This window comes from Apodemus sylvaticus, chromosome 4 (genome assembly GCF_947179515.1).
Source record: "Apodemus sylvaticus chromosome 4, mApoSyl1.1, whole genome shotgun sequence".
Taxonomy (NCBI): domain Eukaryota; kingdom Metazoa; phylum Chordata; class Mammalia; order Rodentia; family Muridae; genus Apodemus; species Apodemus sylvaticus.
The window spans coordinates 22,076,417-22,148,505 of record NC_067475.1 but is presented as its reverse complement, the minus strand read 5'-3'; positions in this window follow the sequence as shown (position 1 = coordinate 22,148,505).

Below are 72,089 nucleotides of genomic sequence, written 5' to 3'. Positions count from 1 at the left end.
TTGTGATTACTCAAAATATGAAATGACTACAATTGCCTAGAATGTCTCAACACTTGCAAAATTTCAAAAAATCATTAATTCATTTTAATTTTATTTTATAAAATGATAATGATTTAAATTCTAAGAGTATGTTTGTTATAAATAGCCTAAGATAATTATGTACTTCTGTAGTAATTAAATTTATTACTATAATCATTTATATACTTTTTATTTTAAGATTGTGGTTTCTTAGTCAAACTGTACTTTCCACACTAGACTAGATATTGTGTATCCCATTAGTTCTCTGCCACAAATTTTTGAAAGAATTTTAAAAACAAATTGAAATTGTTCTTTTTGTCATACAAGTTCTGAAGTCTGTTGCGCTACATAAATTTTACTGAATTTTTGTATTTTGGTTTATGAGATTTTTTCTATGTATTACATAATAAGTGATATAATATTTTGATTAATTGTTAGTTATGTAGATATGTATGTTTTCTAATATATTATATTAGACATAGAAAACACAAGAGGAATTAATTTTAATTTTTTTTTGAGACAGTGTCTTACTCTGCCACTTAAGCTAGCCTGATCACTAGATAGTCAAGTACTAGAATTACAGGCCTGAATTATCATTCGTAGACAGATATTTACATCTGTCATCTTTTATTTTTTCTAAATATTACTTTGAGGTAATGGTGCAGATGACAAATAAGTAAAAAATCCATTATTTTCTTCAAATTTTAATAATTCTTTAATTAATATTGAAAGAAGCTTTTTGACATAAATGCTAAACATGATATCAAACCTGTCTATAAACAGCCAGAAGGTCTCAGTCATTTAAAGCAGATCACTGCTTTGTCTGTCATTAGGTACCCATGAATTTGCATGCGTGCACACACATACACCACACACAAACACACACACGCACACCCATGCATGCACATACACATCTGCAAACAAAAACAAAAAAACTAATACTCTATTAAAGGACAAAAGGAAACTAAAACTTTTTCTATTCTTATTATCCAGTAGATTTAAAAAAAGTATATTAGCATTTCTAGGTACAATTTATAAATAAATTGTGGTAGTGGTTGCAAGCACACTCATTGTGATCTTCTTGACAGGATTTCAGTGTGTCCAGCAGGGCAAATATATACATACATACATACATACATACATACATACATACATACATAATACATACATACATACATACATACATACATACATACATAAGGAAAAGGACAGAATACTGCGCCAAACATACAACAAAAGAATGTAAGAGCTATGGGGTATGGAGAATACCAAGGAATCAAGCCTTCTAGATACAACATGGTCCTCATATGAACTCATAGAAACTGAGTCAGCATGGACAGGGCTTTCACAGAACTGAAAGGAGAAATGATACACAGCCCCATCTCTAATCCAATTATCTACAATTGATAATCACTTGCAAACAAAAAATTGGTTATTTCCAGTCAATGTCACATTGAGAAACAAACTAATTTTCAGGGTAGACTTCATATCAGGCAGTAGATGGCCAACATAAAGCAGACTCAACCTCATCTTGGGAAGATCTTTGTCTCATAATGTCAAGTCATAACATATTTCTTTTTTTTCTTTTCTTTTTTTTCTTATCTTTTCTTTCTTCTTTTCTTTCCTTTTCTTTTTTCTTTTCTTTCCTTTCCTTTTCTGTTTTTCTTTCCTTTCATTTCTTTTTTCTTAACACATCAGGTCTTTTTGTATATGTTATGGATTTCAGTTATGGGTTTGAGGAGAGACACCTGTGTGGCCCAAAGCTTGATTCTCTGTTTGTTTCTTGTGCTTTTCCTTTGGCTCTTTTTGCTCAGTTGCTTTGCCCTTTTCAGTTTTGTTTTCCTTTTGTTCACCTTAATGTATTTTATTATTGTTTCTTAGATGCCTACATGATTATGATATGTTAAATAGAAAATCAATTTTCAATAAAAAGACAAGAAATGAGATAAATACATTATAGTGGAAGTTTGGTTGACAATAATATGTTTGATTATATTCAAACATATAATCCTATTCTGAGTCAGTGGAATAATTTAGGAATGATTAAGAGCTGTGGCATTTTTATTGCTTGGGGCAGGTTTTGGGGTTTCAAAGTCCATTCCATTTCCAATTATTTGATATGTTCACTTTATCTGTAGCTAAGAATCCAGAAAAGACTTTCATAGAATAAAGGTGCCCCTCAGTAAAGCCTGACTTTATCAAGTATCTTTTTGGCTGTAGAAGCAAACACAAATGTACTTGTTAATTTAAACTCTAGAATATTTGTAGGCAGTGACAGTGAAATCATGACTTCTTATTCATATAGTTTAAAATACAATAACTATAAAATATTTACCTAAGTTTTGATATAAACTATTAAGAATATTTATAATTAAGATAAACTGTAAAGAATATATCCTGGAAAATGGGTAAATGTGTGCTATATGATCCTGTTTTTGAAGCTTCTGTTTATAGGTGATTTGAGTGAAACATTTAGGTATTATTCTTTGGTATAGCTAATCAAATCCTAAGATACACTACATTGAGCACTCTCAAAAAGTGTCAAAGCAGGATCTCAAATGTACTCTAGAGATTTGATAAAAAGTTTTAAATTCACTTTGTATAGCGTTTTAAAAATAACAAATCTCCAGCCACAGTAGCTCTCATCCTCATTTCTCACTTTTTTTTTTTTTACCACAAATGATATACACATGCTCTTTAGTGCCTGTGATACAAAACTATATCCTAACCATCAAGTAACACATTTTGTTGAAACATTAAATCTCAACACTATAAAATGTTTTAGGGTTGTCTATGGAATTTAAAGCTCCAATTCACCATTAACATTTTCTCAGAGCAAGAAAGATACAAAGGGGGGCTAAATAGTTCAATAGATATTTGTATTTCTATTTATAACTTCTAAATGTGCCAGCCAGTGCTGACAAAATGTGCAGGAAAAACAACAAACGTGTTTATCATCAGCCGAAACCCCAATCTGAAGCAGGTGTTGGGTCTCCATATCTCATTAGTTCATTTTCTCAGATTCCTTTTGAGGATCCATCACAGAATCCTAAGTGTTGTGTCCACTGGGATTCACACCACTTGTTCAATCTATTTATACCAAGTTAATTAAGTGATAATCCCAAAGTATCAGAGGACATATGAAGTAATAAATGCCTGCTTCATTCTCAGACATACTGAGACCACATGGTGAGGAGTCACAGACGGGAAGACTGTTTTATTACCTAATGCCATATTCTTCTGCATAGGGAATATTGCTATTAAACAATCTGTTCCCATATTTTCAGAAGCATTATAGCTTCCATCTGATAAATATTTTTTGACAGCTGATGTGATTTTTCTGAAGAAATTTCAAGCCAAATGTATACAGACATAAAATCTAAAATTTAACTAAGGGATTGGGACCTGTTTAGTAACCTTAGTCAAATCCATTGTCAAAATAGAAAAAATACAGCCTCTCTTCCCAGATAATTCCAGGAGTGAATAAAGACCTTCATAATGAACAGATACATTTTGGCCAATGTATACACAGATAAACACAAATTATCCAGTGACCAGTTCAGTGCTCAGCGCATAAATATTTATTAAATTTGACTTCATTGTTGAGTATAAAGAAGGAAGCAAAATCCAAGGGTATTTTACTAAGACTATTGAGAATTTTAAAAATAGGTACATAAAAGCCTTTATCTCTTGTTTTAAGAATATTATGCACAATTTTATTTATATACTAGATGGCAAATCTGCAGCTTATTTTAATAATTTAAAATGATTTAAATATAAAAGATTCCTCAACCTAGAATATTCATTGCTAAATGTTCTCTTCTTTCTTGATAAACAATGAACTGTGATGAACACCACTTAAAGATAGCAACGTAGCAATCCTCCTCAGAGATCAAGGTCCTCATTTGTACCAATTTAAACATTTGGAAATACTTATCTACTTTTAAAATTTGTATGTGCATTTTTGCCTGTGTGTATGTTTCCATATCATGTGTGATTTTGGGGCTCATAGAGGCCAGAAAAGAGCATCAGATCTCCTGTAACAATATTTACAAAAGGATTAGAGTCCCTAGGTGAGTGCTGTGATTGTTTAGTTATAATCAAAACAAAAATCTAAATTGGTATGTACAGTTTTCTAATTTTCCTAGTTCTAGATTTAGTAATTGTTCAAAATATTTTATGTGTATTACACTATGTTTATTGAAATTATTTTAGAGACAATATAATTATATTGCTTTACCACTTCCTGTCCTTCCTCCAACCCTTCCTGTGTACCCTTCCTTCCCTAAATCACCATCACATCCTCAGTATTCCATTAAATGGATGGATTTCTTTTTATTACTATTTTTTTCAACTAAAACTTATAGAACATCTTGAAAGAAGTATGGAAACACTAAAAGAGCCAGAGGACCAATAGTTTGCTGCAAGACTACATATCCTGAAAATGACAGAATAACAATACCCAAGAAACTTCAACAATATGGCTGCCTAAACAAGACCTGAACAATGAAACTAATAAATACATTAGCTAGCATGGATGGAGGAAATCTCATGATGTCTCATCTCTAGACAAAGCTAGCACAAGAACTATAGGTAACTATTATGCACTTTGTGTATGTGAGAGACAGACAGACAGAGAGAGAGAGAGAGAGAGAGAGAGAGAGAGAAACAGAGAGAGAGAGACAGAGATGAGAGAGAGAGAGAAAGAGAGACAGAGAATTAATTTCTTCCATGAATGAGCTTCAAAACTGGTTTCATAAAGTATAATGGTGAAATATTTTAGTTATTTGATGCATAATTCTAAAAAATTCAAAAAATGATTATAATAAAGCAAAAATTTAGATTTTGAAAACTTTTGTTTAAAGAAGTAATCATTCCTTTGAAAGGAGAACTAGATATCAAAATGAATTCCTCTACCTGTGTGTTGCAAGAAATATTAAAAGAGGAGAGGACTTGCAAACTCTCTGTGGGTTCAGAAGACGCTCCTGTGATCTTGCCAACCTGCCAACTGCACCTCCATCCACAGAGCTCATGCTGGGCCTCAGGGTTCCTGTCTGGTACAGTTTCCATTGGCGGCTCCTCTATTCACCATCTCTCTGTCGGGAGACCCTGAGTTCCTCTCACTCTAGCTCATCGCTCAGGAACCCACAATCTGCCACCTCACCACCCAATTTCCAGGTAGAAGCATGACTCTTAAAGCTTAATAATTAGCCAGTTAGATTTATGTATAAATAATATTACAATTTACAAAATGTTCATAAAATAATTTTAGAGTCAATTGATAATGATAAAGCTTTAACCCAATTATTCTAACCTTTTGATAACACCACACCAGACTCCATTCTCCTTCCCTCTCCTCCTAAAAACTCTCTTGCTTCCTCACCCCTAGCTTTGCCTCCCCTCTCATGTCTAATCACAGTTCCTCCCCCCACTGTCCCAATGAGATTGGACAGGGAAATCCTGCAGCACCTGTGTAATAATAATAATAATAATAATAACAATAGCAATCATTATTATTCATGATATGTTCCCTTTTCAACTATGTGAATTTTGATTCATAGAAAATGGAAAGAAGCCTGAGTACATTTCAGAAGCATTTTAATGTTATTTTTCCAGTCAAGAGGAAATTGTCTTTCCTTCTCTTATGTGTCTTTGAAAGGAGCTGTCAAAGAAAATTAATATAGAAGTAGAGACATAAAAATGTGTTAAATTTTAAACGTTAGTGATTCAGTATCACTATTTATAAGCCCAATTTGGTTTAGTAACAGTCTCCTTTCCTATAGTAAAAGTAAAAAAAGAAGACATTGACCAAATAACAAGATTATGATTGTGTTATATGATTTCAGTGAGATTGGAGAGCATGACTTGGTACAAAATATGTTTGGCCAAATGTTTCTACCTGCATGAAATTGGGATTGATCTGAGTGGCAATGGGGTAATGAAAACAGACAGACATGGTTCCAGTAATGCTAGTGTTGGGTGTTTCATATGTGCTGAAAGAGACATAATAGCTTTTCTCAGAAACTTGGTGAGTTTACCACATAGAGCATGCATGAGAATGAGAACTGGCTAATGTCAAAGATGTTATGTGTAGGAGAAAAGTAAATTCCGTTGCTGACAGAGGAAGTTGTCTTGATTGTTTCTGTATTCACTGATTTTAAATAAAATTCCTCCTTTGCAAACATCTGTTCTCAGAGTATGAAAAGTCTTTGCTTTCTCATTGGTCAGAGGCATTGGCATCCTTGTCTTGACCATACTCATATCAATAATATATATTTACTTCAGATGTATCTACTCCTCACCATGAAAGGCACAAACAGTGACATGGAAACAATTCTCTTTTTAACACTAAGTTGGGCCAACATGGGAGACACTGATGAGTGACAGAATTGTTTTTGATGTGTTGATAGTGACTAATGTTTCTCCTTGAGAGGTGGGCCTTATTCACTCACCTCCATTCCCTCCCTTCCCTCCATTTCTCTTTCTTTTCTCAATGAAGTTTCAGTAAAGAGACTGATGGCAGTTGGGTTTCTTCTTCGGCAGATCCTCTGAGGTAGACTATGGGATTCTACATATGACTTTATCTTGTGATGGGAAGAAGATGGTGGCGACCTCAGGGACCTTGAACCTGAGGTAGGCCCTAAGTTTTTTGGCATGCCAAAGTACTGGGCTTTAGGGATGGTTTCCTAAATTCAAACAGTAAGTGTCATGTGTTAATGTAGTCATGACATTGTTGAGAAGCAAATGTTGTCTATTATAAACATAATACTGATGCCAAATATCACAAAACAAGAACCTGTGTTGTTCGAAAATAAAAGCTCAAGATAGTTTCTTGCCTTAGTCACTACTGCGGACATCTCTTCATTATAGAGTCACAATTACTTCATCAAACATTCTCTATTTCTTACATGATAAAGAAAATCTGAGGCAAAAAGTCGAATTTACAAAGTGAATAATTTCTATACATACCACTGCTTATAGAAGCATTGTAGCTTTAGCTAATATGACTTTGGGCCACTCTTCATTAGAATGCAAACTCAGTTTAAACTCAATTTTGATTTTTTCTTTTCAGCTTTGGATGTTTCCTGAATATTTAAAAGATCTCATAATGTTTGCTACATAGTAGAGAGTGAACTAATATTTAATGAATAAATTAATCCCCCTAAAGCTATAGGTTGTGGTTTTTTCATGCTTTCACATTATAGGTAATATGGTAGAGGAAGTAAAATGTTTGAAAGAAATTTTCTAAGAAAAAATACTATAAATTGACTCAGACTATTTCAGAAACTATCCAAGAGCAGCTTTTGATAGTGTAAAAAAATGCATGGATTCATAAATGGTGAAAACAATCCTTTTGCTACTTTAATATAAAAGTATAGCTTAATAGATGCGTGATTTATAAGAAGAGACAAGAAAATATATTATTTTAGTATTCTTTTGTGTATCATGATAAATTATTTTGATCTTTACCATGTCTCTATGAATAAAGCTGAAAGAACAACACTGCTTCAGTGAAAGCAAAGAGCATACTCAAGACTAAATGTTGCATCAATTTTGCTCAACACCTAGGAGGATCTGAGTCACCTGAATTATATCTTAGCATAATTTCAGTATTAAAGAAACAGCATACCTTTGAAAATTGTCATTCAAAAGTCAAACACTCAGGGGTCAACAGTCCTTTCTTTATCTTGAGTATAGGTGTGAGGATGCTCTTGTGCCCCAGTATACATGTAAAGGACGGAGGAAAATGAGTGAGTTCTGTCACAATCTAAATGTCAGAAATTGAAGCTGGGTTATAAATTTTGGCAGTAGGTACCTTTATCTACTGAACCATCTCATTGACTGGTGAACTATCAGTATGATTTGTTTTTGACATACATGCCTTCTATCACAAACTTAAACTAGTAGCTACAGTGTTAGGGATTTTGAGATTTCCTGAGTGGTGACAAAATAGAAGTATTGAAGAAAAAAGTCTGATTTTTATTACTGAGTATCAAAATTCTAAAATTAGAGTCAAAATTCTACCATGAGAAGAAATGGTTTGTGTTCCAAGAACTCTATCCAAAATGATTAAGTGACCTAGAAAAAAAGGAGGTCAGAAAAACAAGATGATCGGGAGCCCATGTCTAAATTTAGTGATGTCACATGTAATTATAAAGTCTTCCTGTGTAAATAAAAATAGCAGATTGGAACTTTTCAGAGTATTCTTGTACCTGTATTTTGAAAAATATGTATCAGGCCCTACCCTGTGGAGTGGTAGAGATAGCTCATCTTGCACTCTAGAGAGGAAAGAGCTTCCTGTACAAGCTGGAAATATTACTGTTAGCTTACAGGTAATGAAACTAAAGAGCAGAACATTCCAAATACTCAACAAATGAATAAAAATTATTTAAAAGATCATTTCTCTTAAGTTCAACATGTTTTGAATTTTTTAAAGATATTTTCTTTATTTACATTTCAAATGTTATTCTCTTTCCTAGTTTACCCTCCCCAAACGACCTACCATATCCTCCCTCCCCTTCCTTCTACAAGAGTGTTTTCCCACTCTCCCACCCACCCACTCTGGTTTTCACATCCTGACATTCACCAACACTGGGGAATTGAGCCTTCACAGGACCAAGAGCCTCTCCTTCCATTGATACCCATCAAGGCCATCCTCTGCTACAGATGCAGCTGAAGCCATGGTTCCCTCCATGTGTACTCTTTGGTTGGTGGTTTAGTCCCTTGGAGCTCTAGTAGCTCTGGGTCTTTGATACTGTTGTTGTTCCAATGAGTTTTCAAGCTCCTTCAGCTTCTTTAGTCTGTTCTTTAACTCCTCCTTTGGGGACACTATGCTCAGTCCAATGGTTGTCTGTGAGCATCCATCTCTGTATTTGTCAGACTCTGGCAGAGCATCTTAAAAGATAGCTATATCAGGCTCCTGTTAGCACTTCTTGGCATCCACAATAGTGTCTGGATTTGGTAACTGTATATGGGATGAACAGTAAATGTGGTACACTTACACAATGGAGTACTCAGCTATTAAAAACAATGACATCATGAAATTCTTAGGCAAATGGTTGGAACTAGAAAATATCATCCCGAGTGAGATAACCCAATCACAAAAAACACAGATGGTGTGCATTCGTTGATAAATGGATATTAGCCAAAAAAACTTGCAATACCCAAGATACAATTAATAGACCACATGAAGCTCAAGAAGAAGGAAGACCAAAGTGTGGATGCTTCAGTCCTTCTTAAAAGGGTAAACAAATTTCCCATGGGAGGAGATATAGAGACAAAGTGTGGAGCAGAGACTAAAGGATAAGCTCTACTTTTTGATTCAAATGAGAGTAATGAACCCACAAGGGCTAATTATTCCCTTCCTACTTCCTATTCTGCTAAAAGTAAAGAATGTCACTCAAAATTTACTTTGTAACCAATAAATTAAAAAACATCCTTTCAGTTAATTCATATTAAATATCAATAAAATTTATTATGGTGAAACTATAACCAGGAATCATTACTTCCAAACAAAATAAAAAAATTCAGTGATTTAAATTTATACCCACAAAATATTTGTGTGTGTGTGCGTGTGTTTGTGTGTGTGTGTGCATTCACTAACCTAAATTATGTCTGTCCATGAGCACATCTTTCCTTGACAAACATAAAATTCCATGTGTGCATCAAAAAAAAGAAACTATGCTTATGTGTGTCTATCCATTTGACAAACTGATCAGTTAAAGTGACATCTGTTTTGCTATTCTTCCATTTTATCATTTGAAATTTCTGGCTTGTGGAAGAACTTCTATTTAACATTCTATTTTCTCAACTTTATTTGTGACAGTGACCAATATTGTGGAGTAATCAGATTATCTTTTATGTTTTTATATTAAAATTTTTATGGTTTGCATTTCAATTCCTTGTTTATTCTTTGTTCCTTTAGGGTTTAATTTTATCTGCGTTAACATGATTCCACTTGGATTTACACTTAGCATTTAGAACATGATACCAATAGTGATGCTTCTTACCCATTCGCTGTGGAAATTTCTAGAATTTTACTCAAATGCTCAGTGTGTTCAGAGATCTCTGTCTAGCAAGACTGTTCCCCAGTCTTTCCTATGTGATTCATAGCAGTGATTTTCAGCGCCATTTTCATCCAGGTGTTTCTCTTGGATTTGCAGAACTGTACATTCCCACTCTGCCACATGTCCAGACTCTAGTGTTTTCCTTCTCTGCTCAACATCATCATGACCATTTGCCTAGGTACAGCACACACACACACACACACACACACACACACACACACACTCACACACATATACACACATACACACACATATACACACATACATACACATGCGCACACCCTCAGATAGACCTCCTGTCTGAGAGTTGGAACCAATCATAAGATAGTCACCTAGCTCATTTAGTAAATATCCTTTTTACCAAAGGATGATGGATCAAGGTGAGTTTTGTTTTCTCATTATGTGTCTAGTTGGATAACACTCCTTATGAAAAAGCTCAATCTAGTGCAACTCATTATGAAGAATGAGATAGGACAAAGTTGTATTTGCTACCTTTTTCAGGGTAGAGATCTGTAACTTTAATTTTTACAAATTCTACTTTTCATAATCGCTCTTAAATGCTTTAACCTCCCTATTGGACCACTGCTCACCAGAGGTAGTGGAAAAGAAAGGATATGGGGGAAGTGGAGCTATTTAGAAATGGATGTTTGAAGCAAATCCCATCAGCGTTGTCAGGAAATCAGCTGTTTAGAGTTGTGGATTTGGTCTAATGCCACTTATATTATGTTAATCTGGTCCCCCAAATTGCATGAGACTTTACACATCCACATGTAAGTAAATGAGGGAACCCAGTCCCTGGTTTGTTTTGAGTAGTAAATAATGTTGCTGGCAGCTAATGGCTGGGCAGGGAGAAAAGGTAGGGCTTTTAGGATTTGTGGGCATTGGACCAACAAAAAGCAAGAATACATCCACCATGCTAGGGAAGGAAAAGAGACACCAGGCTTGAGAGGTGCAGAAAATAGAGATAGTCATCATGAAGGGTGCAAGGAATGCAGCTGGGGGTGAGGTCTGGATCTGGGGCAGCAAAGATGGGATATAGATTTTACTAAGTAATAACTTGGAAATACCAGAGGAGTATCCTTTACCTATGTGGAGGTTAGGAAGTGGCCCAGTCATTGAGCTGATTAGGGCATATTAAAATAGGAAGGCTGCATGTTCAGTTCACAGGTCAGCAGCAGCAGCTTGATCCTCTAGCAAGCCCTTTATGGATATACCAACAGTCCTGTTCAGTTGAATCAGGATAGCAAACACAGATCTGCAGCAGTGGCACTAATTAGCAGAGACATCTAGGTCTCAGCCTTGGCATGAGTCAGCAGTTGGGACCAGGGCCAACAGGAATGCCAGGAAAACTCGGCTGTTCCTCTCTCAGGGAAGCGAACAGTGAAGTAAACATCAACAAGCCTTGCAGCTAGCTCTACCAGGAAGCCCAAGTTCAAGCCTCTGTCACTGTCCTCTGAGTTCTGATTATCCTCCCTGTAAACAGCATGTTTCCTTCACTGGGCTTGCATCACCACATGTCTTGTCTCAACACTGTGTCTTGCCTCAGCTGACATCACTCTGCCAATCAATCTGAGTTTGGGGAAGCAGCAAGAAACTGTTGCACACCACCAGAAGTTTTGTGGAGCATTTGTCTCTATGGAGTCACAACAAATGGAGCTCAATTTCACAATGTAAGGCAGACCAATACATGTGTGTTATTAATGAAGAACCCTTCATCGCATGTCCTTTTACACGCTTGCTTTAGCAGAACATCCTTTCACCTGTGTCTGATTCAGCAAAACATTCTTCCTGTCTTTGCTTCAGCAAACCACCATCCAACACAACTGACTTTCCAAAGAGCTCTTAACTTTCCACTTCAGCGATCTGTTTCAATATGGTTCAGTATGATGAAAAAGTTTTTGAAGCTGATTAATAGATGTTGCAATTTAAGGGATGTACGCGTAGATAGATGGCTTAGCTAGCTACTCTAGGAATTTGCTTCCTAGTGGCCACAGACAAGCTTCGCTGTTCCTTCCTAACATCACAAATCTCCCAGCTATTCCAGAACATCACGCTTGACTTGTGCTCTGTGGGGCCCACTTCTATAGCACTCCATACCAGGTCCACAGAGGAAAGAATTCACAACAGTGTTTTAACTTAGGCCTCTCTTAACCTTTGAACATGCTACCACTGATAAAAGTAATGTGATTTGAACAAAAGGAAACAAGCAAGACTTAACTACCAGTTTAGAATGTTCAAGGCCCAGTGCAGAAACAAAGGTAATTCAGGAAACCTTGACAATATATTCTTCCCTCAAAATGACCAATTCCATAGTAATGAATGAACCACAAGGAGCACGCTCTGAAAACATCCAGACAAACATTTCAAATGGATGACTATAAAATGTAAGAAGAGAACAGGATAGAAGCTTTTGAATAAATACTAAATAAGTAAAAAACATATATGTAAAAGGATGGTAACTAGAATAATAATAAGGAAATGAAAGAGATAAGGTGCCTGGAGATGAGCCAGTGAAATGGAAAGTACAAACTGATGAATTCTGAGAGATGGCTTAGTAGCTGAGATATGTAGAGATTTGGAGATATTTTTATTTCTAAGTGTAGTACTCAATCTATGAATAATGTTACCTCTTCATTAAAATCTGAAGCTTCAATACTTACCTGAAACAAATTTAATAAAAGTCTATAATTTAATAAGTTCCCAGTATGAGACACATTTCAGTTACAAGACTTTGGTCAGCCATAGAAAGAACATACCAGTGGTGATAAATCAAGGTTAATTTCAAAATTATGTGCCTTGCCAATAAATGAGACATTTATTCACCCAGATAATACTATAGGAAAAGCATGCTTCACAGAGGGTATTTGTGAGAATGTATGCATATAAGGTGTGTGTGTGTGTGTGTGTGTGTGTGTGTGTGTTTCATGTGCTTTCTACTTGATAGAACAGTGGAGATTTTTGTACATGTACTATGTGCCTGAATTACAAATACTATGGTTTAGAAATCTCACAGAGGTGATTTGAAAATCTAGAACTCTAGAAAGTAGGTCACTGAAATAATGGAGAAGGAAAATTATAGTAAATTAGAAAAATATTATGTTAAAACTACAAGAAAAGGATATCAGAATCCATAATATTGTTATGTGTATGAATTTGAAAACTCAAGAATTAAGGGTTTGAAAAAGTGATCAGAAATTCTTTTAAAATTTTTACTTTGTGTGTTACAATCCACTCAGTAATACATAGAGAAAATTTCAAACTGAATGCCCATGAGAAAAAGTAACAGTGTACATGCTAGGTGCCCATTGTGTTGTTTATAAGTACATTTTACTGTGTTGTTGGAAATAAAGGGTCCTGTGTGTGGAGAAACTAGTTGAGTCGTGAATATCCAGCTCCAGTTTTCACGTGCTCTGTTTAGTTCTACTTCTAATAAATGCAAAGTGTTTATTTAAGTCAATATGTTACCTCACAGCGCTGACTAAACATTGCTTTACTGGCATCAGGCCCGGGAATATATTCTTAGAAAACAAACAAAAAGCGGAGAAAAGAGTGAGATGATAATTTAAATGGTCAGAAATTTTCTTTATCGTCGCTAAAAAAAATGTAGCTTCTGTTTTGATGATGAAACGAGTGATATGATACAATGGGGTATAGTCAAAATATATGGAAAAGAATAATAAGCATTAATATGGCATGACCACAATTCTATACAAAGATTGCCTGGATTATGGCCATGTGATTATAACACTTAGAAAAATAAGGTCAGTTTTCATAAGGAAACCTGGAGTATAACCAATTAATATGTTAAAATTTATTTATATTCTGGCCATTCGTTCTTCTCTGAGCCCTCACAGCTACTTTCACACTACACAGATTCTTGCCCTAGATAACTCTAATCATCTTCTAGCTGCCCAGAATAGAGCAGCTAACAATTTAGCAGAATCAGTAATAGATAATCTGTATTCTGACTCTCAGTTACCATACCTGTCCTTATTAACAGATGCTCATGGAAAATAAAATGTCAGACCCCCCCCTTTTTTCTATTCTGCACCTCACAGAAGGAAACAGCAGATCTAGTAGGAATGAGACAACAGTTGCAACAGAAAAGTACTAAATTAAACGACCTCCTATGGACCATCCAACATTTAAGGCGATAAAACATTAAATGCATGAGTAAAATGAGATTCAATCAACATTAGAGCATGCCTTAAACACATATTAGTGCATATGGGTATTATAAGTATACAGCTATATTGAGGATTGTGATTTTACAAATTAGAAACTAATGCACATGGATGCAAATGAGGTCTATTTAATTTAAAAATTCATTTAATTTAAAAATTAAATGCAGCTTCCATTTTAACCTTGCAACTAGAAACAAACCTACCTATAAGTATATTTTCTTAAGTGTTTATGTGTTACTTATAAGTATAAACATTAAATACAGCTTCAGTTTGAACCTTGCAACTAGAAACATCCCTACTTATATTTTTCTTATATTTTACTTATAAGTATATATAATTATCATTTTTATTAATAACATCTCTAAGAAAAGTTTGAACTCTTTTATCAATGCTTTCCAATGCATGAGTTTCATGCATTCTCAGTAGTAGAAAGGATAAATATTTTTTAATTATTTGACAGAATGTCTTAAATGTATACACTATTTAACCCATTCTACCCCTCCCACTTCCATTTTAGTACCTCATGTGTGTCTCACCCCTAGTGTACTGTCTATATCTATGAAAACATATAGATCTTTTGTTAATTTAGTGTTACTCTTATGTTTTTGTATTTAGGTCTGGCCTTTTGGGGCAGGATAATTTTTTAAGGTGAAGCTAATCTCTGAAGACTGAATATCTTTTCCTCATCAGGCTTTGTCTGTAATTCTTTTTTGAAATAATATTTGTGTTGATTCTTTGGAAATTTCACATCATGCTTCCTGGTGTCATTTCCCAGTCCTTCCAAGACCCCTGTGACCTCCTCTCCTGAAAGAAAATGATTTTTAAAAAGTCTGATTTGTGTTATCTATGTAGTCACTATTGCATAGTCAATGTCTCAATGGCCTTCCTTTTAAATAGAACTGAGTTTTTTCCCTCTCTCATCTTCACTAGAAGGCATTAACAATGGAGAGGTAACTGTAGAATATTTTTCACATTTTTAAAGATTTCTCTTCCATGGCTTCCTCTTTAGGCTGCTACAATTTTTGAGGGGATGTGAGATGGGATGAGGGTAGGAATTGTTACAGATTCCTTCTATGTCCCTGTTTCTTAACCTTGTGTTTGTAATCATCAATATTCAGTGTGAAAATGGCTTCCTTGCTCTATAGAGTCAGCAGGAGCACCAATCATGGACTTAAACATGGTTTCTTGCAACTGCACACACCATAAACATAGCTACCTGCTGTAGAGCCGGGCAAGACCCTCAGGGGCAGCATCAACTCTGGATATAACCACAGACTCAGGTGATTGCCCATAGAAGTAACAAAACCCATGATCTGCTTGGTAGACCTTGGACATATGCATGGATTTTTGTGGTAATATCGGCCAGAAATATAAACACAGAGCCTGGCTGCAGCTGTATCCAGACATTACCCTCAGTGTCAGAAAGGATCTAAACACCCCTGTGTCAGGGTAGGTCACTCACATCAGCTCTTTTCCAGTTCAGCTTCTCACCACAATGTGTATGTACTGTCTTTTTATATTTTCCATTTCTCCATCACAGATTTGTGCTTTGTACTGGCTTCGGCTGCTGATGTTGCAAAGGCAGGGTAGCCTGGTGCCCTGTAACATGGTGTCTGGCAACTGCACACACAATGAACATAGCTACCTCCTGTAGAGCTGGACAAGGCCCTCAGCCTCTGCCTGTAATTCATTATCCACAACCTATAAGATATTATATCCATGCGGTCTTATAAGATTCTTCTATCCATGTTGTCATGTCAGTTGATATAATTTTGCTGGTCTTCATTAGGAAAGCATATTATTAAATGTTAATGGGAATGGTCTCTCTCTGCCATGCCTAAGAAAAGCTATCTTCCAGAGAATTTCCAGGGTCTCTAGAACAAACAATCTTCTCTTTCTTTCAGATGTTCTCTAAGTTTTGGTTGTATTGGAGATGTAATATTTGAAGTTATGCATCTCACAGTAAGCTGTATGACCACTTAAGGATGTCTTTGAACTCAGACTGTCACTCAAATAATCTTTTATGAGGGGTAAAAGTTATATCTATCTGTGCATATAAGGATAAATATTTATAATGCAATTGAAATTTTATTGGTTTGGGATGGTGGCAGTTTTAGACATCTTTCACTAAGCATAAAACACAATTCTAAAGAGTGAATGTGCCTGGAAGACCTACATGTAAAATGTAAAATATTGAAGTGATTCAAAAATATATAAACAGTACACTACAAGTACACTACTATAGGTATAGGATATAATGCTCTATCTAGTATTCCAGTTCCTCTAGAATTCCAGAAATTAACAAGTGACATTAAAAAATTTAAAAAAATGTATAATAAAAGAAGCAATCAAGTAAGTGTCAAGGAGTTCAGAGAATGTGAGAAATCTTGCCATGTTTTTCCTCATCTTACAAATATTTTGCCATATCTTATAAAGAATTATTATATAGAATGCTAAAGAACTGAAAAAAAAAAGTAAACGGGTGACCAAATTTCACAAATAGGCTTTAGATCCAAACAGAAAATTCTTTTTAAAAATTCTTTTTTCTTTCTTTCTTTGTTTCTTTATGTTTCTTTCTTTCTTTTTTTCTTTCTTGCCTTATGTTTCTCTTTCTTTCTTTCTTTCTTTCTTTCTACTTTCTTTTTTCTTTCTTTCTTTCTTTTACACTCCAGATTTTATTTCCCTCCCCATCCAGCCTCCAACTGTTTCACATCCCATACCTCCTCCCCACCCCTGTCTCCAGGAGGATGTCCCTAACCCCCCATCCCTTCCCCACTTAAACTCCCTGGGGCTTCCAGTCTCTTGAAGGTTAGATGCATCTTCTCTGCTTGAACCCAGAGCCAGCAGTCCTCTACTGTATATGTGTTCAGGGCCCATATCAGCTAGTGTATGCTGGTTGGTGGTCGAGTGTATGAGAGATCTTGGGGTTCCAGGCTAATTGAGGCTGCTGGTTCTCCTATAGGGTCTCCCTCCTCCTCAGCTTCTTCCAGTTTTCCCCTCATTCAAGCACAGGGGTCAGCAGCTTCTGTCCATTGATTGGGCACCAACCAATGAACAGAGAATTCTTAAAAGAAGAAACAAAAATGGTTAAGGAATACATTTAAAAGCATTTGATATCTGTAACAATCAGAGAAATGCAAATTAAAATGCTTTTAACATTTTATCTCACCCTAGTCAGAATGTAATATTTGAAGCTATGCACCTTCAAAATTCAAGAAACAAATCACAAAAAATTACTGGTGAGGATGTAGAGCAAGGAAAACCATTATTTTTGAAATTTCAAACCAATAAACCACTGAAGACCAGTGGAGACTTCTTTAAAAGCTAAGCATAGATCTTCTGTATGATCCAGATAAATTACTCCTTATCATTTTCCCCAAGGATTCAACATCCTGATCCACAGATACTTGTTTATGTTCAATGCCTTTTTAGTAGCTGTAGCTAGAAAATAGATACAACCTAAACATCCTCCAGCTGGTGAATGGATGGTACATGTATACTATGGAATTGTGGCTTGCATATACTAATGGATACTCTTCAGCTGGAAAGAATAATAATATGAAATTCATAAGTAATTTATGGAAATAAAAAAAACTTTGTAGTTAGTGAAGTACTATTTTTAAGTATATTACCAATACAAACGATGGACCTAAGTGTAAGTAATGTATGAATCATTGAAAGGTTTATAAACTGATCAAACTGAGGCATAGTTCAGTACCATAAAATAGTGATGATTAGCATAAAGGTTTGGCAAAGTTGTAGTCAGTTTGTAACACCTGAAGAAGAAGCAGTGATGCTATCTTAAGTCATCTAAAGGTATGCATTTGTCTCAGTAGAGTAGTAAGGACATTAATCCATTGAGACAGATGAAAACAGTACTAAAATAAATGGTGGGTGAATACAACAATTCTATCTTTCTGTCCCAGCCATTTTCAATTAAAATGGAATTCTAATGAAGAAAACAGTGTATTGTCTTCACTCACACCTTAAATAGGTAAATTCTTTTAGGAGCAATGCATGCACATTTTTTAGTTTAGGAAATCCTTTTCTGTAGGCTGAGACAAAACTTATAAATAAACCATAATGTCATATTTTCCTCTACAAGAGCCTTGCTAAATGCCTACATAGCTAACATTGTTTATGACCTTTATACTCCCATAGCAAACAAGCCTCTCTCTCTCTCTTTTTTAAACCAGTGGCACCATATACATTTAACCACATATCCATTTCACAGGTAAAAAGCACCTCTAAAATTACATCATAAGATTTCATGTGTTCATTTAAAGAAAGAAAACGTTGTAGGCTAGATTAAGTAGGATATGAATGAGCAAGCAGAATAAACCAGTAAAATTTAATTAAGCAATTTAATACCCCGTAAAGGCAAGAACACATAAAATTGAGATGTAAGCGATAGGGGGGATGCATGCTACAATTCCAGTCTTTTAGGGACTCAGAAAGGGCATCGAGTATAATAAACAGACATGCTTTTTCTACACTTACTGATTTAAGCACTAGTCATGGGAGCAGCCCTTACACAAGGAAAGGCTCACCCCTCTTTTTTACTTTTGCCTGGACCTGATGAGGAGATTAGAAGATGCAGAAAAATAACTTCACAGGAGCAAAGAAATGGCTATAAGATTGATCCCACCTACACTGATGCAATAAGACATGAAATCTGAGGAAAATACCTTTGCTAATAAAAGCGGTTCTAAAACTGTATGCATACGACATATTCTCATTAACTCTTTTCAGTGAGATATGGGAGGGAAAACTATCCAAACATTATCTGAGATCAAAGATTGTTCTAAAAGGACCCAAAGCATAGAGTGCAGGATCCTTGCTTCCATGGTAACCATTTTAGGACTCTAACTTGTGCTTGTGTATTTCCAAGCTATTGTGACATGTATTTCTTTTATTTCAAATCTCATTATTGGCATGGCTGAGGCCTGGACATTTCTAATATATTTCCTTTAAAATTTTTTCCGATAATTTACTTTACTTGGAACTAATTTAAATACTAGGAAAAATAAAATTTTAGTCCATTTATTCTTAACTAATAACATTGTACCACAGGCTTGTCTTAAGTTACATAGTTATATAACCATAGGTTGATCAAAACCATCATTTGTATGAACGTTACTTAGTTTTTATTCAGAATCATATTTAAACTTCCAATTAATGTAGTAATATAATTATGCAGATGTCTTGCTGTTCAATATTTTTCTCATAATTTATTATATTATTCTAATCACACAGAATTGTTACAAATTTTCTTATCCATTTCCAAGATGAAGAGACAGGACAAAAATCAGTTCAGTATTCATAATCTATCAATTCAGATCAAAACTGTTTCCATACGGTTGATGGTATTGTGTGAGTGGTAAATGTCTTCTATTTGTTTATGTGTTTGGTCATGAGGTCCCCAGCTGATGGATGGCATTGCTTTATAAATTTATGAAACCTTTGGAAGCTTGAGTAGTCTGACTGGAAGACAGCCTTACGTTTACGACTAGCTGTTACTTGCTATCCATGCTCTGGTTCCTGGCTGCAGGTCCAGTGTGACATTAAACTCTATAATTTTATGCACTTATTTAATAATTAGAGTTAGTTTTTTACTACTCACCCTTTTTTCCAGTTTAAGCTTTCTTTACTTTAAAATTTTTATATCTTTTATTTATTTATTTATTTATTTACTTACTTACTTACTTACTTACTTACTTACTTACTTACAGATTTTATTCCCCTCCTGGTATGCCCTCCTGACTGTTCTGAATCCCATACCTTCCTCCACACTCCCATCTCCATGAAGATCCCTAATCCCTAACCCCAACCCCACCAGACCTCTAAACTCTCTGGGGCCTCCAGTCTTTGAGGGTTAGGTACACCTTCTCTGACTAAACTCAGATGCAGCAGTTCTCTGCTGCATATGTGTTAGGGACATCATATCAGCTGGTAAATGCTGCCTGGTTGGTGGTCCAGTGTTTGAGAGATTTAGGAGGTTCAGATTAATTGATACTGCCCGTTCCCTTCTCCTCAGGTTTTTCCAGCTTTACTATATTTCAAACAAGGGGGTCAACAGCTTCTGTCTATAGATTGCATGCAAATAACTGCACCTGACTCAGCTGCTTGTTGGTCTTTCAGGGACAGTCATGTTAGGTCCCTTTTTGTGAGCACTCCATAGTCTCAGTGATAGTGTCAGGCCTTGGGACCTCCCCTTGAGCTGGATTCCACTTTGGGCCAGTTGTTGGACCTTCTTTTCCTCAGACCCCTCTTCATTTCCAGCCCTGCTGTTCTTTCAGACAGGAACAATTATCGGTCAGAGTTTTGATTGTGGGATGGCAAACCCCTCCCTCACTTGATGCCCTGTCTTCCTGCTGGAGGTGGGCTCTATAAGTTCCTTCTCCCTCCTGTCAATCATTTCATCTAATGTCCCTCCTTTTAAGTCCTTGGAGTCTCTTAACTCCAAGCCTCTGCTACATTCTGGAGGGTCCCCCAGCCTCCTACCTCTTGAGGTTGCCTGTTTACATTCTTTCTGCTGATCCTCTGGGCTTCTGTCCTTTTCTCTCATCCAATACCAGGTCAGGTGCCCCTTTCCCCAACATCTGCTTTTTCTCCCACCTAAGTGGGACTGAGGCTTCCCCACCTAGGCCCTTCATCTTGTTGACCTTTTAGAGTACCATGGACTGTTTCTTGGGTATTCTGTACTTTTTTCTTTTTAGCCAATGTCCACTTACTACTGAGTACATACCATTCATCTTATCTCACTTAGGATGATAGTTTCTTTTTCCATCCATTTGCTTGCAAAACTCAGGATGTACTCATTCCTATTAGCTGAATAGTATTCACTTGTATAAATGAACCATATTTTCTGTATTCATTCTCTGTCATGGGACATTTGGGTTGTTTCTAGCTCCAGCATTTACAAACAAGTGTGCTATGAACATAGTGGAACATGTGGCCCTATGACATGGTAGTGTATCTTTTGGGTATATTCCCAGGAGTGGTATTTCTGGGTCTTTAGGTAGATCTATTTCCAATTTTTGAGGTCCCATTTGTCAATTCTTGATCTTAGAGCATAAGCTATTGCTGTTCTGTTCAGGAACTTTTCCCTGTGCCCATGTCCTCAAGGGTCTTCCACAGTTTCTTTTCTATTAGTTTCAGTGTGTCAGGTTTTATGTGGAGGTCCTTGATCCACTTGGAGTTGAGCTTAGTACAAAGAGATAAGAATGGATCAATTCTTATTCTTCTGCATGCGGATCTCCAGTTGAACCAGCACCATTTGTTGAAAGGCTATCTTTTTTCCACTGGATGTTTTCAGCTCCTTTGTCGAAGGTCAAGTGACCATAGGTGTGTGGGTTCATTTCTGGGTCTTCAATCCTATTCCATTGATCCACTTGCCTGACATTATACAAATACCATGCAGTTTTTTTTTTTTTATTACTATTGCTCTGTAGTAATGTTTGAGGTCTGGGATACTGATTCCCCTGGAAGTTCTTTTACTGTTGAGAAGAGTTTTAGCTATCCTGGGTTTTTTTGTTATTCCAGATGAATTTGAGAAGTGCTCTTTCTAATTCTATGAAGAACTGAGTTGGGATTTTGATGGGGATTGCATTGAATCTGTAAATTTCTTTTGGCAAGATGGCCATTTTAACTATATTAATCCTGCCAATCCATGAGCATGGAAGATTTTTCCATTTTCTGAGGTCTTCTTCCATTTCCTTCTTCAGAGATCCGAAGTTCTTGTTGTATAGGTCTTTCACTTCTTTGGTTAGAGTCACCCCAAGATACTTTTTACTGTTTGTGGCTATTGTGAAGGGTGTCATTTCCCTAATTTCTTTCTCAGTCTGATTATCCTTTGAGTATAGAAAGTCTACTGATTTGCTTGAGTTGATTATATAACCACCCATTTTGCTGAAGCTGTTTATCAGCTGTAGGAGTTCTCTGGTAGAGTTTTTTGGGTCACTTAAGTATACTATTATATCATCTGCAAATAGTGATAGTTTTACTTCTTCCTTTCCAATTTGTATCTCTTTGACCTCCTTTTGTTTTCTGATTGCTCTAGCTAGGACTTCAAGAACTATATTGAAAAGATATGGAGAGAGGGGCAGCCTTGTCTAGTCCATGATTTTAGTGGGAATGCTTCAAGTTTCTCTCCGTTTAGTTTGATGTTGGCTATCAGTTTGCTGTATATTGCTTTTACTATGTTTAGATATGGGCCTTGAATTCCTGTTCTTTTCAAGTCTTTTAGCATGAAAGGATGCTGAATTTTGTCAAATGCTTTTTCAGCATCTAATGAAATGATCATGTGTTTTTTTTTTTCTTTCAGTTGGTTTATGTAGTGGGTACCATTGATGGATTTCTGTATATTGAACCATCACTGCATGCCTGGGATGAAGCCTACTTGATCATGGTGGATGATCATTTTGATGTGTTCTTGGATTTAGTGGGCAATAATTTTATTGAGAATTTTTGCATCGATATTCATAAGGTATATTGGTCTGAAATTCTCTTTCTTTGTTGGATCTTTGTGTGGTTTTGGTATCTGCGTAATTGTGGCTTTGTAGAACGAGTTGGGTAGTGTTCCTTCTGTTTCTATTTGGTGGAATAGTTTGAAGAGTATTGGTGTTAAGTCTTCTTTGAAACTCTGATGGAATTCTGCACTAAAACCATCTGGTCCCGTGGTTTTTTTTTGGTTGGAGAGCTTTCTATGACCCCTTCTCTTTCTTTAGGGATTATGGGTCTGTTTAGATGATCTATTTGATCCTTGTTTAATTTTGGTATTTGGTATCTGTCTTACAAATTGTCCATTTCATCCAGATTCTCCAGTTGTGTTGAGTACATGTTTTTCTAGTAGGATCTGATAATTTTTTGAATTTCATCAGTTTCTGATGTTATATCTCCCTTTTTATTTCTAATTTTGTTAATTTGGATACTGTCCCTGTGCCCTTTGGTTAGTCTGGCTAAGGGTTTATCTATCTTGTTGATTTTTTCAAAGATCCAGGTTTTGGTTTCATTGATTCTTTGTATGGTTCTCTTAGTTTCTACTTGATTGATTTCAGCCCTGAGTTTGATGATTTCCTGTCTTCTTCTCCTCCTGGGTGAATTAGCTTCTTTTTGTTGCAGGGCTTTCAGTTGTGCTGTTAAGCTTCTAATGTATGCTCTCTCCAATTTCTTTTTGGAGTAATCAGAGCTCCTCTTAGCACTGCTTTCATTGTGTCCCATAAGCTTGGGTATGTTGTGCCTTCATTTTCGTTAAATTCTAAAAAATCTTTGAGTCCTTTCTTTATTTCTCCCTTGACCAAGGTATCATTGAGTAGAGTATTGTTCAATTTCCATGTGTATGTGGGCTTTCTGTTGTTTTTGTTGTTATTAAAGACAACTTTTACTCCACAGTGATCTGATAGGAGGAATGGGATTTTTTTGATCTTCTTATATTTGTTGAAGTCTATCTTGTGACCAATTATTTGATTGATTTTGGAGAAGGTACAATGAGGTGCTTAGAAAAAGGTATGCTTTGCTTTGGGATGAAAAGTTCTATATATATCTGTTAAATCCAATTGGTCCAAAGCTTCAATTAGTTTCTCTGTCTCCCTGTTTAGTTTCTGTTTTCCTGATCCATCCATTGAGGAGATTGGGGTGTTGAAGTCACCCACAATTATTGTGTTACGTGTAATGTGTGCTTTGAGCTTTAGTAAAGTTCCTTTTACAAATGAGGGTGCACTTGCATTTGTAGAACAGATGTTCAGGATTGAGAGTTCTTCTTGGTGGATTTTTCCTTTGACCAGCAAAAAGTGTCCTTCCATGTCTCTTTTGATGACATTAGGTTGAATGTCAATTTTATCTGATATTAGAATGGCAACTCCTACTTGTTTCCTGAGACTATTTGCTTGTAGAATTGTCTTCCAGCCTTTTACTCTAATATAGTTTTTGTTTTTGACACTGAGGTGTGTGTCCTGTATGCAACAAAATATAGGGTCCTGTTTACGTATCCAGTCTTTTAGTCTATGTCTTTTTTGGGGGGAATTGAGTTCATTGATGTTAAGAGATATTAAGGAATAGTGATTATTGCTTCCTATCATTTTTGATGTTAATTTTATACTTGTGTGGTTATCTTCTTTTGGGTTTGATGAAGGAAGGTTATTATCCTGCTTTTTCCAGGGTATAGTTTCCTCATTGTATTGGCGTTTTCCCCCTATTATCCTTTGTAGGGCTGGGTTTGTGGAAAGAAATTGTGTAAATTTGTTTTTGTCATGGAATATCTTAGTTTCTCCATCTATAGTGATTGAGAGTTTTGCTGGGTATAGTAGTCTTGGCTGGCATTTGTTTTCTCTTAGAGCCTGTATGAGCTCTGCCCAGGATCTTCTAGCTTTCATGGTCTCTGGTGAGAAGTCTATTGTAATTCTGATATGTCTTCCTTTATATGTTACTTGCCCTTTTTCTCTTACTGCCTTTAGTATTCTTTCTTTGTTTAGTACATTTGGGGTTTTGATTATTATGTGACAGGAGGTATTTCTGTTGTGGTCCAGTCTGTTGGAGTTCTGTAGGCTTCCTGTATATTCATGCGCATCTCTCTCTTTAGGTTAGGGAAGTTTTCTTCCATAATTTTGTTGCAGATATTTGCTGGTCCTTTAAGTTGGAAATCTTCACTCTCACCAGTGCCTATAATCCTTAGGTTTGGCTTTCTCATTGTGTCCTGGATTTCTTGGATGTTTTGGGTTACAAGCTTTTTGTGTGTTGCATTTTCTTTGACTGTTGAGTCCATGGTTTCTTTGGTATCTTCGGCTTGTAACAGCATCATGACCAGTGACTTTAAATCCAACTCTTGTTTTTCTGGTGTGTTGGGGTATTCAGGACTTTCTGTTGTTGGAGAATTGGGTTCAGATGCTGCCATAATGCCTTGGCTTCTGTTAGTAATGTTTCTATGTTTGCCTTTAGCCATCTAGTTCTGCCTGGTGTTAGATGGTCTTATTGTCACTGGTTGGTGCTTCAACCTCCTGTGGAGGTTTAACTCTATTTCTGCTACACTGGATGCCTGGGTTTCCTCTGGCCCAGACTGCTGATGTGCTGCACTCCTCTTTTATGCTGTTGGAACCATGCTGAGTCTTTCCCCAACCAGTGTTATACTTGGGTTGTCTCAGTGAACCAGGTGCTCCCTGACTGCTCTGTCATGGAGCAAAGATAGCAGTGGAGAGTCACTTCCTCTGCTGATCCCCACGTAGAACACAGGCCCCAGGACAGGCTGGTGGGTAGACCGCACACCTATGTGCTCAAGTCCTGGGTGCAGGCAGACCTCTGCTGGTTTGCACCCCCAGAGATCTTACCCTCTAGATATCTCCGTACCTGGTGCTGCTTTTCTGTCCCGGCAGGCAGGGAAGATGGCGGCGGGGAGTCATTCCCTCTGCTGATCTCCAAGTAGGACACAGGCCCCACATCAGGCCGGCTGGCAGATGAACCACCTATGTGCTCAGGTCCTGGGCACAGGCAGACCCCTGGCTGTTTGCGGCCCCAGAGCTCTTAAATTCAGGATATCTCAGTACCTGGTGCTGCTTTTCTGCCCCTGCAAGCAGGAAAGATGGCCCTCATTTTGTTCTATACCCTATTTTTTTATAGTGTTGTTTGGTTTTATGGTGGTTAGCTTCTTGAGTACTTTACATATATTGGATATTAGCCTTCTATCGTATGTGGGGTTAGTGAAGATTTTTACCAATCTGTAAGTTGCTGATTTGTCTTATCGACTATGTCCTTTGCGTTACAGAAGCTTTCCAGTGTCATGAGGTCCCATTTAGTCCTTCTTAATCTTAGAGCTTGAGACATAGGAATTCTGTTTAGGAAATTTCCCCCCGTGCCAATGAGTTTAAAGCTTTTTCCCAATTTCTGTTCTATTAGATTCAGTGTATCAAATTTTATGTTAAGTTCCTCGATCCACTTATACTTGAGCTTTGTGCAAGGTTACATGTATGGGTCTATTTTCATTTTTCTGCATACTGACAGCCAATTAAACCAGCACCATTTGTTGAAAGTGCTTTCTTTTTTCCATAGTGTATGTTTGACTTCTTTGTCAAAGATCAAGTACCTGTAATTGTGTGGTTTTATTTCTGGGTCTTAAATTCTATTCCATTGATCAATGTGTCTGTCTCTGTACCAATACCATGTAGATTTTAATCACTATAGCTCTGTAGTAAAGCTTGAGGTCAGGGATGGTGATTCCCACAGCCATTCTTTTATTGTTAAGAATTGTTTTTGCTATTCTGGGTTTTTTGCCTTTCCAGATGAATTTGAAGAATTGTGTTGGAATTTTGATTGAAATGACATTGAATCTGTAGATTTCCTTTAGTAGGATGACCATTATCTATGTTAAGTTTGCAAATCCATGAGCATGGGAGACTTCTCTATTTTCTGAGAACTTTTTCAATTTCTTTCTTGAGGGACTTTAAGTTATTGTCATACAGATCTTTCACTTGTTTGGTTAGAGTCACACCAAAGTATGTAATATTATTTGTGGCTATTGGGAAGGGAGTTATTTCCCTAATTTCTTTCTCAGCCTGTTTTTCATTTGTATAAAGGAAGGCCACTGATTTATTTGAATTAATTTTATCTTGGGCCATTAGGATAAAGGTGTTTTTCAGCTGAAGAAATTCTCTGGTAGTATTTTTGGGGTCAGTTATGTATATTATAATATCATCTGCAAACAGTGATACCTTTATTTTTTTCTTTGCCAATTTGTATCTCCTTGATTTCTTTTTGTTGTCTTATTGTTCTAGCTAGCATTTCGAGCACTATATTGAATAGTTATGGGGAGAGTGATCATCCTTGTCTTGTCCCCGATTTTAGTGGGAGTACTTCAAGAATTTCTCCATTTAATTTGATATTGGTTGTTTGTTTGCTGTATATTGCTTTTATTATGTTTAGGTATGGGCCTTGAATTCCTGATCTCTCCAATACTTTTAAGATATAGGGGTTTTACATTTTGTCAAATGCTTTTTTCTCCATCTAAGAAGATAAACATGTGTTTTTATTTTCTTTGGGTTTGTTTATGTATTAGGTCTGGTAGAATTCTGCACTAAATCCATCTGGCCCTGGGCTCTTTTTGGATGGGAGTTTCTTAATGACTTCTATTTCTATATGGGATATGGGCCTGTTTAGATAGTTTGCCTGTTCTTGATTTAACTTTGGTATGTGGTGTCTGTCTAGAAAACCATCCATTTCATTGAGATTTTCTAGTTTTGTTGAGTATAGGCTTTTGAGGAATTTCCTCAGTTTCTGTTGTTATGCATCTCTTTTCATTTCTGATTTTGTTAAATTTGGAACTTCCTTTGGGCCCTGTAGTTAGTTTGACTAGGAGTTTATATATCTTTTTGATTCTTTCAAAGAACAAGCTTTTGTTTTTTTTGATTCTTTGTATTGTTCTCTTTTTTTCTATTTGGTTGATTTTTGCCCTGAGTTTGACTATTTCCTGCCTTCAGCTCATCTTGGGTGAATTTGCTTCTTTTTGTTCTAGAGCTATCAGGTATGCTGTTAAGTTGCAAATGTAAGGCCTTTCCAGTTTCCTTACCAGGGTGCTTACTGCTGTTAATTTTCCTCTTAGTACTATTTCATTGTATCCCATAAGTTTGGATATGATATGTCAACATTTTCATTAAATTCCAGGAAGCCTTTAATTTCTTTCTTTATTTCTTTATTTTCATCCTTTTACTATGAGATAGTATCTGCCATTCTTATTTAGATGTCTTTCTTATATGCAGCAAAATGCTGGAACTCATTTGCATATCCAGTCTGTTAGCACATGTCATTTATGGGTGAGTTGAGTCCATTAATATTGAGAGATATTAAAGATAAATGACTGCTGTTCTCTGATAAGTTTTTATGATATGCTGTTTTTGTAGGTGGGTTTATGTGTCTGTGGTCCTCTCCTTTTGGGTTTTTGTGAGCTACTTAATATCTTGTATTTTCTTTGGTGTATGTACCTTCCTTGTATTGGAGTTTTCCTTCTAGGATTCTCTATAGGACTGGATTGATAGATATTATTTGAATTTGGGTTTGTCTTGGAATATTTGTTTTCTCTATCTATGTTGATTGAGAGTTTTGCTGGTTATAGTAAGTTGGGCTGGCATTTGTGTTCTTTTAGTGTCTGTATGACCTCTGACCAGGAACTTCTGGCTTTAATATTCTGATAGATTCTGATAGGTCTACCTTTGTATATTATTGGCCCCTTTCCCTTGAATCTTTTAATATTCTCTTTTGTTCTTTGCATTTTGTGTTTTACTTATTATGTGATGACAGGATTTTCTTAAATTACAAGCCATAACAAACTCTTCTTTACATTGCTTCTGAGAAGTATTTCATCATGAAAGTGAGAAAAGTATCTAAAGTAAGTATACAAATTTTATCAAATCTTGCATTTTTCTTTTATCTTATAGGTCCCAACATAATTCATCTTATTATATTGTTATTTTTATTATGATCACACATCTTATTTCCTCTAACTACTCTTTTTTACTAATTCTTCTAAATTTAAACATATATTATTTGTCATTTTAAAGCAACATTATAAATAGAAAAGGTTCTGAAATAGTGCAAAGAGCTCATAAAGTTTCATATTGTCTCTCAGACAGACACTGTGATGTTAGCATTTTACTAAATTTTCCTCTATCAACCTTGTATCTCATACTTAGAAACAATTCCCCATCAATCCTGTCAGTGTGAGGTAGACATTCTTCTACCTCATTACAAGGTTAAAATTTAAAGCAGAGCATTATATATCACAAACCACTTTGTTTTTTTAAAAACCACCTGGTATTTATTCACATACTGAGTAAGTTGCATCAGTCTGGAATCCTAAATAAAAAATATTTTATTCATTGAATGTTAACTGATTGTCAATTTTTATATCATAGTCATATTTGCCTCAATTTACCTAAAAATAAACGCATTATGAAAGGTTCAGGTGCCTTGTTACATGCTCATAGCTTCTTTACTCTCTGGTCTAATAAGATATGGCATGATATTTTTGCTTTTCTACAACCGAATGTCCATTCTTTTCCAATGACTTTTGATTTATTTGTTTAATATTTTGATAATGACATCAAGGATTAGTAAAGAAAACAGAAAATGATACTTATAAATCAAGTTCTGACACTTAAAATCTTATCTTCTTGGGTAACCATTACATCTCTGTACATGGAGGAGAGAGAGAGGAGAGAGAGGAAAGAGGAGAGAGAGAGACAGAGACAGAGAGAGAGAGATAGAAAGTTGGAATGATTCTATATCTTTATAATTCTATATCTTTATATTAATTTCTTAAGGGGAATGAATGACGGTAACTTGACAATGAGGAAATTAATTTTCTGTATAAAAGCTGATCCTCTCTTGTTTTCTTCCAACACCAGTGCATCTTTTCCGAACATGGAGAATGCTGACCTGTTGTCATCAGTTTAGACAGTATGCTGCTCATGTTCCTGCGTGTGGCTTCCTTCAACATACTGTGCATCTGCTTTTCAGTTCCAAACTTGACTGGATCCTCAAGAGACTGCAAAAACAGAAGATCAAGTCTGCTAACTTACGAAGGAGAAATGATACTCTTTTAACTATTCTCGTTTCTTATTCTTTTTCCCTGCTCATGATTTATTTATACTTTCCATTGAAACACAGATGAGCACATGTCCCATGTTAAGTACTCTTCTGACCTAGGGGATTAAGTAACACAGAGAGAATTACTTGTTATAGAAAATTCATATGTAGAAAACAAAAGTACATTTCCTGTTAAGGCTTCATTATACCAGTTCGCTCAAATCCTGCTTCACACCCATGTATATCAACCAGATGTGTAAGTATTGAAATTTTGAAATGTAACACACACACAATTTTAAAATGTTATTTTTATATTCAATTTTTATATTTTGTATGGCTACTATATTTTAAATATAATCCTGAAAACCTTGTATATAACTGCATATATATATATATCACATATATATGACATATTATCTTTATGTCATATATATTTATACATATATATTTATACATATCAATCAATCAGTCATTGTATATAAATTAATTGAGATCCCTTCCATTTTAAAACTGATGATAGAATTCTTTAGCATGTGCAATACCAGTATTTTAGGGAATAATGTTCCAAGGATGTGTTTCTAAACATAAATATGCATTTATAAATTTAAATCAATTTTGTGAAACATTCAGTTTTGTTCATTTTCCTAATGTGTTATTTTGTTTATTTTTTATTGAGTGATATTAACTACTTATATATCCTGGAAAGAAACTACTTGTCATTTTTATTTGAGTATTTCATAGTACCTTTTTTTTTAATGATGAAGAATTTCAGGTTATTTTTCATTCTTTCTGTTATAAAATATTTCATACTATGATAATACTTATGTTTCCATTTGATTCTAGATTTTAAAACTATTTAGATATCTGAATCCACTGAAATTCTTCATATAAGAGTTGTGGTGTTTAGTCTTGTTCTATAGTTTTAATGTAGTTCAGTAGTTTCAAAATTTATGACAACATAAAATACTGCTTTTAGCACATACTGCATTTTTCTTTTTTTGCATTTTTGTACCTGTGTGACATTGTGTATATTCTAGTATGTTCGAATTGCCTAAACTAACAGTTACCTAAGTTAAATTTTTCTATCCATTGTTTTCTTTGCTTTGTATTAATTGCAAAACTAATGGTGTTCTTTCTTTTTTGTCTTCCTCTCTCTTTTGGCAGAGGGAGAGCTGTACTGATCATTGTTTTAGCACTTCATAACCTTCTCATCTCTGGAATAATCATCTCATTGTCATTTTTTGAATGTAAGAGAATCTGTTCACATCACATTACATTGGTTCTAATTAAACAACTATAGAAATATGTGTTAGTTCTTTGTGTAATAAATGTTTCTGTAGAGTTTTTCTTAGTATTTTTGCTACGATAACTTTACAAATAATATATAACTCCTCTATTTCTCTTTTAAAGTTAACATTATTAATCTATGAGTTATGTAACTTTCTTAGGGTTTCCAGTGCCATGAAGAACACCATGACCAAAGCAACTCTTATAAAGGACAACATTAAACTGGGGCTGGCTCACAGTTCAGAGAATTAGTCCATTTTCATCAAGGCAGAAAGCATGGTATCATCCACGCAGGTCTGGTGCTAGAGAAGCTGAAAGTTCTACATCTTCATCCAAAGGAATCCAGGAGCAAACTCTCCTCAGGAACTAGGCAGAGGGTCTTAAAGCCTGCCTTCACATGACACACTCCAGCAAGACCACACTGCCTAATAATGCCAGTCCCAGAGCCAAGCATATTCAAATCACTACAGTAACCTTGAATATATATGTATATTTTAACCATTTAGTCATAAAGCTTTAATTTTACATTTCCCTTCGGACAGAACCAGTTCATCTCTTCTCAATACTACATACTACTAGTAGTATCCATCCACAAGCAATCAGAACATGGGATTGTCAATGACTCTTTCTACTGGATGAAAGTGAATTTTCAATAATAATTGGAGAAACAATAAATTCAATGCACTGACCCAATAACTGGAACTCTTATTTAAAAACTATAATTCTTTTAACAGTATAAAATCCACTCTAAAATGTGTCCAGTGGTTTGCTCCTCTGGCCAGTTGTTCTTCCTCTCTCATATATCAGGAAAGGAAAAATATCATTGGTACATCAAATTGACTTCTTTTTTATTTTATGAGTTTTTATATTATTTCTTATAATAATCAGAGGTGAAATATGACACTGTATATGTGCTTTATTTTAATTGTTTTCATTTTATTTTAACATTTCCATCTAAGAGAAAACAGGTATTTGTAGTTTGGGTTAAGGTTACCTCACTGAGTATGTCTCCTCCTCACCAAGACTCATTCATTTACCAGCAAATTTCAAATTTTCATTGTTCTTAGCAGCTGAATAATATTCCATTGTGTGAATATACCAATTTTTATTATAAAATTTTTATTTTATTTATTGATACCAGCCTGCTTCCAATGTACAGGTATTATAAATAGAACAATAATAACCATAGATAAGTGTCTATGTTATAGGATGTAGAGGTCTATGGTACCTGTTTGGGAATGGCAGAGCTGAATTAGCAGTTTCTATAGGAACAACCACACTGATTTCCAAGGTGGTTGTCCCACTTTTTATTCCTATCAACCATAAACAAAGCTTATTTTTGCCTCACATCTCTACCAATATAAGTAGTCACTGAAACTTTTACTGTCTGTCTATCTTCCTGCCTGCATGTCTATCTATCTATCTATCTATCTATCTATCTATCTATCTATCTATCTATCTATCATCTACCTATCTATCTATCTAACTATGCTTCTCTCATGCAGTACATCCTAACTGAAGCTTTCCCTCCTTATCCTTCTCTCAATGGCTCCCCACCACCCTTTCCTTCAGATCTACTCCCTCCATTTCCTATCAGAAAAGAGCAGGCCTCCCAGAGATATCAAACAAATTTGGCATAACCGGATGCAATAAGAATAGGCATATACCCTCATATCAAAGCTGAAGTAGGCAAACCAGTACGAGGAAAACTGTACAACAAGCAGGCTAAAGAGATGCTTCATTCCCATTGTTAGGAGTTCAACAAAACCCTAAGTTACAGAACCATCACATATATGCAGAGTGCTTAGGTCAGACCAATTATAGAGTTCATTTCATTGGCTTTTTAAATATCTGTACCATCTAGCTTCAGGATCCTGGCCATCTAGGTAATGTTGGGCTGAGCTCCCTATCATGGTGCGGGACTCAGGTCAGACAAGTCATTTGTTGACCACACCCACAAATTCTGAGTCACCATTTCCCAAGCTTATCTTGTAGGCAGGGCAGGTTGTGGGTTACAAATATTGTGGCTGAGATGGTATCCCATTTCCATCACTGGTAGCCTGGCTTGGTTGCATAAGATGGCTGATTTAGGCTCCATATCCTTCATTATCAGGACTCTTCCTTTGGGTCAACCTCATAGGTTCTAGGAATTTTCCACTGCACTACATTTCCACATTGCTCTCTAAATGTATACATGTTTTATCCATCTGTCTCCATACTCTATCACTCCATACTTCCATCCTCCACCTGATTCCCTCCTGATTACATTCCCACCCCTAGTTGAACCACAAAATCAATTCTATTTCCCCTTTCATCAGAAGATTGATGTATCTCTCCTAGACATTTTCTCCTTTTCTAACTTCTCTGGATTTGTGGATTCTTATGTGATTCTCTTTTACTTAATAGCTGATATCCACTTATAATTAAGGACACATCATGTTTTTCTTTCTGGAACCACAAAGTGAATTTTTTCTAGTTCTAACTATTTATTTGCCTGTCAATCTCATGATGCCCCTCCCTTTTTTTCTTTTTTATTGGATATTTTCTTTATTTACATTTCAAATGTCAGAATTCTAGGATTTGATTGGCCGGAATTTTGTTCAGTATTTTTGCATCAATATTCATGAGGGAGATTGGTTTCCTTTAATCTTCATTGGTTCTCCTTCCTTGTTTAATTTTTTTTTTTTTATTGGAAGAGTTTGAAAAGCATCGATTTTAGCTCTTCTTTGAAGATCTGATAGAATTCCCTGCTAAACCCATCTTGTCCTGGACTCTTTTTGATGGGAGACTATTAACAACTGCATCTATTTCATCAGGATTTAGGGGACAATTTAGATGGTTTTTTTTTTTTTTGATCCTGTTTAAATGTTGGTACCTGGTATGTATCTAGAAAGTTGTCCATTTCATCCAGATTTTCAAACTTTGTTGAGTATAAACTCTTATAGTAGGATCCGATGATATTTTGAATTTCCAGAGTTTCTCTTGTTATGTTTCCTTTTCATTTCTAATTTTATTAATTTGGTAGTGCCTCTGTACTCTCTGGTTAGTCTGGCTAAGGGTTTATCTATATTGTTGATTTTCTCAAAGAACCAGCTCCTTGTTTTGCTGATTCTTTGTATAGTGGATTTCTTTGCTTGATTTTGGCCCTGAGTTTGAATATTTCCTGTCATCTACTCCTCTTGGGTGTATTTGCTTCTTTTTGTTCTAGAGCTTTCAAGTGCACTGTCAAGCTGTTAGTGTAAGCACTCTCCATTCTCTTTTTGGAGGCACTCAGAGCTATGAATTTTCCTCTTAGCACTGCTTTCATTGTGTCCCATAAATTTTAGTATGATGTGTCTTCATTTTCATTAAATTCTAAAAAGTCTTTAATTTATTTCTTTATTTCTTTCTTGACCAAGCTATAATTGAGAAGAACATTGTTCAAAGTCCAAATGTATGTGTGTTTTCCGTTGTTTTTGTTTGAGCTTAAGACCAGCCTTAGCCTGTGGTGATCTGATAAGGTACATGGAATAATTTCAATATTTCTGTATCTGTTTAGGCCCGTTTTGTGACCAATTATATGGTCAGTTTTGGAGAAGGTACCATGAGGTGATGAGAAGAAGGTATATTCTTTTGCTTTAGGGTGGAATGTCCTATAAATATCTGTTAGATCCATTTGGTCCATAACTTCAGTTAGTTTCATTGTATCTCTGCTTATTTTCTGTTTCCATGGTTTGTCTATTGTTCAGAGTGGGGGGGTTGAAGTCACCCCTATTATTGTGTGGGGTGCAATGTGGTTGCCCTTGAGTTCTGAGCATAGATGTTCAGAATGGAGAGTTTGTCTTGGTAGACTATTCCTTTGACCAATAAGAAGTGTCCCTCCTTATCTTTTTTAACAATTTTTGGTTGAAAGTCAATTTTATCTGATATAAGAATAGTCACTCCTGTTTGTTTCTTGGGACCATTTCCTTGGAAAATTGTTTTCCAATCTTTGACTCTGAAATAGTAACTATCTTTGTCACTGAGGTAGGTTTCTTGTATGCAGCAAAATGTTGGGTCCTGTTTACATATCCAGTCTGTTAGTTTATCTCTTTTTATAGGGGAATTGATACCATTGATATTAAGAGATATTAAGAAAAAGTGATTGTTGCTTACTGTTATCTTCTTAGTTAAAGGTGAAATTCTGTTTGTGTAGCTATCTTCTAATGGGTTTGTTGAAAGATTACCTTATTGTTTTTTCCAAAGTGTGGTTTCCCTCCTTGTGTTGATATTTTCCACACACTATCCTTTGTAGAGCTGGATTTCTGGAAAGTTATTGTGTAAATATGCCTTTTGTCATAAAATGTCTTGTTTTCTCCATCAACAGTAATTGAAAGTTTTGCTGGGTATAGTATTTTAGGCTGACATTTATGTTCTCTTAGGGTCTGTATGACATCTGCCCAGGATCTTCTGGATTTCATACTCTAGTGAGAAGTATGGTGTAATTCTGATAGGTCTGCCTTTATATGTTACTTGACTTTTTTCCGTTACTGCTTTTAATATTCTTTGGTTGTTTAGTACATTTAATGTTTTGATTATTACGTAATGGGAGGAATTTCTGCTCTGGTCCAGTCTGTTTGGAGTTCTATAGACCTCTTGTATGTTCACGGGCATCTATTTCTTTAGGTTAGGGAAGTTTTCTTCTATAATTTTGTTGAATATATTTACTGAGCCTTTAAGATGTAAATCCTTGCTTTCTTCTATACCTATAATCCATTGTGTCCTGGATTTCCTGGATGTTTTGGGTTACAAGCTTTTGCATTTTGCATTTTCTTTGACTGTTGAATCAATGTTTTTTATCAAATCTTCAGCATCCAAGACTCTTTGTTCTATCAAATTCTGTTGTTGAAGCTTGCATCTATGACTCCTGAATTCTTTCCAAGGTTTTCTATCTACAGAGATGTCTTCCTTTGCGATTTCTTTTATGTTTCTACTTCCATTTTTAGATCCTGGATAGTTTTGTTCAGTTCCTTCACCTGTTTGTTTTTTTCTTGAAATTCATTAAGGGATGTTTGTGTTTCCTCTTTAAGGGCTTCTACCTGTTGATCCATGTTCTCCTATGTTTCTTTTAGAGATTTTTATGATTCCTCTTTAAGGGATTCTGAATGTTGAGCTATGTTTTCCCATAATTCACTATGGGATTTTTGTGTGGCCTGTTTAAGGGGTTCTATCTGTTGACTCATGTTCTCCAGTATTTCTTTATGGGATTTTTGTGTTTCCTCTTTAAGGACTTCTACCTGTTGATGCATATTCTCCTGTATTTCTTTAAGGGACTTTTGTGTTTTCTCTTTAAGGGCTTCAACCTGTTGACCTATGTTCTCCTGCATTTCTTTAAGGGAGTTATTTATATCCTTCTTGAAGTCCTCCATCAGAATCATGAGATGTGATCTTAAATCCAGCTCTTGCTTTTCTGATGTGATGGAGTATCTAGAATTTGCTGTTGTGGGAGGACTGGGTTCTGATGGTGCCATGTTGCCTTTGTTTCTGTTGGTAATAATCTTGCATTTGCCTTTAGCCTCCTAGTTATCTCTGGTGTTAGTTGGTCTTGCTGTCTCTAATTTCTCTGTCACGCAGGCCTATGTTTCTCTACTCCTGGGACTCTCTTTTTCTGAAATGTCCTGCATATAGATGATTCTCCAGAAAGTATCAGGAGATGGGGTCTTCCTTGTGGCAGACGTGGCAAGGGTCCAATGCCCTCCATGCTGCTAGTTCTCAAATGTCCAGCTGCTGCCAGTTCTTGAAAGTATCAGGAAGTGGGATCTTCCCCGTGGTAAAAGTGGCATGGGTCTACCACATCAAAAGGCTGCTTAGATTTTTCAAAACCTTCTTTTAATAAGGGTTCTCAAATACTTCAACCCCACCCACTCCCACCCCCTTCTAGTCTGCTATCCAAAAGTAAGGAAAAAAATTACTAACAATGGGATGTGGACCTGTTTAGAAGTTGTTCTTTGGAGGGATACCAATTTCAGTATGTCAGGATACCAGCAGTAATGTTGGTTTAGCAAACATGATTCAGCAATCATGGCACTTTCCAGCAGAAACTTCCAGGACACAAGTCAGCTGGAGGACTAGGTCCTACCAGGACACCAGAAGAAGTTCTCTGCGATGCCTCTCTCAACAAAACAAGATCAGATAAGATGTGAGACCAACAAAATGTCACAAATCTAGGTATGATTGTACCTGTCATTTTCCTTTGAATCCTGCTTCTACTCTTTCGAAACATCACATGTCTCGAATGGATCTTGCTTTACCAAGACACCACGTAAGTCTGCCTGCCATGACACAACCAGAATCTTAAACTTGAAAAGAGAAAGCATCTTCAACAAATGATGCTAGTTTAACTGGCTGTCTGTATGAAGCAAAATGAATATTGACCCATATTTGTCACCTTACACAAAGCTCAAGTCCAAGTAGATCACAGAATTCAACATAAAACCAGATACATTGAATCTAATAGAAGAGAAAGTGGGGAAAAACTTTGAATTTATCGTCACAGGGGTAAATTATTGAAATAGAACTCCAATGGCTCATGCTTTAGGATCAAGAATTGATATATGGGACCACATGAAACTGGAAAGCTTCTACGAGGCAAAGTACATAGCAATAAGACAAATCATCAACCTAGTGATTGGGAAAAAAATCTTCACTAACCCCACATCTGATAGGGCGCTAATATCCAAAATATATAAAGAACTCAAGAAGCCAACCACAAGTCAAAACTGGGGTATAGAACTAAACTGAGAATTCACAACAGAGGAATATCGAATGGCTGAGAAATACCTAAAGAAATGTTCAAAGTTCTTAGTGATCAGGTAAATGCAAATCAAAGCAACTGTGAGATTTGATCTTACACCAATCAGAATGGCTAAGAGTAAAACCTCAGGTGACAGCAAATATTGATGAGGATGTAGATAAAGAGGAACACTCCTCCATTGCAGATCAAACTACAGACTGGTATAACCACTCAGAAAATCAGTTTGGAGGTTAGTCAGATAGTTGGAAATAGATCTACCTGAAGATCCAGCAATTCCACTCTTGAGAATATATCCAGAAGATGCCCCCCCACCATGCCACAGGGGCATGTGTTTCACTATTTTTATAGGACCATTGTTTATGATAACCAGAATTTGGAAACAACTTAGATATCCCACAATAGAAGAATGGATACAGAAAATGTGGTTTATTTACACAATTGAATAGTACTCAATTATTAGGAATGAGGACATTCTAAGTTTTGCAGGTAAATGGGTGGAACTACAAAATATCATCCTGCATGAGGTAACTCAGACAAAAGAGAATATGCATGGTATGTACTTACTAATACATAGATATTAGCCAAAACAAGTACAGAATACCCATGATACAGTACACAGAACTCAAAAAGGTCAACAAGCTGAAGGGCCCAAGTGAGGAAGTGTCAGTCCCATCTGGGTAGAAGAAGAAAGGAATCACAAGCAGGGAAGTTTCTGGGAGGGAAAGAACAGGGATAGTGGAAGAGGGGAACATGATGTGGTATTGGGTAGGGAAAAGGGCTGAAGCCCTGAGAACTAGGCAACCTCGGGAGATAGGAGGTTAGGGGGGACTCTCCAGAATTTACCAGAGACTTGGGAGGTGAGAGACTCTCAAAATTCAAAGGGAGGGTCCTTAGATACAATGCCCTACAGTAGGGAGAGTGAACTTGTAGAGCCCACTTCCAGCAGAAAATTTGGGCATCAAGTGAGGGATAGGGTTGCCATTCCACAGTCACAACTCTGATCTATAAATGTTCTTGTGTGAAATAACTGCAGGGAAGGAAATAGAAAAGATCCTGAGGAAAAGAAGTTGCAGTGACAGGCCCAAAGTGGGATCCAGTCCAAGGGGAATCCCTAAAGACTGACACTATTACTGAGGCTATGAAGTATTCACAAAAGGGACCTAACATGACTGCCCCCCGAAACACCCAACAAGCAGCTGAAAGAGTCAGATGCAGATATTTGCTTCCAAGCAGTGGACAGAAACTGCTGACTCCTATATTTGAATTAGTGGCAAGCTGGAAGAAGATGAAGAGCTTTCTCAGTTGACCTGGACCACTGAGATATCTCAGACACTGGACCACCAACCAAGCAGAATATACTAGGTGATATGAGGCCCCAAACATATATACAGCAGAGGACTGCCATGGCTGGGTTAGTTAGAGAAGATAAAACCCTCAAGAGACTGGAGACTCCAGGGATTTTAGAGGTCTGGTGTGGTAGGGGATGGGGATGGGGACATCTTAGTGGAGACAGGGGGTGGAGAGGAGGTATGGGATATGGAACAGTTAGAGGGTGGACTAGGAGGGGAATAAAATATGGAGTATAAAATAAACAAATAAATAAATAAATAAGATTTAAAAAAAAAGAAAATGAAAAACTGTGAAGATCTGAATTAATCCAATATTTACTAGACAGATTACCACAAGCTTTGTAGTTCAAAACATATTTGTCACAGAGTTTTTATTGGCCATAAGATGGAACAATATGTAGCAAATTTGGGTGCCCTAATAACTTATTCTTTGTATTTGTCTATTTATTTTTGCCTCCTTTTATTTTCTATTGCACAGTGAGTATTGTTCAATTTACATTTTCAGCTTTATCTTTTAATGGGAGACAGTACACCTAAATTTATGCAAGTAACCATAATTGCATATTAACCTACAATTTGGAAAAAAAGTCACTTTAAAAATTTAGATCCAGCTAGTAAGATCATATGATTTTTTTGTGAGTATACTTTCATATTTTTATAACTTTTAACAACTTTCCAACCTTCAACATTGTCATTCTTCTTGCTTTTGTCTTCAGCTTTTTAACATTAAACTACTCATAAAGCAGCTAATAAACCAAACATTAATATGCAAATATTCCCAGCATCACTATAATTAATTGGCTGCCAGTTTTTAATTAGAATCATGAATCACATCTTTAGATGTGTGTGAGTCAGGAAAAGAAAGTGTCTACCATGTTTCAAAGTTATTTTTCATTTTATTTGATATATATTAGCTTCTAAAGTCCATTAGGATTTATTAAAATTAAATGTAAAAATTAAGTTAGCTTATTGGCTTATATAGCTTCCTAGACACTCTGTAATATTTCAGTGAATATCTGGACAAAGATAGCCTCAACTCTATTCATATTGTGGGACTTCCATCCTTAGTCACATATAAACACTTCTTCCATCACAGGAAAGACAGTAAATAATGAATGATCTCTTCTTTGTCCTCTAACATAATTTTGCTTAAGCTGTATCTGAACCAAATACTTTAATACTGGAGCAGGAAATAACAAGAGAATCAGAAAAAAAAATGAAGAAATAATTCAAGACAATAAAAGGAAGTAAAGCTAGCAGTTAATAAACAGACAGTAAAGTTAACAGGTAAAAAGTAAATTAGCTAACAGATAATGAGTTTAGTTTGTATCCTAATGATTGACTGTTAGGGCAAAGTTAGTAAAGTTAGCATTAAGATTAGACATAAAGGCTCTCATGGTTTAATAGGGATTTTTTTGTAGGAAGGAAATAAAAAGGTATTTATGTCCCAAGGGAGAAAATATTGAAATAAAATACTCAGTGATTGTCTGGTTGGCCAGAATATTGTGACTTGCTTCTTTTCATCTTTAGTAGGATCTGAAACCTAAGCAATTAGTTTCAGAAATTTGAAACCTGAAATATTTCTGAAACATAACTTCTAAAAGTACTTCTTGCTATTCCTCAAGGTTTTTAAGGTTGTCATTTCTTATAATTTGTGGTTTATTTTAGATATTGGAATTACTGAGAAAAGTGATTTTACACTAGTAAAAGTGTAATTAAAGATAAATGAGTGGACAAAAATGCAAAAAATGAATATAATCAAGAAAACTCATTTACTTCTCAAATATAAGCATATTTCAGAAGTAAATTACCCCCATGATAACAATCAAGCTTATAGTTATTTTTATATGTACCTGTAACAGAGAGAATTTATTTTTACTAATGTACAGAATATCTTAATATACTTTTTTCTTAACAATGGTTTGTAGGATTTTGTGGATAAATGTTGGTGGGCATAGTAACCAATTTGTAATTCAGGTGCTTAGAAGGCAGAGATGGGGTTTCTGGAGCAGGCTGCTTGACTAGATGAATCATGTCTGTGAGCTCTGCATTCAATCAGAGACTTTACATCAGTACATAAGGAGAAAAGGGAGTAAAGAAGATCTTGGACAGCAATCCATGGTCTTCATGTATTTGCACTTACCTGGCCATGTGCATGTTCATCTGTAAACACATACATACCCATCAACTTGTGGACATGTATAGAAACACACATACATGTATGTTAGAAATCAGAAGCTAACATCAATATAAAATTAGAGCAAGACTGAGAAATGGCTCCTAGATACAGGGAGTTTTCTAATTGTTGGATTAATAGTTTCTCATTGATAAGCCTTTTACCATTCTAGTACATTCAAAAAACAGAAACTATTGTCATTGAGTGGATCTATGGAGGATGAACAAGATATTTAATCTGTAATTATGCTAAATTCTTAATCCTCATTCAATTAAGGTCGAGAATGTTGTTGGAAAATCCAGCATTAACAAAAGATGTCAAAGTGTGTTCATTTTCAATTCTTCTCTGAGGAGCCAACAAATGAAGTGCCTTGCTGTCAGGAACCATTCCATGTGGATCAAAACACAAAATATCACATGGATTAATTTCTTTCATACACATGTTGCCAGAAACATTTGTTTTGTGAAATTACCTCTGTAGAGCTAACAATGGGCAATATTTATCAGATATGTATATCTAAAGATTACTGTAAATAACTATTTCCCCTTCCTGATAGTTTATAAGTCTGTGAATGCTTTTAACTTCCAACCAAAAGAATACTTTTACTAGAGTCCTGAGGCCTCTGGTGGAGCCCACAGATCTCTCCGCTTCCAGATCCAGATCAGCCTGGGCGGCAACACCATATCTCCAGGTCCTGCAAGAGGCAAGAGGGGCTTCCGGATGGCCAGCGGGGAGAAGTTGGTGTGCTCCGGTGAATCCAGCGGACCCCAACAGGAGCTTTCAGGTGCTTCCTTTGGGTTCTGAACAGCCTGGGCCACAGCACTCAGTCTCCAGGAAGTGCGGGAGACCTGGTGTGCACCCAGAGGCAGTCTGGGAGCTCACAGCACACCTTGCTCCTGTGGCATGGAGCTTAGGTTCCAGTCCTGAGGCCTTTCGCAGGAGCCCTCAGATCTCTCCACTTCCGGATCCAGATCAGCCTGGGCGGCAACACCACATCTCCAGGTCCTGCAAGAGGCAAGAGGGGCTTCCGGGTGGCCAGCAGGGAGAAGTCTGTGTGCTCCGGTGAATCCAGCAGGCCCCAGCGGGAGCCTTCAGGTGTCTGCTTCGGGATCTGAACAGCCTGGGCAACAGCATCCTGTCTCCAGGCAGTGCAGGAGGTAAGCTGTGCACCACAGGCCACTTGGGAAGGGGCAGCTTACACTGGTGAGTCCAGCATTGACAAGACCAACTAACACCAGTGAGAACTATATGGCAAAAGGCAAACGCAGGAATGTCACTAACAGAAATCAAGGCAATATGGCAACATCTGAACCCAATTCTCCTTTACCAGTATGTCCTGGATATCACACCATCACACCAGTAAAACAAGATTTGGATTTAAAATCACTGGTCATGATGCTGGTACAGGAGCACATGAAGGACATACATAAAGAAATTCAGGAGAAAATGGATCAAAAGTTAGAAGCCCTTGCAAGGAAAACACTAAAATCACTGAAAGAAATCCAGGAGAATACAAAAGCCAATAATGAGGAAACGCAAAAAACACTTAAAGAAATACAGGAGAACTTTGGTCAACAGGCTGAGGTCATGAAAGAGGAAACACAAAAATCTCTTAAAGAATTACAGGAAAGCACAAACAAGCAAGTGAAGGAGCTAAGCAAAACCATCCAGGATCTAAAATCAGAAGTAGAAATAACTAAGAAAACTCAAAGGGAGACAACTTTGGAGATAGAAAGCCTTGGGAAGAAATCAGGGGACATAGATGCAAATATCAACAACAGAATAAAAAAGATAGAAGAAAGAATCTCAGATGCTGAAGATACCATAGAAACCATGGACTCAACAGTTAAAGAAAATGCAAAATGCAAAGAGCTTGTAACCCAAAATATCCAGGAAATCCAGGATAAAATGAGAAGACCAAACCTAAGGATTATAAGCATAGATGAGAGTGAAGATTTACAACTTAAAGGGCCAGCAAATATCTTCAATAAAATTATGGAAGAAAACTTCCCTAACCTAAGGAGAGGGATGCCCATGAATATACAAGAAGCCTACAGAACTCCAAACAGACTGGACCAGAACAGAAATACTTCCCGTCACATAATAATCAAAACACCAAATGTACTAAACAAAGAAAGAATATTAAAGGCAGTAAGAGAAAAAAGGCCAAGTAACATATAAAGGAAGAACTATCAGAATCACAGCAGACTTTTCACCTGAGACTATGAAGGCTAGAAGGTCCTGGGCTGATCTCATGCAGACTCAAAGAGAACACAAATGCCAGCCAAAACTACTATATCCAGCAAAACTCTCAATCACTGTAGATGGAGAAACTAAGATATTCCATGACAAAACCAAGTTTACTCAATATCTATCCAGAAACCCAGCCCTACAAAGGATAATAGGAGGAAAACACCAATACAAGGAGGGAAACTTCACCCTAGAAAAAGCAAGATAGTAACCTTTCATCAAACCCAAAAGAAGTTAACCAATCAAAATTAAAAAATAACGTCAAAAATGACAGGAAGTAACAATCACTATTCCTTAATATCTCTTAACATCAATGGACTCAATGCCCCAATAAAAAGACATAGACTAACTGACTGGATAGGTAAACAGGACCCTACATTTTGCTGCTTACAGCAAACACACCTCAGGGTCAAAGACAAACACTACCTTAGATTAAAAGGCTGGAAGACAATTTTACAAGCAAATGGGATCAGGAAACAAGCTGGAGTAGCCATTTTAATATCAGATAAAATTGACTTTCAACCCAAAGTCATCAAAAGAGACTCTGAGGGACACTTCTTGCTGGTCAAAGGGAAAATACAACAAGAAGAACTCTCAATCCTGAACATCTATGCTCCAAATGCAAGGGCACCCTCTTTCGTAAAAGAAACTTTATTAAAGGTCAAAGCACACATTGCACCTAACACAATAATTGTGGGTGACTTCGACACTGCACATTCCTCAATGGACCAATCAGGAAAACATAAACTAAACAGGGACACAATGAAACTAATTGAAGCTTTGGGCCAATTAGATTTAACACATATATATAGAACATTCTATCCTAAAGCAAAAAAATATACCTTTTTCTCATCACCTCATGGTACCTTCTCCAAAATCGACCATATAATTGGTCACAAGACAGAACTCAACAAATATAAGAAGATTGAACTAATCCCATGCCTCCTATCAGATCACCATGGAGTAAAAGTGGTCTTCAATAGCAACAAAAACAACAGAAAACCCAAATACACGTGGAAACTGAACAATATTCTACTCAATGATACCTTGGTCAAAGAAGAAATAAAGAAAGAAATTAAAGACTTTTTAGAACACAATGAAAATGAAGACACAACATACCCAAACCTATGGGACACAATGAAAGCAGTGCTAAGAGGAAAACTCATGGCCCTGAGTGCCTCCAAAAAGAAAATGGAGAGAGCATACATTACCAGCTTAATGACACACCTGAAAGCCCTGGGCGAAAAAGAAGCTATTTCACCCAGGAGGAGTAGAAGGCAGGAAATCATCAAACTCAGGGCCGAAATCAATCAAGTAGAAACAAAGAGAACCATACAAGGAATCAACAAAACCAGGAGCTGGTTCTTTGAGAAAATCAACAAGATAGATAAACCCTTAGCCAGACTGACCAAAGGGCACAGAGAAAGTATCCAAATTAACAAGCTTAGAAATGAAAAGGGAGATATAACAACGGAAACTGAGGAAATCCAAAAAATCATCAGATCCTACTACAAGAGCCTGTCCTCAACACAACTGCAGAATCTGGAGGAAATGGACAATTTCCTTGACAGATACCAAATACCAAAATTAAATCAGGACCAAATAGATCATCTAAACAGTCCCATAACACCTAAAGAAATAGAAGGAATCATAGAAAGTCTTCCAACCAAAAAAAAGCACAGGACCAGATGGTTTCAGTGCAGAATTTTATCAGACCTTCAAAGAAGAGTTAACACCAATACTGTTCAAACTATTCCACAAAATAGAAAGAGAAGAAACACTACCCAATTCCTTCTACGAAGCCACAATTATGCTGGTACCAAAACCACACAAAGATCCAACAAAGAAAGAGAACTTCAGACCAATTTCCCTTATGAACATCAATGCAAAAATACTCAATAAAATTCTTGCCAACCGAATCCAAGAACACATCAAAACGATCATCCACCATGATCAAGTAGGCTTTATCCCAGGAATGCTGGGTTGGTTCAATATACGGAAATCCATCAATGCAATCCACTACATAAACAAACTCAAAGAAAAAAACCACATGGTCATTTCATTGGATGCTGAAAAAGCATTTGACAAAATTCAGCATCCTTTCATGCTTAAAGTCCTGGAAAGAACAGGAATTCAAGGCCCATACCTAAACATCATAAAAGCAATATACAGCAAACCGGTAGCCAGCATCAAACTAAATGGAGAGAAATCCCACTAAAATCAGGGACTAGACAGGGCTGCCCCCTTTCTCCTTATCTTTTCAATATTGTACTTGAGGTACTAGCTCGAGCAATTCGACAGCATAAGGAGGTCAAAGGGATACAAATTGGAAAGGAAAAAGTCAAACTATCATTATTTGCAGATGACATGATAGTCTACCTAAGTGACCCAAAAAACTCCACTAGAGAACTCCTACAGCTGATAAACAACTTCAGCAAAGTGGCAGGTTATAAAGTCAACTCAGGCAAATCAGTTGCCTTCCTATACTCAAAGGATAAGCAGGCTGAGAAAGAAATTAGGGAAATGACCCCCTTCACAGTAGCCACAAACAGTATAAAGTAACTTGGGGTGACTCTTACCAAACATGTGAAAGATCTGTATGACAAGAACTTCAAGACTCTGAAGAAGGAAATGGAAGACCTCAAAAAATGGGAAAACCTCCCATGCTCATGGATCGGTAGAATCAATATAGTTAAAATGGCCATTTTGCCAAAAGCAATATATAGATTCAATGCAATACCCATCAAAATCCCAACTCATTTCTTCACAGAGTTAGAAAGAGTAATTATCAAATTCATCTGGAATAACAAAAAACCCAGGATAGCTAAAACTGTTCTCAGCAACAAAAGAAAGTCTGGGGGAAATCAGTATCCCTGACCTCAAGCAATACTACAGAGCAATAGTGTTAAAAACTGCATGGTATTGGTACAGTGACAGGCAGGAGGATCAATGGAACAGGATTGAAGATCCAGAAATGAACCCACATACCTATGGCCACTTGATCCTCGACAAAGAGGCTGAAAACATCCAATGGAAAAAAGATAGCCTTTTCAACAAATGTGCTGGTTCAACTGGAGGTCAGCATGCAGAAGAATGTGAATTGATCTATCCTTGTCTCCTTGTACTAAGCTCAAATCCAAATGGATCAAGGACCTCCACATAAAGCCAGACACTCTGAAGCTAATAGAAAAGAAACTGGGAGCAGTATTCAGCAAAACCAGAACGGGGAAGTGGGAAGGGGTGGATGGGAGGACAGGGGGAGAGAAGGGGGCTTACGGGACTCTTTGGGAGTGGGGAAATCATTTGAAATGTAAATAAAAAATATATCGAATAAAAAAAAATTAAAAAAAAAAGAAAAAAAAAAGAAAAGAAACTGGGGAAGACCCTTGAGGACATCGGTACAGGGAGAAAGTTTCTGAACAGAACACCAATAGCGTATGCTCTAAGAGCAAGAATTGACAAATGGGACCTCATAAAATTACAACGTTTCTGTAAGGCAAAGGACACCATCAAGAGGACAAATCGGCAACCAACAAATTGGGAAAAGATCTTCACCAATCCTACATCAGATAGAGGGCTAATATCCAATATATATAAAGAACTCAAGAAGTTAGACTCCAGAAAACCAAACAACCCTATTAAAAATGGGGTACAGAGTTAAACAAAGAATTCTCACCTGAAGAACTTCAGATGGTGGAGAAGCATCTTAAAAAATGCTCAACTTCATTAGTCATTAGGGAAATGCAAATCAAAACAACCCTGAGATTTCACCTTACACCAGTCAGAATGGCTAAGATTAAAACTTCAGGAGACAGCAGGTGTTGGAAAGGGTGTGGAGAAAGAGGAACACTCCTCCACTGCTGGTGGGGTTGCAAATTGGTACAACCACTCTGGAAATCAGTCTGGCGGTTCCTCTGAAAACTGGGCACCTCACTTCCAGATGATCCTGCTATACCATTCCTGGGCATATACCCAGAGGATTCCCCACCATGTCATAAGGATACATGCTCTACTATGTTCATAGCAGCCCTATTTATAATTGTCAGATGCTGGAAAGAACCCAGGTATCCCTCAACAGAAGAGTAGATGCAAAAAATGTGGTATATCTACACAATGGAGTACTATTCAGCCATTAGAAACAATGAATTCATGAAATTCTTAGGCAAATGGTTGGAGCTAGAGAACATCATACTAAGTGAGGTAACCCAGACTCAAAAGGTGAATCATGGTATGCACTCACTAATAAGTGGATATTAACCTGGAAAACTGGAATACCCAAAACATAATCAACACATCAAATGAGGTACAAGAAGAAAGGAGGAGTGGCCCCCTGTTCTGGAAAGACTCAGTGAAGCAGTTTTGGGCAAAACCAGAATGGGGAAGTGGAAATGGGTGGGTGGGTGGTACGGGACTTTTGGGGAGTGGGGGGCTAGAAAAGGGGAAATCATTTGAAATGTAAATAAAAAATATCAAATAAAAAAAGGAATACTTTTACTAAATAATCATTAAATTACTAAATGTATGATAAAGTAATTATTCATCTAAATTCATTCTATAAGATAAGCTTCCATCAGGATGAAAAACAATTCACAACTATATAAAATTAAATATGAATGCAATAGTTTCTAGCATGCACACAATTCATTTAAAAAGAAACCCAATATTTTCATGTAGAAGCTTAAGTAAACGTTAATATACACACCTAATATTTGTATTAATTATAGATATATTTGTGGTATTGATATATGTTAATCTTACTCTTCAAAACATGAAGATTGTGAAAACATAATCATTCTATATAGAACAAAATTACCAGCTTACTATTTTACTAAAATTAACTCACAAATATAAGTTAGTGATTTTTAAGAACAGTAGCATCTTGATGGAACACTATTAAATCCAAGTAAAATTGAATTTTATTAATCTTAAATGCACTCTTCTTGCCTTCTAAGCTGACTACTGTTTATTATGGACTCTACTAATCATTCAAACAAATACCACCATCATAAAGAGGAAATAATTCCATAAAAAGTAAAATGATTATTTTAGTTGCAAGTAAGTGTTAAATGAGTCAATTTAAAACTCCAGAATGAAGTTTTATAGAAAAGTACTCCCTGCATGCATCATTAGGTAAGTTTACATCAGCAAAATCCTAAGTGACTAACAGACTTTATATTGCTATATTTAAATATTTTATGCTTAAATTGATGAAATGTTTGAAACTTTTAGAATAATACCTGGATTGCAAAACAAATCAGTATGTGGATTTTGCTTACTCAATTAATGAGGACAATTGTATTTTCTCTCTAGTTCATGCAATCCTCTTAGGTCTAGTCCTCCATGTTAGAAGTGGTTAAGATGGGACCAAAGACCTCTAACATAGAGCCAGATCCTACTCAGCAGTTTAGTATCTGCCAGCTGATTAAAGAAAATCATAAAAAATCCACATAGCTAATTCTATGTATAAAGAAAAGATGTAAGTTGCTTCATAATTTTATGTTAAGTTTTGATAAACCAAATTCTCCTTAAGAGGTAATCCTCAACTTTTTGATATTCAGCAGCTGCACAGCCATTTGACAGCCTCTGGAAACCTCCTGCTGCTTAAAAATTCCAAGGGAAAGAAACATGACATTCTTTTTGTTCCATTTCAGTAAGTTTTACTTCAGCATCCTAAAAATATGAGACAGTACGACAGGAATTGCATATAACTTTAAATATTATTTATTTCTTATATATTTGTAAACTTTCTTTTTGTCCTATTTCCAACTCATTACAGATTATATAATAAAGTTCTGATACAATTCCTATTGAAAACACACAACTGTGGCATAAGTAAGCTTAACAGACTACCATTTAATCTTTTTATTATAACTTTTGCAAATTATAGATGGTAAATATACTGCTATTCACAGGTTTTAATTTTTCTTGAGCAATATTTTTTAATGATACAATCCAACTCCCAACTAGTTTGCATATAAAAGTAAGATAATTGAATTAAATTGAACTGATATGGACCAGATACACAAAGTATTATAGAAAATCAATTTTCTGTGATTTTAAAATTAAAAAACTTAAATCAACTACTTTTAATATTTGTATACACACACACACACGTGTGTGTGTGTGTGTGTGTGTGTGTGTCTTTTAGGGTATGTTTGCATGAGAGCAAGTGCACATAAAAGCTAGTAGTATCAAATGAGTTGGGACCTGGATCCTCAGGTGGTTGTGAACCTTCTGATGTAGGTACTGATCATTTTTCATGTGTCATCTGGAAGAGCAGAATGCACACAGAACTTCTAAGCCACATCTCTAATCACACAAGGACTTTAAAAATAGAAAAATCTATACAGATGTTGATTTGGTCATGTGTAATGACCTGGACCAAATCTTACGTATTGCATCAAAACCAAAACACGAAAATGGAAAAAGAAAGCCTTTAAAGTTAAATGATATGGATTGAGAATCACAGTGTTCATAATAATTTACTTTTTTATATATAACACCTTCACCATGGGTGTATATTTATGTGTGTGTGTGTGATCCCACCTCTGGGTAAGTGTACCATGTTTAGAAAGCAAATAGGAAACATCAGTTATCATGTAAAAACATAATTTTGTATTCTGGAATGTTCTGAAATTAATTCATTCTGGGTTGTGTTAACACATGAAAAATAATAGACCCATATCCATGTATTAATGGAGAGTTAAAACAAACATACTAGCTGTCTGCTTTAATGATTTCTTTGAAGATGAGTGCCTGATGGTGCAAAAGAAGAAAAGCCTAAGTTTTCAGACAATGTAAACAAACTTTAAATTCTCCAAGAGAAATCAGTCTGGCAGTTCCTCAGAAAACTGGACATGACACTTTTGGAGGACCCTGCTATACCTTTCCTGGGCATAAAGCCAGAGAATTCCCCAGCATGCAATAAGAACACATGCTCCACTATGTTCAGAGCAGCCTTATTTATAATAGCCAGAAGCTGGAAAGAACCCAGATATCCCTCAATGGAGGAATGGATACAGAAAATGTGGTATATTTACACAATGGAATACTATTCAGCAATTAAAAACAATGAATTCATGAAATTTTTTGGCAAATGGCTGGAACTGGAAAATATCATCCTAAGTGAGGTAACGCAATCACAAAAGAATACACATGGAATGCAATCATTGATAAGTGGATATTAATTAGCCCTGAAACTCTGAATACTGAAGATACAATTAGGGAATCAAATGATTCTCATGACGAAGGAAGAAGAGTGCCCTAATCCTAGAGAGGCTTGATCCAGCATTGTAGGGGAGTACCAGGACAGAGAAAAGGGAGGGGGAAAGATAGGAGAATGGATGGAGAGAAGAGGACTTATGGGACATATGGAGAGGGGGGAACTGGGAAAGGGGAAACCTTTTGGATTGTAAACAAAGAATATAGAAAATAAAAATATATATATAAAAAATTTCTCCAAGAGAAATTAACTTAAAATAGAATTTTTCATGTAAAACATAAATAGGAAAATAAATATTTGATTATTCATATAACACAAATATCAATTTATTTTTTCTACTGAAATTTTAATTTAAATAAATTTATTAACAAAGTGTGTTTTCAGTAAATTTGAAGTCTTTTAACATGCACAGTTCCCTTTTAACACTCTGAGGATGGATTTTCTGAAAATATCTTATCCTACTCACCTACCCACCTTGAAATTTAACCTTTATTGTTTCATTATTTCTCTTTAATTCTTAATGCTACTGTGTTCAGTCTCCTTTCCTTGAGATGTACCTCCATGACTCCTTATTCCTGACCTCTAGAGAATAGATGTTGTTCTCTTACCTGTACATGTGTGCACTATAGCATATACACACTTGTGTGCATGCACATGTGCTCAAATAAATAATGAATAAAACATAAAAATTATTATGGTACTGTTGTATAGATCACAGTAACTGATCACAGTAAGAAAGAACTTGTCTGGCAATCTATATTTCAAGAAATGGCTGTTTCTCATATCTTATAAAGATGTATTTAATAGTTTATATTATGTGTGTGTATCTATATAGAAGATTATGACACAGAACAAAATTTATGCTTGATGTTACTAACCACAATATATAACCCTACTTAATTTATCTAGGAAAATGTTTTTTTTAAGGTAGAACAATCAAGAACACTTAAAATACCCAGTTTATAAAATAAATGATTTGGAAGGATCTAAAACACTTTTCAAAACTAATTTTAGCAGTCTCCTTTATTAAGTGTCAGGATCAGGACAATTTCTCAAAGCAAGTATATCTAGGAAAGCTTTCTGCTTTAGCAAGAACTCTGCTTGAACCCTCTACAGTGCTAAGATGAATTTCAATTTTGTACCGTTGCCATAGCTAGCCTTAAAACCACATTCATTCAAATAACTCCTTTTCCCCTGTAAAATGCCAAATCACCTACATATCTTATATTTCTAGGATAAGAATCTCAAGATGATGATGCATGCATTATCCTCTGATAAGATAGAGAAAAACAAACAAACAAACAAACAAACAAACAAACAAACAAACAAAAACCACAACCTTTCAAAGACAAAGAAACAACCAATTTACTGTCCCAATGTTCTTTGGACACTTCATGATTCTCAAATTTGATTGATCAGTAGATTCAATATGGAAATTTTATGAACAATTAAAACACATTCAACATTCTTTCCTAAACCAACTAGAAGGAAAATTAGGGAAACAATCATCTTCACAAAAGCCATAAATAATAAAAAATATCTTGATGTAACTCTAACCAAGTATGTCAAATTTCTGTATGACAAGGCATTCAAGTGGCTGAAATAAGAAATTGAATAAGATATCACAAGGTGGAAAGCTCTCCCATGCTCATAAATAGGTAGAATTAACATGGTAAAATAGCAATCTAACTAAACGTAATTTACAGATTCAATTCAATACCCTTCAAAATTCCAATGCAATTTTCCAATTCTGAAAAGCAGAAAATCCAGGATAGCCAAAACAATCCTGAACAGTAATAGTCCTGCTGGAAGAATAACCATCATTTAGCTCAAGCTGTACTACAGAACAATTGTAATAACTGCATAATACTGGTACAGAAACAGACTGGTTGATCAGTGGTATAGAGTCAAAGACCCAAACATAAATCCATACACCTATGGATAGTATATTTTTGACAAAGAAATGAAAACCATACAAAAGAAAAAAAAACATCTTCAGCAATTGGTGGTGGCCTACCTGGATGCCTGCATGCAGAAGAATGCAGATAGATCAATATCTATCACCCTGTATGAAACTTAAGTCCAAATGGATCAAAGACATCAATGTAAAGGTAGACATTAAATCCAAAAGAAGAGAAAGTAGGAAATAGCCTTGAATGCATTGTTACAGGAGACAATTTCCTGCACCTGACATTCCACCTTGTTCAACCAGAATGACTAAGATCTAAGACTGAAGTGACATCACAGGATGGCAAGCATATGGAGAAAGAGGAACACTCCTCCATTGCTTGTGGGATTGAAAACTTGTACACCTATTCTGAAAATCAATCTGGTATTTTCTTAGAAAATTGGAAATAGTTCTACCAGAAGACCCAACTGTACCGCTCTTGGGATTATACTAAAAGATACTCCACCATACCATAGGAACACATGTTCCACTATGTTCCTAGCAACTTTATTCTTAATATCCAGAAATTTCAAACAATTTAGATGTCCATTAGCTGAAGTGTGGGTAAAGAAGATGTGCTATATCTACACAATTGAATACTATTCAGCTATTAAAAATAAGGACACCGTGAATTTTGCACTCAAATATATGGAACTAGAAAATATACCCTCAGTAAGATAACCCACATCCAAAAAGACATTCATGGTATGTACTTACTGACAATGAATATGACCCATAAAGTACAGAATTCCAATGATATACCTCACAGACCACAAATATTAAACATGAAAGAAGGGGCCCAAGTGAAGATGTTTGAATCACACTTAGAAGGGGGAATAAAAGAGTCATTAGAGGCAGAGGGAGAGAAGTTAGTGAGAGGGTGAAGAGGAAGGGCAATGTGGGGAGCAGGGTCAGGTGTGGAGATATCCATGACAGAGTTGCAAAGTGCTAGGAGAATGAATAGAAATCTGCAGCTACAAGGGATGGGGTAATGAGGAGTGGCGGAATCTTTATTAAGTCCCAGAGATCTGGGATTGTGGAGGCTCCTAGGATTCAATGTAGGTAACCTTAGTAGAGATCCCTAACACTGTAATACAGAGCCTGAAGAGGCCACCTCTTGTACCCAAGCAGGACCTTCAGTGGAGTGATTAATAAACCAACCAACCCACAAAACTTTCAGCCTAAAATTTGTCCTTTCTAAAGGAAATGGAGGGATAAAGATAGGGCAGAGACTGAGGAATGAACAACCAATAACTTACCCTACTTTAAACTCATCCGCTGGTTACAAACCAAGCCCTGACATTCTTAAGGACAAACTCTGTTATGCTTGCAATACATGATCATAGCACAACTGACCTATGAGAGGCTTTATTCAGTAGCTGACTGAAACAGACTCAGTTCCCACAACCCAATATTGGATGGATTTTCAGGACTCTTAGGGAAGCACTGGGAGATGGATTGAAGGCCCTTAGGGGTATGGTAACCTCACAGACAGACCAACAGAATCAACTCACCTGCCCGTTTGGGAGCTGTCTGAGACTGAGTCATCAAGCAAAGTATACACTGCACTCAAATGAGGCCCCTGGTACATTTATAACCAACATACAGCTCAGACTCCATGTAAGTCCCCCAACAACTGGAGCAGAAGGTCTACCTAAAGCTCTAACATGACTGTGGTTTCCATTCTACAATGGGCTACCTTATCTGGCCTCAGTGGGAGAAGATGGGCCTAATCTGGCAGAGAATTGATAGAATAGGTTGGGAGGATACCCAGGGGGTCCCACCTTCTCAGAGGAGAAAGGGAGGGTGGCCAGTGAGGGAGACAGTGCAGGGGAACCAGAAGGAGGGCAAAGTTTGGGATGTAGTTAAATAAACAATAACTAAACATAAAAATATTTTTAAAATTAATAATTATATGACTATGAATCATTATTTGATTCATCTCTAATTATAAGTTTGTATAAACTTTTTTTCTGGATTTACACATAAGCAATCAAAAAAGATAAAGAAATATTTTTTAGAGTACCAGAGAAGGGACAAATATAAATATTGAGTGACCTTACACTGTAGGAAAGCTGAAAACATTTTGAAAAACTTCAGATAAAAGCTATCATTTTATGCTACGTGATAATTTACCAGCTGTATGGGAATTGTACGGCATCCCATGTTGATCAGCTATGCCTACAATTCTGTTCAAAGAAGAGACTGGGCTTGTAATGGCTAATCTTGGCTATCAGTTTAATTGGATCTGACTCAAGTCAATGATGGACCTCCTTGATCATGGTACTTGAAGTGGAAAGACCCACTCTAAATATGAGTGGCATCTTTTTTTTTTTTGACAGTTTGGGTGAAAGGATATGGAAGAAGTAAACTTCTTTTTGCCTGTTTGCCTTTTTCTTGCAGTCAGATTCACCTAATTTGTTATTGCACTATCCCTTGTCAAGATGGGACATCACCCTTTTCTGGCTTCTAATGTATACTGAAGACCAATATGCTGAAGACTCTAAGGAGTCCTGCAGAATTTCAGTGCCAATTTGGGAATTCCTAGGCATTTAGGATCCTGTGCTGAATAACTACAGATCCACGTTCTTGATCTCTTCAGTGTGAGACAGCCATTATTGGTCTACTTTGACTTTATATATAAGACAATGTAATAAATTTACACACACACACAGAGACACACACAGACATACTCTCTCTCTCTCTCTCTCTCTATATATATATATATATATGTATACACATACACATATTTAGAGAGATGATAGATTAATGATAGATTCATTCTTCATTCTATTAGTTATGCTACTTTAGAGAACCCTGACCAATATAGAGTCAAACTAATGTTACATTTATTGACTTCATCGAACCACATCTTACTATCTTTGAGAGCCTATTGTAGTGTTTAGAAAAACTTTGCCAGCTGACTTGAGGCAACAAAGTGCTGAAATGTTTTTTACTAAAGATAGTGAAGCAATCATTTTAACAGCATGACTTCCCTTTTCATATCTAAGCAAAGCTTCTACTTTTCTAAGTCCATAGTAGTCTTTTTCAGATTGAGATAGAGGTAGCTGTTCTCTTAAAGGCTTTTCCTTCAAAAACTTTATTGCTAAGGATTGCTTAATGGTGCAAACTGTTCTTCTTGCAGCAGGCATTATATCATAGCAGCCATGAATCAATGGCTTGAAACTTAGGTTGGAAAGATACAGGCTAACCCTATTCTGACAAGTCAGGATTTGCTTCTAAGTAGCCATTAAATTGCCATGTATGTTAAGATACATATTTCAAAATCACCTTAATGTTACCTTGTTTGATTTCTCCTCCTTCACACTATACTGACTGAACTAATCTACCTTCCTCGTGTCTAGATATTACATGTCAAGGTATGGAAGAAGTCTGACAAGCCTTTCTTCCTCCTAAAAGAGTACAGGTGATCTCATGGAAATGAAGGAGAGATTTAGTGACTCAGTTCTCAGTCTACTGTCAGCTTCGGGACCACAAGAAATTCCTAAAAACTGGGGTGCCATTGCTTACTTAGTGTCAGAGACCCATAGTAACAGCCAGCTTGCTGTCCGGAGAAATCCTTAAAAGTGATACCTACCGGTTAGACAATAGAAAGCCCATTTTCTCTTAATTATCAACAGTTTTACTGACATCACCAAGACAGACTTGCAAAATATCAAATCTGTAGTCAATGTATAGATATCATCACGCATGCAAATGAGGTTAAAACAAAGATTGAAGCTGGTGTTGTAGGACTGAAACATTCAACAAGGTGGTGCCTTTAATAAAGGATATGCTGACAAATGTTAGGACATAAGATTGTGTTTTACGTGGCTAATGCTGAGTGTGTGAGGGTAGTGCATCTCAACAAAGTTGGTTTTCATTTGTTTGGTTTTTTTATGGAAATTCAATTTATGTCACACAATCTTGAAATATTGGTTCATTCAAGTCAAAGTGCATATACATTAACCTTTAAATCTCAACACTTTAAAAATGGTGACCTTTTTCTCAGTTCATGTTGACACATGAAACCATTATTTTCTGTAGTAAAGAGAACCACTGCATTGTTGAACTATTTATCACATTCCTTTAAAATAAATGAATATTATCAAAATTCAAATTATATATCTGAAATACATGAGCATGCAGACAATATCAACATGATGCGTAATGCATTTAAGTGAGGGAAACCCCACTGAAAGCAGAAGATAGAAGGAAGAGGATGGAGAGATGGGACACATTTTCAAGGAGGCAGAAAAATAGAGGTTCTTTGAATCAGGTACTTATAAACAGAATTCAGTTACTCTGGCTTGTGACCTCCAAGACCCCAGTAAGATTTATTTTTGCTTTTCTGCGCAGATATAGTTCTTTTTGCTGGAGGCATGCTTTTTCTTTTGCTGTTTTTGAGGACTTTCCTCTTTCAACAATTAGAGTTTGATGTATTTCATTTGGGAAGTTTGTTTAAATAGTTATGCTACACAATTTTAATGTGTTGCTCTTTATATGGCAAGTTAATATTTACATACAGTGTGTCAACTTTTACCCTTTTTAATAAGAAATCTTTAATTGAAAAAGCCCTGAAGTTTCTGTGCAATACCCTAAAATATAATATACACTACAAAGCATTAACAGTAAACTGCGCTGGCATGCAGTATTTTCTTCAGTGAGAGGAAAGGGCTCTGGAGAAGTTTTCATACAAATTTATACTGCTTCCCTTACTTTTACAAGCCTTTACTGAAGGGAAAGCAGAAATAGAGAAGAGGGACTTCCATGAGATCAGAGGGCAGTGAGCCACATGGGAAAGGTCTGTACACCCATCATTTCTCCCTGTATTTCTATAAATACTCTTTTTCTGCCTATATATTTTCTCTATAATAACACTTTGTAGATTTTGTTAGATACAAGATTTAATTTTCCAATGAATTCTTTTTCTCATTCTTAAATTTTACTAGATTAAAAAAGAGGATTTTATTTATGAAAATCACACTATTCCCTGGATTTATTAGTGATGGATGAATAATACCATGCATTGGCCAAACTTGTGGAAATTTACATGCAAACACTGAAACTTAATGAATGAAGACATTTTAGATTAAAAAGAAATCAAAGGTTCCCTGTATGGGAAACATATTTTAACAAAATATTGCAATTGCATTAAAAATACATGATTTAAAAAAAGAAGCTGTGGGAACATGTGATAGAAAAGATTTTGCAAATAGAAAGCTAATGTATCCACTTATTTGTAAATTGTATTAGCGATGATTTTTTCCCCAATATGCAGGTTGCTGGTTTGCCTTATTGACTAAATTAAGAGTAGACATGTATCAATATATCAAATTCTGCAAAATGTTGAGAAACAAGGAGACATGTAGATAACACATATTGAATTTAACATAAAGGGTGTCATTGGACTTAGAAAGATGTTTTAATTGATCACCATCCCTACCACAGCCAGGGATAAAAGAGTAAGCTAATTGAAAGCAGGGAATATTGCCAAGCCAAGAATGATATTTGTGTGTGTGTGTGTGTGTGTGGAGTTGTGTTACAGTCTTTTATTCCAAAATTAATGGACATTGCTAAAAACAGAAAGTAGAGAAGGATTATGGCAAGTGCATGGGGTAGAATATATTTTATATTAGACTACACTGAGAAGAGTAGACTAATAATATTTAATATTGAAGTCAGAAGCGTATACCATGATGATCTACAAGAGTTGTGGTACCAGGGATAAAATTAAGCAGCAGCATTGAGGAATTAAAATCCAAGAAAGATATGAAAGGATAGACTATCTGGGGTTCTGAAGAGCAATAGTGGAGATGAACCTTGGGATTTAGTATGGATCATGCCTTTGGTGCCATGTTTAAGAAAGAAAACTCAGAAGGTAATAGGTTGTCTGTGACAATGATGATAACAGCTTTCTTCCACATAGTTGATGTTAAATGGGCAGGCAACATACAAACGGCCAAAACTGAAGAGTTAAGGAATTCACAACGATCATGAAAGCCATCAAATTTATGAAACCCTGAAAGAATGTCCACACTTCAGACTGTGATAAATATGTTTATAATATTAATTATGAAGAGCTAAATAAGCAATTTGTTTCTATGACTGAAGATAATTTTATAAAATATACAAAAAATACAGGAGGACTTTCATGGTCTTATTTTGGCAGTCTCTTGACTACTCTATCATGACAAATTCTAAAGTGCTTTCTGCCACAAGATGGCTGCTCTGACTAGGAATCAAATCCAAAGACCTTCTAGGTACACGTGATCAGGCTGGAATGTGTGCTTAGCCTGGGATACAGAATGATCTAGCTAGAAAAAAGACATGCCCTTATTACACAACTTTAATTCCGAACAATGAAAGTAAGGTATGGAAGGAAGCAGCTGTGCAGGTCCACCTGATGGGCAGCGAGCAAAGCCCCATTATCACCGTTGCCTCCAGAACGGGTTGATCATCTTCCATTGCATATTTCTGTGGAAGAACACGATGGACCCCATAAGCCTCTTTTTAATTTTGTGATTTAAAGAAAACTAGGGGATTTCCCTGTTCTGAAAACCACAACTCAAATGGAGAAACAGAGATACCCAAGTTTTAGATCAGCCAAGTAGCAAATATTAGAAAATTACCCAGAAGGATACAGTAGATAACACTATTTACTTCAATTCTATTTTCAATTTTTGATGCACCAGTATAGGGAGGTGTTAGAGCAGTGACGCAGGAGTGGATGGGTGGGAGTACCTTCTTAGAAACAAAGAGGAGGTGGGATGGCATGGGGTGTTTACAGAGGGGAGATCAGGAAGAGGGACAACATTTGAAATGTAAATAAATAAAATAACCAATAAAAAGGATAAATAATCAAGGTACCCAAAGGATATACTATTAAATGCAAAGTCTAAAAAGAATATGATACATTTTTCTGTAATATCTATATTCTGAAGCATTCAACAGTTATTATGACAGCATGAACATAGTCTTCAATGATATGCAGTAGATGTGATCCTAACACTGAGAGAAGTAGATACAATTCCCCATCCTTAACCCATAGGCCATCTTCAATAGATCACTGTCCAAAAACCTAGTGTTCTGCAATAGCTTCATTTGGGGTACAAACCACTCTTAACAGTAGACTCCCTGAGAGCAGTAGATGACCAACAAATATAGTAGCTCAATGGCCGTTTTGAGGTATTTTTGTTTTTTATCTCAAATTGGTTTGTCAGGTCATTTTAATAGACTTTCATTTTTATCTTGGGGATCTAAGCCGTAACTTAAGCATGAACTATCTCCCTGAATCAAACACCACTTTATTTTCATAAATATGGATTCAATGCAATTACATAATTAGGTTCTAGTCCATTACAATTTAAGAACATACATGATACAACGTTTACTTTTGAATAAATACAATAGTTCATCTGTCCTTTATAGTTGCCTTTTAATTATTTATTCAGAAATTCCTCAAGCATGCCTTACTGTAGTTGTATTAATAAAGGCCATATTTGAAAACCTTTCCTAGTCAATAAAATTATATGTTGCTTTCCTGTCCTACTTAACATTTTTTTACATTCGGATGTCAAGTGACATTCATTTTCATATTTTAAATGACTACAATGCAGTATTTTAAGAAATCTAATTATCTATCCATATTCCTTTGTTCTTACATAGTAACTTTGTAACTATTACAGTATACATGTAGTACTTAGGACTTCAAAGACCACATCAAATGACCTTACATCTCTTACATCCATTATTTTACCTCACCCATTCATAAAGTGTATCCACAAAACACATTATTCCTATTGGAACAAACACCACTGTTTATAATCAAGCCAGTATTTTTTAAGTAGTAATGTGTAGTATATTAAATTCTAACTTTAAATTATATTTAAGGTTTCTATTGTTATTTTTGGTGGGATTGGAAATCTGCATGTGAAAACTTGTGTTCTTATAGTCTTTATTTGCCACTTGTTTTGTCCTATTCTGGTTTGATGGGATATGTTTTATCATATTTAACTTTAGTATTATGCTTTAGAAACCTGTTTTGTTTGTATTCTTTTTATATATTTTATTTATTTAACTTTTTAATATTTTTATTTTCTATATTCTTTGTTTACATTCCAAATGATTTCCCCTTTCCTGGTTCCACCCTCCCCATATGTCCCATAAACCTTCTTCTCTCCATCCCTTCTCCAATCACCTCCCTCCTTTTTCTCTGTCCTTATATTCCCTTCCAATGCTAGATCAATCCTTTCCAGGATCAGGACCCTCTCCATACTTCTTCATGGGAGTCATTTGTTATGCAATTTGTGCCTTGGGTATTCAGGGCTTCTGGGCTAATTAATATCCACTTATCAGAGATTATTTATTTTATTTTTAATTGGATATTTTCTTTATATTTCAAATGTTGTCCCCTTTCCCAGTTTATCCCCCCCCGAAACCACCTATGCAATATTCTTCCCCCTGGTTCTATGGGAGTCTTGCCCACCCACTCACGCATTCACTCCTCCCTGCCCTGGCATTCCCCTACACTGAAACATCCAGCATTCACAGGACAAAGGGCCTCTTCTCCCATTGATGACAGACATGGCCATGTTCTGCTACATACATGGCTGGAGCCATGTGTCCCTCAATGTGAACTCTTTTGTTAGTGGTTTAGTCCCTGGGAAGGGGTTCTAGTTGGTTGATATTGTTGTTCTTCCTATATGGTTGCAAACCCCTTGAGCTCCTTCAGTACTTTCTCTAATTCTTCTATTAAGTACCCCAGGTTCAGTCTAATGGGTTGGCTGCAAGCATCCACCTCTGTATTTGTTAGGCTTTGGCAGAGCTGCTCAGGAGAGAGCTATATCAGGCTCCTGTCAGCAATCATTTCTTGGCATCCACAATATGTCTATGTTTACTGACTGCATATGGGATGGATCCCCAGGTGGAACAGTTTCTGATTGGCCTTTCCTTCAGTCTCTGCTCCACACTTTGTTTCAGTATTTCCTCCTGTGAGTATTTTGTTCCCCCTTCTAGGAAGTACCAAAGCATCCAAACTTTGTTTTTCCTTATTTTTGAACTTCATGTCGTCTATGCATTGTATCTTGGGTATTTCAAGCTTTTGGGCTAATATCCACTTATAAGTGAGTGTTTTCTGTGAAGAGACAAAAGAGAGAGGGGGAGGTATGGGGAGAGAGAGGGAGGAGAGAGAGAGAGAGAGAGAGAGAGAGAGAGAGAGAGAGAGAGAGAGAGAGAGAGAGAGAGAGAGAGAGGAATGAGTGCATACCACATATGCACTTTTGTGACGGTTTTATCACTCAGAATGATATTTTCTAATTCCATCTATATGCCTAAAAATTACATGAATTCACTGTGTTTTAAATACTTGAGTAGTAAGTACACCATTGTGTAAATAATGCACCACATTTTCTGTATCCATTCCTCTGCTGAAGGATATTTGGATCCTTTCCAGCTTCTGGCTATTATAAATAATGGTGCTATGAATATAGTCAAGCAAGTGTCCTTGAAATATGTTGGAGCATCTTTCGGGTATATGCCCCAGAGGTGTATATCTGGGTCCTCAGGTAGTAATGTGTCCAATTTTTTGAAGAACCACTAGACTAATTTCAATAGAGTTTACACCAGTTTGCAATCATACCAACAATGGAGAAGTGCTCCTCTTCACAACCTCACTACCATCTGCCTTCACCTGAGATTTTCATCTTACCCATTCTGACTGGTGTCAGGTGGAATCTCAGGGTTGTTTTGATTTACATTTCCCTGACAACTAAGGATGCTGAACATTTATTTAGGTGCCTCTCTGCAATTTGGTATGCCTCATCTGAGAATTATTTCTTTAGCTATAAACCCCACTTTAATAGGGTTAATTTGTTTCTCTGAAGTCTAACTTCTTGAGTTCTTTGAACACATTGGATATTAGCCCTCTATTGGATGTAGGATTGGTAAAGAGCTTTTCCAAAGCTGTTTCTTGCCATTTGTCCTATTTATAGTGTCCTTTGCCTTGCAAAGTTTCTTTGCAATTTATGAGGTCCCATTTGTCAATTATTGATCTTAGAGCATAAGAGCATTGTTCTGTTCAGAAAAATTTCCTCTGTGCTCAAGAGTGTGAGGCTCTTCCCCACTTTCTCTTCTATTAGTTTCAGTGTATCTGGTTTTATGTTGAGGTTCTTGATCCATTTGAACTTGAGCTTTGTACAAGGAGATAACAATGAATTGACATGAAACCCAAGAGTTTTCTATTAAATAGAGCATTTAGATAAAAGATACTAAGTCTTGCTATAATATTTATATTCTGAAGAGGTCAACCCAGGTTCTTCATTATGAAAGCCTATATTTCCCACTGAAAATTAACTTTTCTAGAATGTTACCATATGAATAAAAGCAAGATTAGAAGGTGCTGATTTTTTATATAAAAAGATTTATGATTTTGAAGTAAATGTTTAGCTCTTAAACAGTAACCAACTTGGTGATGACATCTCTTATGGTTAAAAACTTTTTAGAAATGATTACTATTCTAAATGGAACAGTATAATAAAAATACAATACAGAAGAGTGGTGTTGGAAGTTTGAGATACAAGACATTTCTACTATGGAGGATTTTATAAGAATACATTTGTATATAAAATAGCATCCATTCCCATGTTAAGGGTGGTTCTCAAGTTTATCCTGAATCAACAAAAAACCACATTTGATTTCTGTCCTGTGATTTGGGTACTGGAGACTTGGTAATTGGTCCTCATTCCTGAGTAATCATTTTCTGATGGGTTTATTGCCACCTCGGCCTTATCAGGGCATGGCATTCTTATGGACCCTGGTGATAAATTACCCTTTCGAGAGGGATAAGACAGTACCACTTTAACAAGTGCAATAAAGCACTTTTTATACTGGGAGAGTTCAGAGCATCCCCCATTCATCATGCACCCTCCGTGATTTTACACAGATTTTACACTGTTGATTAGCTCATTAGTGGGGTTAATTGGATACATTAACTGGCAGAATTACAGCTTGACTATGAACCAGAGGCTCCAATGTTATAAATGACAGACAAACCACGGACGTGCATGGCCAGCCCGAAGGAAGCACCTCTCTTTGATTAACTTTCATTAAGGTTTAATTCCTGCCTCCTCCCAACTCCTGCTATTGACTCCATATGCATATTTACTGTGGACTTGATAACCAAAGAGGTGACAGAAATAGATGTTTTCAATCATTTACTCATTTTCTGAGTAATAATAATGGGTAGTTTAAGAACATGATTAATAAATGACAAAAGATAAGAATTGATTATAGTCATAAAGTTCAATAAACCGACTTCTTAAAAAATCACATTTTACTGAATCTAGGACGGATTAGAAATAGTAAATACTCTCACAAACTCCATTTTATAATTATGTGGACATCATTTAAAAGTAACAATTTCTAGTTCCTATTGAAAAAGTATTAAATAAAAACTTATAGAGGTTGTATTAGGCATCCCCCAGTTAATCTTTATCTGTTGAATTTGATACTACAGTTGTATCAGTTTAGTATTAACTATGGAAAAATATGGTACATTGCCTAATTAAATCACTTTAACATGTTATAGCACCACTTAGAAAAAATTAAATATTTTTATAAAAAGGATAACATTTTTTATACTATTCTCTATTACAGGTCTGAAGAATGTCTAGAATATTCTATGGGATTTCTCATCAATATTACCTTAATTTCTAAATTAGTACTAGCTTTCATTGTCACTATAGCATGAATGGTTTATTCTTTTACCTGAGAAACTCTCCTGAGTTGTCTTAATGGAAGTTCTGAAGTCATTTATACCTCCAGATTGGTTGAATGGTAGTTGGAGAACTGGTTCTCAATAAAAATTGGGCTGACTTACTACCAATACAGAACTTGGCTTCCATAGTTTGCCATTACTTATGTGTTAGACAACTTTGAAGGCTCCAAATTCTCCAGACAACCATTAATTATTTGTGAATTGGATGTAAATCATCTCTAATGTGTGATTCCATATTTGAATATATAATAATTACACAAGTTAGAGAGGACCACTTGAAAAAGTTTTCTTCTTTAACCAGGAAGACATCTCATCCTCACATAGCATCTTCATACTTTGCAGAACGATGGAGAAAGTAGGCATGAAAAAAACCCTATGGACAAACTGGCCATAGCCAGTTTCATCTATGCTTTCAGCCTTCAGAGAAAAACAGCATACAAGTGAAGTGTTTACTGTAAATATGACCATTGAATATAAATGGAAAAGATATAGGATTAGTTCATAAACTTTTTAACACTTTAAGTTTATGGGAGCCATTAACCACAAATTACCAAGAAACTTTGGGTTCATCAACTAAGAGAAACCCAAGGTAATTTTCAAGACATTTTGAATTCTAGAACTTTATGTTTAATTATTATTCTAGATCACAATAAATATTCTTTTCTAAATAAAGTAACCTGTCACAAGATTATACATTTCTTTTACATTCTTCTAAACAAGTCTAGGGTCAGTCAACTTTTGTCATCCTACTCTGTGAGAATGAAATAAAGCTGAACAAGATGCTAGAACTGTGGCTAATAGATCATTCCCATGCGTGTAGCTGGCTATGATTACAGAAAACAGCAATACCTACTCTTTACTTGAGTAGCTGAGTTTAAGAAAGGTTAGATGTCTGGCCTATCATTCCTATCCACAAAAGTTTCTATGTCTACTATTTGTGGAAAGTTTTTCTAAGATTTCCCTCTTGCATTGTATATTTTGTGGTTGATGTTCTTAAATACTTAGATGGGATTTTATTGGTAATTATGTACAAAATGATAATGATTTTTCTTAGAAAGTGTGAGATACAAATTCCAAATAACTATATTTAAAAATCCTCTGTGTTATGACAGCCAAAGAAAGAGTAACTCATTAAGTACAATTTCTCCTCTTATACTTCTGTGAGTTTGTGATATACTTACCTTATTTTTCCTTCTGACAGAGTTATTTGTGTGCAAACTTATGAACTTTATCTCTCTAGATGGTATAGTTCTAATGGACAAAGACACCATTTAATGAAATAGAAACAGGTCCGTAGAAAATCACTGTTATTCTCATAACTCACATGAAAATTACACAGGGCACACATCAGAACATTAACTGAGATAGACAGTTAAAAGGTATTCACCAGAAATCCAGGCATGGAGTAAAAATTTAAAATATATGTTAGCATCAGATTAACCACTTTTTTATCTTAGAAGAGACTAAAATAACTGGAAATAAGAATCAACAAATGCATATTGTGAGTAGTATTGGGAAAGAAAAATAAAATAATCTGTTGAGTGCACGGGAGGTTTATCTGGGGCATAATGAGAACTGAAAATAACTTGAAGAAAAATAGACTAGACACAAATTGAGCAATGTATTGGAATGAAATCACGAAGGAAAACCAATTATATGTGTAAATATGCAAAGTATAGGTGAGAATGTTGCTTTAATATTGTTCCAAAAAAATTAACTGAGACTCAATAAGGAATGCTAAAAAGAGTGAGAGATGCACATAGAATATAAGGAAAGTTACCTTCATATTTTTCTCACAGGCTATAAGCGGCCTATTATTACTCCTCTGCTACTGGGACTGAAACTGCATGACTCAACTTTTGCTGATAAAGCACCAAAACTCAGGGGACAAAGAAGACTAGGGAGGAAATTTCAAGCATAAACTGAGCCTGGGTTACAGTTGGTTGATTTTCACCTGCCATGGGGCAGGGGCACTTTAACAAAGGCACAATTTTCTTGTGGTGATTTTTTTCTTCCTTCCTTGATTGTTTGCTTTCAGGACAAGCCATCAAAACCAAGCTTCACACATATATTTTTCCTCTGAGCAAAGTCCCCAGCCCTTAAAATGAAGTTTTAAAAAGTGCTTTAAAGAAATGCAAGTTATTTGGATTCTTAAATACTGCACTCATTGCCCAGTAGTCTTGGGACTCAATTTCAATCCTGGATTGTGCATGTGAAATCCTTATTAGTAAAAATAAGTAACACTAAATATTCTTTTCTAAACCTGGAAGCAACTTTAATACATTGTTAGCACTGGAAATAACATATCTTCATACAGCCAAGGAGTACTTGTGTACCTTAATCTGGCTGCACCTTGAGTCAGCATTTCCATTGGATTCTTTGAAATCAGCATCAAAGTGGAATCTAAGAGAACACCTCCACTTGAATACCATAAAAAGCATTGATCATAAGTTCTTCAAACTCAACATATTCAGTCATGAATCATTCATGTCATTTGATGATACACATCTGCAAGTTGACTTAACAGTAATAAATAGAAACATAACAAATGGGGTTGTTACTGCTTCTTAATATTTATAAACATAAGCATGAATGTATGCATGGTTATAGCAGCAGCAAAAGGGAAATGTGGAAAGTGTCATTTAGTGTTGAATCTCTCCCTCTCCCTCTCCCTCTCCCTCTCCCTCTCCCTCTCCCTCTCCCTCTCCCTCTCCCTCTCTCTCTCTCTCTCTCTCTCTCTCTCTCTCTCTCTCTCTCTCTCTCCCTCTCTCTCTCAGTAAGGCCTTTTGTAGCCTAGTAGCCCTAGATTGGACTTCTGCTTACTATACAATTGAGAATACCCTTGAACTCTTAAGCATTCTGACACCTCTATAATGCTGAAATTACAGTCATAATGTACAAATCTTGTTTGCTTTGTCAAAGTGTTAAGGATATGCAACCCTAAGGCCATCTACACAAGTTGTAACCTTATAATGAGTGAAACATTCCAAAATCAAGATATAAAGACTCACCAGGAAGATAATGATAGTATAAGCATACTTTATATTTATATTGATATTGATAGTAAATACATACAAATCATTTTGGTCATTGTGAACATAGTTATTGAATAGTCAAGAGTTGATTTAGTAAATCATAGTATATAGATTCACAAGAAAACACTAATGTTTCATATAGTATAAATGAAATAACTAGGCTTCCTCACTCCCTGGAGTCTCAAAGACATACTCTTGGAGATATGGAAGGTATGGGTTGGCAGGCAGACCAGGATAGGTATGAAGTCTGGACTGTGAAAAAAGGATTAAAGTATAAAAATAAATTAATTTAATAATAAATGAAATATCTATTTCTAAACTCAAGACAATAATGACTGTCTGGATGACTAGTTATCCTTTGCTGAGAGTGTACCCTGAAGGATAGCATTGCCAAAGTCATGATCCCAAGATTTGACTCAATGGAAGAGATTCAAGCTGAAGTCTATTGCTGCTGTGTGAAACTGGATGGAGAGTTGCAAGTGTAACTACAGTTCACCTTCATTCATCCAAACTGCATATTAGTTCTTGTCTCATTTTGGCAAAAGTAAGGTGGATCTAAGAAGTATCAGACAGGTTGGTAGATATATAGGTAAGTAGATGGCAAACAAATACATATGTGAGAGATGGGTAAATAGACCTCCCAAATATTATTTTTGCATTGAATTTTTTTAATTGTTTTTTTAAACATCAAATGAAAACAGACCACATATGAAATATTGGCAAAAACCTGCATTTAGCAGTACTATCTAAATGTCTGTGAGTCAGTACATATGTCTACCTGCAGTCAATTGAGACACTGATTTTAGAATATTAGTACAAAAATAATTCATGCAGTCTTGAAATGTAAATAGCCATCTGACGTATTTTATATCTCAGTATTTTCACCCAGAAGCTTGAATGACTCTGTCTTTTACTGCTGGCACACTGCTGCCCCAGATCACAGTGATTCTTGAAAGCTCCTCATGAATGAACATATTTTTTTCTATTCCCAGGATAACATCTGTAGGAAAACAACTCAGGAAGATATGTTCAGCTATGCAAGCAAATACGTTCTTTTTATCTCCATATAGCTATACAGAACAATTATGCTGCACCTGCTAAGATGGTGTGGGGCACGTCTGTCTCTCCTAGAAGAACACAATTTTGATGACCCTCATTGTATTGGGAGAGAAAGAGGAGTGATTATGTAGTTATGGTCTGTCATTGGAAGGCATATTTCAGGAGGAGGCTCATTTTCCTGCAGCTTGTTTATGCAAATGAGAAAAGTGTTATACTTAGACAAATCCTTGAAAGAAAATGACACAAACTCAGTATTTCAAACTTAATGTTCTCTTCCCCACAAGAGATTTATCTCTGCAAAATATCCCATCAATCTTCCCAAAGTTTCCAACATCCTGTTTCTGAATTAAACACCTTTTCAGTGTCAATTACTATATCATGGAATGTTAATTACAATTCATTTTATTCTGTCACTTCATTGTGAACAATTTCTTCATTAAAAGTAAAACTGCATTTTCTATATTTTGATCCCTGTCATGCCATCTTTTATACTGTAGTTTCCACCCCTCTTAGCAAATCAGAGCCTACGTATACTTGATAAGGTTACACAAATTCCACCCTCTGTTGTAGTTTGGACTTCTTTTTTTTTCACATTTATTTATTCATTTTTTAATTTATTGATATATTTATTTACATTTCAAATGATTTCCCCTTTTCTGGACCCCCACTCCCCGAAAGTCCCATCAGTCCCCTTCCCTCCCCCTGTTTTCCCACCCAACCCTTCCCACTTCCCTGTTCTGATTTTGCTCTATACTGCTTCACTGAGTCTTTTCAAAACCAGGGGCCACTCCTCCGTTCTTCTTGTACCTCATTTGATGTGTGGATTATGTTTTGGGTATTCCAGTTTTCTAGATTAATATCCACTTGTTAGTGAGTGCATACCATGATTCACCTTTTGAGTCTGGGTTACCTCACTTAGTATGATGTTCTCTAGCTCCATCCATTTGCCTACGAATTTCATGAATTCATTGTTTCTAATGGCTGAATAGTACTCCATTGTGTAGATATACCACATTTTTTGCATCCACTCTTCTGTTCATGTCCTGAATGCAATCTCTTTTTAATGTAAAATTTCTGTTTGGCTCATATTCTTTTCCCAGCAAATCACCCTATTCCCTTGTGTTCAGATGAGCTTAATTTGTTCCTTTTGTTACTCTACCCTCTTTGTGCTGGGCCTGGAGACTGCTTCCCTGCCATTGTTTACCATTCACTCTTTCCCAATATTTGGTTTCCTGTGCTGTGTCACTAAGTCCCCTTCATAGTTTAGATTCTATTCTTCCATGAAAACTTCAAAAAAGGGTTTGCCGGTATGATAAGAAGTTATTAGAGCATTCAAATTCCAGCTTGCCCATCCTCTAGCCTCAGAGGATCACCATGGCTGGTTCACCACTGTAGCCCCAAGATCCAGCTGTTCATTCAATGCACTGTTGCTGCTTATTCTGCCATGTTTATTTCCTGGAGAGCCAGTGTCACCAGCCATGGCCATAGTACAACTGCTTCTTTATTTTCCTCCTGTACAGATATCCTTATAGTTGTAAAACGCCCTTTTGTAAACTACCAACTATTGCTCATGTCACATATATTGTTTTGCTTGTGAATTGCTGCTGCATTGGTATCCTCTGTCTTTTTCCACTCACATAGGCTGGATGTATAACAAGTAGAAGATTAGACTATCTCAGTCAAGGAATATAAAGTGAACTGAAGAAGACAAATGTTTTAGGATGAAATGTTCTATAAATATCAGATAAGTCTATTTGTTCCATAACCTCTGTTAGTTTCAATGTGTCTCTGTTTAGTTTGTTTCCATGATCTGTCAATTGATGAGAATGTGGTGTTGAAGTCTCCCAATATTGCATGAGGTAAAATGTGTGCTTTGAGCTTTAGTAAAATTTCTTTTATTAATTTGCATGCACTTGCATTTGGAACATAGATGCTCAGAATTGATAGTTATTTTTGGTAGATTTTTCCTTTGATGAGTATGAACTGTCCTTCCTTATCTTTTTTGATAGTTTTGGTTGAAAGTCAATTCTACTCGATATTTGAATGGATATTCCAGCTTGTTTCTTAGGACCATTTCCTTACAAAATTATTTTCCAGGCATTTACTCTGAGATACATTTCCTGTATGCAGCAAAATGTTGGGTCCTCTTTACTTATTCAGTCTGTTAGTCTATGTCTTTTTATTGGGGGCATTGAGTCCATTAATTTAAGAGATATTAAAGAATAGTGATTTTTGCTTCCAGTTATTTTTGATGTTATTTTTATGTTTGTGTGGCTATCTTCTTTTGGGTTTGTTTGGGATTACTTTCTTGCTTTCTCTAGGGTGTAGTTTCCTTCTTTGTATTGGTGTTTTCCATCTATCATTCTTTGTGAACTGTATTTGTGGAGAGATATTGTGTAATTTTGTTTTTGTCGTAGAATATCTTGGTTCTCCATCTATGGTAACAGAGTTTTACTGGGTATAGTAGCCTGGTCTGGCATTTGAGTTCTCTTAGGGTTTTTATAACATCTGCCTAGAATCTTCTAGCTTTCATAGTCTCTGGTGAGAAGTCTGGTGTAATTCTGATAAGTTTGCCATTATATGTTATTTGACCTTTTCCACTTACTGCTTTTAATATTCTTTGTTTTGGCAATTTGGTGTTTTGACTTTTATTTGACAGGAAGAATTTCTTTTCTGGTCCAATCTATTTGGAGTTCTGTAGGCTTCTTATACGCTTATGGGCATCTTTTTGGTTAGGTTAAGGAAAGTTTCTTCCATAGTTTTGTTGACATTTACTGGCCTTTTCATTTGGGAATCTTCACTGTCTTCTTTAGTTATTATCCTGAGATTTGATCTTCTCATTTTGTCCTAGATTTCCTGAATATTTTGGGAAGGGAACTTTTTGCAATTTGCATTTTCTTGGACTGTTGTGTCAATGTTTTATATGGTATCTTCTGAACCTGAGATTCTCTCTTCTATCTCTTTTATTCTGTTGGTGATCCTTGCATCTATAACTCCTGATCTCTTTTCTAGGGTTTCTATCTCCAGTGTTGTCTTCCTTTGTGATTTCTTTATTGTTTGTATTTCCATTTTTAGATCCTGGATGGTTTTGTTCACTTTCTTCAATCCTTTGGATGTTTTCTCTTGTAATTCTTTAGGTGATTTTTGTATTTCCTCCATAAGGGCTTCTAGCTGTTTATATTTGTTCTCCTGTATTTTTTAAGACAGTTATTTAAGTCCTTCTTAAAGTCCTTTATCATTATCATGAGATGTGATTTAAAATCAGAGTCTTACTTTTGTGGTGGGTTGGGGTATCCAGGGTTCACTATGGTCAGAAAACTGGGTTCTGATGATGTCAAGTAGCCTTGGTTTCTGGTGCCTATGTTCTTGCCCTTGCCTC